At 43.8% G+C, this 60,948-nt stretch overlaps 1 protein-coding gene across 1 annotated transcript; it reads left to right on the top strand.

The window, feature by feature from the left end:
* The first annotated feature begins 15,524 nt into the window (after positions 1-15,524).
* Positions 15,525-43,700, top strand: P4HA2 (prolyl 4-hydroxylase subunit alpha 2). Its single transcript, XM_080353509.1, has 15 exons — positions 15,525-15,613; positions 21,863-21,959; positions 23,695-23,791; positions 25,805-25,956; positions 27,436-27,573; positions 28,791-29,030; positions 30,951-31,156; positions 31,927-32,103; positions 36,506-36,576; positions 36,810-36,909; positions 38,044-38,097; positions 39,923-39,982; positions 42,239-42,307; positions 42,759-42,855; positions 43,599-43,700. Exons 2-15 carry the CDS (start codon positions 21,881-21,883, stop codon positions 43,667-43,669), a joined length of 1,611 nt encoding a protein of 536 aa, XP_080209635.1. The 5' UTR covers positions 15,525-15,613; positions 21,863-21,880; the 3' UTR covers positions 43,670-43,700.
* The last annotated feature ends 17,248 nt before the right edge of the window (positions 43,701-60,948 follow it).

Genomic DNA, 60,948 nt, shown 5'->3' with positions numbered 1-60,948 from the left:
TTTTTCCCCTTTTCTATGTGACAGTAGCCAAAACAGCCATTACGAATCTCAGACTGCAGTGTTTTGTGAGTCAGTGTCTGCTTTTACAGCAGCAGGCAAGCTAGGGTTACCATCGGGGTTGTTTATGCAGAATCACGTTAACTAATTGCTGAAGATATGCCTTGGGTTTACATCACTTCATTGTTATTGGCCTGTGCTCATCCTGGCTAAACATGGTTTATTTTCAGCTGCTGCCCTCTCCTTCCCTACCAGCTGTTCCCATCATCGTGCCTCAGCATGAAATACACAGAGGCATTTAAGCCACAAATCCCAAAATCCAATCACCACCTTCGCTGTGGTTGCAGCTGTGAGTCCTGCCTTGGGACAACAATTCCAAGGAGCCCGGGAGCAGCGCAGGGAGCAGCTCCTGGAACCTACCTTGGAATTAGTGCCTTGCACAACTCCTATGAGCAGCTCACGCGGACTCTCTGTTTGCTCTAAATTCTGGAGAGCGCTTCTGCCAGTTTGTCTCAGCTAAGCTTCTGCCCCCACGTGTTGATTGACTCATTGCTAATTATTTATTTGAGGAAATCAGCGGTGGTTCTTAAATGTGGATTTTTACTGGCGATGACAACACAGGAGTCTGGAGTCTCCAGTGTATCCATTTTACCCAGAAACTCAGAGATGGCAGGGGGACCTGCCTGGACAAGCAACACAAGCAGTGAAGATGCCCGTTTGGGTGGAAAACAAGCAGATTCCTAAGAGGAGCTTGCAGGGTGAATCTACAGGGACGGGACAGGCTGAGGAAGGCACAGGCATCCTCATCCTCTGCAGGAGCAGGGCAAGGGCTCCGCTGCCTCAACCCCACATCCCGGTAATTCCCAGCAGCTCTCCTCAGAGCTGTTCCCTGCCTCATTTCTCCAGAATTTCTCTTTAATAAAGTCAGTAGGATTTACAGGGGTAGAAACACAACTCAATTCCACATAAAATCAGGAGCACTGGGGCCATATTTCTGCTCTCTGAGGTGGACAGCAGATGTGAGCAGGGACTGCAAGCTCTCCTGATAATTTACTGTAATAATGGTGTTAGCAAGGGCCAAATGGCTAACTTGTTTGTGAATGAAACTAATTACCCTGCCAGAGCATTGCCACGAATACTTTAAGACCAACGAAAACAGACTGACCCAGAATGAAATCCACTCATTGTATCAAAATGACCATAACATCTTGTGCTTATTTATTGCCAAGTATGTTGGCTTTTGGGTTATTTGACAAAATACAGCCTCAGCTGCTCTCTGCTGTTTGGCACCATGTCAGGAGCCCATGGAAAACAGCAAATTCCGTTCCATAGGCTTTTAGCAAGGGGGTGGAAAAAAAGGAAAAGAAAGTCAACATAGGGTATTTTTTTACAATGTCTTAATTACGCAAGCAAGCAATTTGATGCATTTGGTGTGATTTTTATTTCCTGGCAACAAAGGGGGGATTTTTTTGTGGGGGAGGGTGTTGATAAAGCCTCTCTGCTATTTATCCCTTTGCCCTCTGCATTCCCCCAGCTGTGGCCAGGATGACAGATGTACCTCCATGCACTCAGAGTGGCGAGGTTAAAAGGAAAAATGACTCATCTAACACGAGACCCCCAGAAAAAAAAAATCCCTTTGGATGGAGAAAGGTGTTAGACCAGCAGCTTAATTTTGGCCACTCGCTGCCTTCTCACCGGCGTGATTTATGGGTCAGTACTGTGCAAGTATGGCTGCTTTGGGGTAAACTTTCTGGAGTAACTCCTGAGAAGCCCTGGAGGGGGGTTTGTCTGGCTGTGGGTGTTGGCATCTGCATGGAGGTCACCCAGGATCAGCCGGGACATGCTGGAGCTGAAGCAGGAGAGCTTTATGTGAGACGAATGAGGAACCTGCTGCAGGACAGGCCCAGCTGGCGTGGCCGTGCCTCCTGCAAGCTGGTCCTTTTTAGGGCATGGACATGAAGAAAATGACCTTGGGCAGCTTTTCATCAACAAGTCCACGTTTTGGCACACTGGGCATCATCTCGCAGTTCCTGTGGCTTGTAACTGAGTTTTGAAATCAGACTTTTCCCCCGTGTGCTTTTGGTTTAAAAAACCAAAATCTGCCTTTACATAAGAAGCCAAAGCAGCATTTACAGATCTCTGTATGTAAATCAGAGTTTTACTCTCACCGCCCTGTGGGTCCCAGTCCTTTGCTGGGGACATGCTGTGTAAAAACCCATCCACAAAGATGCCCATGGTGGAGGGAGCAGCTTGAACCATTTAACTATCCCCAGGTAGGTATTTGGAGAACTTTCAATGCCGTTAATGAACTGAATGGAAACGGAGCTGTAACGATGGAGCTGACCATTCTCACTCATAGCTGGTTTACACCCTTTAAGTCACTGGTTTCAGGGCTCTTCTCCCTCTGAGCTGCACTGAAGTCTTGGCCGTTCTCAGCTGCTTTAGCAGCCGGGGATGACTTTGGGCTGCAGTATCAACACGAGAAGCTGCAGAGGCTCTGCCCGCCTGCCTCAGCTTGGTGTCCGGACGTTACCACCATCATGTTGGATTTCATTCAAGCTGAGCCTCCAATATATTGCTCTGTTCACTTCAACACTTCCAGAAGTACTTGCCTGCCCACGTGCTTGGATCCTCTTGGCGGTCACAGAGCCCTTCGTCCCCAGGCAGAGGGGAAATTGCATGATTGTATGGAAAATACCAATAATGTTGTTGAGTTTTGTTGCCATGGGAACAGGAGCTCAAATCAGAAATACGGCACATCAGATGGCGGAAGGCTGTCTGTTGTGGAGGATGCCCAGAGTTCTGTCTTTAAACAATGACATAGCAAAAGAATGAGACATGAAAGGCCAAGAGCTGCTTTGCGGGTTAGTCTTCCATTTCTTTTGACCTTTAACTATAAATTGTCCCTCTTATGACTGTCTCATAATATAATCTTATATTGTACATGATTTTTCATGCACTTGCATTAATAAATGGGACTATGTATTCCCCCTTTCTCTCTTTGTGTGACTTTCTGTGAGGAAAATACTTCATCAAGGAATGAAAGACTCTATTCACCTTCAGCCTACATAAATATCTGATGTTAACATCCAAATGCATGCGACCTTCTGCAGTCTGAACCCAGATGTCAGATGTAATAGTTTTTCTTCTTTCAGTCTCGTTACTAGGTTGCTTTTATTTAGGAATGAGTAGGATTCAAAGAGGAGCTGAACACTTCTGTGGTTAGCGAGCACATCTGCAGCTAAAATTGCTTGGCCACAGAGCAGGAGGAAGGTCAAACTGCCCCACACGTGTCCTGCAGACGGCAGGACTCTGCCCAGCTCCCCACTGCTGATGGAGGGATTTTAAATAGCCAGGGCTGGTTCTCACCAACGCTGGCACAACAGGGCTCGGCATCACCCCCAGCTCCAGTCCCCAAAGTCCTTTCCCACCAGCACCTACTGGGATTCACCCTGAACTACTAGATACTTAGTCTGATGTGGCTAGAACCAAACTATGGACTTCTGTAGCTTTGCAGCGAGCCATGGCGAGGAGCCAGCTCCCATCGTTTCTTTGTTGGGGCATTTCTGCCTGTGCAAACACAAGGCAGGTGAGTGCAAGGCGGTGATGCTCCAGTTCGACCAGCACCCCAGTAGCATCAAGGCACAGAAAACATCCCGTGAGGAGGGAGCTCCCAATAGTGGACCCTCAAAAATTACAGTTTTGTCAAAGCTGCTGGGAATTTGTTCTTCTGCTGGCTTACAACATCCACATCTGTGATACATCACTGAAATGCACAGCCAAACACCGTATCAATAGCAGAGGAGGAATAGAGAGCTGGAGCTAGTGCAGAGGAGCAGTTTTCCCAAGGCGGGGGGTGATCACACCACGACTCCCTCAGCTTTGGGCCGGGGGCCCATGACGACGGCGCTGAGCAAGCGCTCGGCCGGCTGAGTCAGCCTTATCAGCCAGGGCCGTGCCGGAGGAGCCGGGGTTATGGATGGGCTGTCAGGCTGTCCCGGCGGGGCCTGCCTTTATTAGGCAGTGTCACAGCCGCTGGCCTCTTTCCACCAGAGTTTTAAAAATGCTCTTAAAGAAAACTTGTAGGAAGGGTGTATTAAACACACTGCGGGGAGAAACAGACCCAGCTGACAGGAGCGTCTGCTCAGGACTGGCTAAATTCCTGCTGTATGTTTAACATATTCATTGCCTTTGGCACTATTTGCCTGCGTGTTGCATTTCTTTTTCACTTTCTCCCTCTCAAGAAGGATTTCATCCCTGGCTTCTCAGCCCTCTCCCAAGGGCCAGAAGGGCACAGGGAGCTGCCACAGCGGCTCCGAGCCCTTTACTGGTGATGGCTGCATTGGGGCAGAGATGCAGGGACAGAGATCCAGGCAGTAATATGATGAACTTTGGTGTCAATTCACTTTGCCTTCCTTGAGAAAGTGTCTCCAAAACCACACAAATAAATAGTCCTGCTTCATCTCAGCTGTTTTTTCAGCCAGCAGAGTCTGTGATGCAACTCCTGGCTGGTAGTGGGAGGTCAGATGTGGAACAGTTAACATCGGCGTCCCACTCACCTGATTTCCCACCTGGCAAGTGACTGTGCCAATTTAAGTGATTTAATTTAGAAACAAGCTCTTTTGGGCCACATGGTTTCTGTAGGTCCCTGGGGGGCAAGTGCCAAAGGGGAGCTCATTCCTCCCTGCTCATTTGTTTCCTGGAAGCCCTGGCAAAGTGGTGACAAAGGCGGCATTTAGCAGGAGCTGTGGCAGCAGCTGGTGGCACCAGACATTGTTTTGCTTCTGCCAGTGATTCAGAGGCCGTGACAAACCATTTTCCCTTTATAGCCAGCTTGGGCTCCTGCACTGACGGCCTGCCAGGAGCAGATTTCCCTTTCAGCTGAATCAGATTAAGCCAAAATAATTCCGTCAAAATCAAGAGAATAACGGTGGTATTACCCATCCCAGGGTGACTGAAAGCCTATCGATCCCACTAACTCTGTTTTTCACTGTCAAGCTCCTGAGTCAATCACTGGTCTGCATTAGCGCATGTTTAATGTTTTCAAGGAAAAGGTCAGGATGCTTGGGTTTTGTAGAACATACTTCTATTCTTTTGCTTTAAAAGAAGCATGGTACACATTCTAAATACAGAAATACCTATTATTTTCCACTTGAGCTATAACAGAATTATTGGAACTATTTAATCTACTTTCGGAATTTTGTGCCAGATTTACTTTGTTAGTACCCAAACTATGTACAGTAGAAGCTGCTATCAGGTTAATTATTTGTGTGAAGCGTAGTGAAATGTATTGCTTATGTGTGTAGCCACAACATGTTGGCAAAATGTGAATTTATATTTAAGTATGATTTGAGGTAACAAGTATTTGCGCACTAACCATCCTTGATCCATTAACCATCCAAGGATCCTTCTGTATCCTTGGGTAGCTGAGACTCTTCCCTTTGGGGATAATAACTGTTTAACCATGGCCACGCTGAGCCAGCACAACTCCCAGGGGAAACAGATTTGTTCTCTGCACCTACAGCAAGAAAAATGTTCATTATTTTCATGTTCAGCATCAGCTGTTGAAGGTTTTAGTCTGGAGATGGATGCATGGGAATGAAGGGCCAGACAAGGCATCTGGTCCCCCAACCCTGCTCTGGGGGGTGAAAGATCTGGTTGATCCTGGATCTGGTTGGTCCTGGATCTAGCTGATCCTGCCCTTTCCCGAAGCCATCAGCCCGAACTCCTCCCAAAGCCGGCTGGCAGGTTACTTGTGCTGCTTGTGGGAGCTGCACCCCCAGCACCTTGATATTAATATAATAATTGCAAGCTTAATCTCTCCTGCTGCAAACTAAACCCCGTGTGTTCATCCCCCACCCCGCCTTCGCTCCCCTCCCTGGCCCGGCCGTGCCGCGGTTTGCCGCGGGCAGCTGAACCCCCTGTGTCCGTGACCGCCCGGGGGCTCCGCTCAGGGCCCGCGGTCGCCGCCCGAGCTCGGCTGCTCCCTGCCGGCCGTTGCGGGAACGGCAGCCCGGCAGCCGCCGGAGCAACCAGGGCCGGGCCGGGCCCGCTGCCGCCTCCCAGCGGGCCCCGGCCCCGGCTCTGCCCGCGCAGCCCCGAGAGGAGCCGCAGCCACGGCGGCCGGTTCCCCTCGGCCTCGGCACCTCTGGCCCCTCCGCGGGGCTCGGGCACCGCTGCTCTCCCAGCGCGGGGGGGTGCTGGTGGGGGCTCTGAGGCTCGTCTTTCATTTTAACAGGGTGAGGACAAATCATATTTGAAATGTAGTGGATCATCCAATTGAAGAATAGTTTGGGTTGAAGGGACCTTCCCAGCTCATGCAGTGCCACCCCTGCCATGAGCATGGACATCTTCACCAGCTCAGGTTGCTCAGAGCCCCGTCCAGCCTGGCCTGGGATGTCTCCAGGGATGGGGCATCCACCACCTCTCCGGGAAACCTGTATTTTGCCACCCTCATTGTAAACCATTTCTTCCTCGTGCTAAGCTCTATCTCCTCTCTTTTAGTTTAAAACCATTGCACCTTGTCCTGTTGCAACAGGCCATACTAAAAAGTCTGTCCTCATCTTCCTTATTGGCCTCTTTTAAGTACGGAAAGGTGGTAATAGGGTCTCTCCAGAGCCCTCTCTTCTCCAGGCTGATCAACCCCAACTCTCTCAGCCCGCTCGATCCCTCTGACAATTTTTGTGGCCTCCTCTGGACCCGCTCCAACGTGGAGGACGAGTTCTGCCGGAGGGGAAAGGGCGGCGATGGGGATCAGCGGCAGGTTGGGTGGTTCTCCAGCACGTGTAGTGTCCTGTAGCGGCATGAATAGGGTTTTTGGTAACCCTGACTACAGTGAGAGCTCACAGGTCCCCAAAAGAATGTAAAGCTGAGCTGCCTGTGGCCCTGGGGGTGAAGATTAGTGCCAGTTTTCACTGAGGTGCAGCTCAGTGAGGCACAACTAATGGGGAGCTAATAAAGTATTAGGAACCACATGTAATTCTGCACCATGAAAAAGAGGTATTTTGCCCTCATGGGAGAGGGTTGGTAGGCTGTATTGGCCAGAAGCCAGGGCCCGAGGGGAGAGAACAGCTCGAACACCTTCCTTTACCAGAGGAAACAGCTGGAGCAGTGACATTTTAAGGACATTTCCCAGGCGTCCGGCAGATACCTGGGCAGTAGCACGGGGCCCACACTGTGCTGAGCTCATGTTACAAACCGCAGCATTACCTTGAGATGGCCCCTGTGAAACAATCAGGGAATCCTGCCATAGTGAGGCATGAAAAGTCACTTTGCCCAGCCAAATGGCTCTAAGGAATTTCACAACAGCCAAGGGGCATCCTTTGATTTCCTGCAGCAAAATGATCCCTGAAAGTGATGTGCAAAGGGCAGATCCCGGCTGCCCTTCGCTGTTGGCTGTCCCTCAGCAGTGTGTGCATCAGAGTGTAAAACCACAGCAGCAAAGCTGTGCCACAAGCTGCATCCCTAAAGAAAACCTGACACAAATACTAGTTTTGCCTGGGGTGATTAATTTAATTTTGGGTCCTCAAAATCATTACAGGGACAGCATGTTATGCGACAATACCAGGGTGTGATCCACACCTAATTAAAAATTGCTTCGTCTCTCAGGGCTTGATATTTTGCTAATTAAAGAAGAGTCACTGTCTTGAAATTAGTAGAATTTTATGAATTTGTACTAGTTGAAGAGTCATCTGTAGGGGCAAAATTAATTTACTTGCAATAAGCTTCCACTGTCACACCCATACATGCAATATAAGTCAGATTCAGAAGACTGGAAAGGTGAAGGAAGATTTATTTTATGTTATTTTAATGTGTTCCTTGAATTAGCAATGAGAAAATACAATTTCATTTTCTTTTGGATTTCCATCCAGCTCTGAGAAAGTAAAAAAGCCAAAAGACTTTTTATGTTTACAGCAGATACTGTTATTTAGCCTCTTGTAGTAATTGTATTGTATTGTATTCATTGTATTGTATTGTATTCACTGTATTGTATTAATACACTTTTCCCAAACATATTATTTTTCTGCATTAACCATGGAGCTTTAAGTCTTCATTAACTGGAATGCTTGAGATCAGTAATCACTAAATAGAGCTTTTTGTTGAGGATTTTATAATATAAGGGAAGAACACACCCTATCCTGATTTAAACTCTGGTTTGTTCAAACGTATTTAGAAAACGCAGAGCTGAATGGTGCTTCCACGACATGCAATTTGCTGTGGAACCCATTATTATGGGTGAAGTTTCTGACTCCTGCACTCCCTTGGATCACGCCAGAGATGAACCTCCTCACGTGTCCCATCACAGGCAGAGCCAGGACAAGTATTTGCTCTGAAATACCCCTGTGTGCTCCAACATTCACGCCCCAATGCCTTATGTAAATTCACACCGTGCGTGGATGTACGTAGAAAACGTGCTTTCCCCTTCCAGCAGCTGAAGTGAAAGGAATTCACCGCCTTATTTAACGCCTCGACATGAACGTCCATGCTCAGACATCCACTGTTTACTCATGCTGAGTATACAGTGCACACACTGTACTCCTTCTTCTGCCGGGGAAGGAATAAAGATCTACTGTTCAAGTCAGCCAAATATTTTTAAAATTGAGTGATGTGCCAGAAAGGATTTCTGGAACTCCAGAAGTTTGCGATCCCACTGCTTTATTTTGCTCTGCAGATGTTGCTGCTCAGAGGAAGGATGAGGAATCATGCTGCCAGGGTTGCCCTGCTTGAACACCAAAAGGGGAATTCAGAAAAAATGCTTTGCAGAAGCAGCTTCTGATTAAACAGGAGAGGAGAGACCTCTGGGGAGAAGACCAGCCCTAGCACCCCCTGGCCTGGAAGCTTGCACACGAGCCATGAATGATACAGGAGACAAACGAAGGGATGTCACGTGTGGGAATGATGAGAAGCTGGAGCACCAAGTGCTTTTCAGATGGAGGAAAGACAGGTTCCCTTTGCTTGTGCATTGGAAAATTTAAGAAGGATGCTGTCATCTCCCCTGAGATTTTAATACTGAGATCTGAATTCTCAGAGCTCAAACAAAGCTAATGAGTCCTCTGCATGAGCATTTTCCATTAGCTGGGTATCCCTTCTAAGGTCTGTAAAATATGTTGTGTGAACAAGGGATGCAACAAGCCAGCACAGGCCTGACGCAGGTTGAGTAATAATACGGAGATGATAGTCAGCAGTAAAACCCTGGAGTGGTGTTTGCCTGGGCTGCCCTCTTTAGTACAAAAAAACCAAGATGTGGTGACCCTTTCCATGTTTATGGCATCTCTTCTGGAGATAGATCTCAGTTCCATGTAGAAAACCGGCACACAGAGAGGGAGCTCTGCTCTGGGGGTGACAGCAGCACAGGGACTGCAAACTATCCTCTCTCTGAGGGGAAAGATTTCATACTGATCTGGCTTCAGTCTGGTTCAATATGTTTTTCTTTAAAGTCTGGCTTTTCATCCACTAATTAGCAGCCTAAATAAAATACGGGTTGAGTTTTTTTTTTTTTCATGGTTTTGTAATGTCTTTTACCCACATTTCTTAACTGTATCTTTCCCTAAACCTAAAAGGAATGATGTGACCGGCTGGCCTTTCCTATTTCTGGATTTGATTTATGCTGGAGTCTGCGAAGGAATGACTCACAGAGCCTGCTTTACGTTGGCCGCTCAGTCTCGTACAAAATCCGTGTTAAAATCCCCGGCATGCAGGGAGGAAGGTTCTGCACAGTGCAGTGCAGAATGACTCGAATCCTCTTCCACACTCCCTCTTGGGCTTTCCCTATCCTGTGTCAAAACGTGCTTCTCCTCCACAAACCTCTCTGAATGTGTTGCAAAGCTAAATCCCTTGGAGGTTGCTTTCTGAGCTTCAGCCGGGGTGGTCTGGCTGCTTTAAAAGTCCTTGTTTCTCTCAGTTGTTAGTGAAAATTACTGCTCTCAGAGAACACAGAGGTCAGACAGGCAACACTCAGCAGCTGGAGCATGCTCATCAACCACCCAGGTACATTCCACGTTGCTCACAGCCCTGGCTATGGTGACATGGAGAGATGGGGACGTGTCCTTGGGGCTCAGCTGGGGCTGCTGCTGAGGTTTGCTGCGGTTTTCAGCATCTTCCCCTGGTCCTGATGACTTGCAGTATATTCCCCTTAGTTCAAACAGGGAACACAGGCTGATTCATCGCTCCTGCAAGCCAAGTTTACGAAAGAGCTTACTCATTTTATTGAGGAGGGGGCCAAACTTTGATTAAAAAGCATAAAATGTGGATATAATTTAAAAAAATGTTTCAGCCTGGGCAGTGCCTCCCATGAATGCAAACAATCAGGGCTGCAGCCACTCGTTGCTTTTGCAGAGCCACCTGCATTAAGTGCCCATGGACAGATTTCAGAGCAGAATATCAGAACATCATTTATAAAAGCTGCCTTATGCCCCGCAAGCCCCTCCACTGCTTAGCAAGGGCTACAATTCACATCCCTAAGTCTCCCAGTTCTTTTGGGAAATGCTGGACAATTTGGAAAATCTAATAAAAATATGGGCACTGTCATATTAAATAAGACATGAAGGGAAGAACGTGTCTTTTCTCCTTCCTGTACTCAGTCACTTCTAATTCTGTATGGGTGTACTCAAACAAGCTCATCAGGCAGCTACTAGTTATTTCTATGTTTGCAGAAGTTTAAATGACCTTGTGAACGTGCAGCTGGGCACGGTTCAGAGCGCTGCCAGACCAGCCTCGGCTGTACCATAATTACATTAAGCAGGAACACAAGTCGTCGGATTCCTCCCCAGGCTCCTCTTCCCGACGGTCCCAGCGAATCCAGCTTTAGTTTCCCAAAGCTGGCACAGAGACAGCTGGAGCCACCGCGCTGTATGACAGACCTTTTCCATCTGCACGCTGGGTGTTTATCTCACGTTAACTCTCCTCTAGCTTATCTGCAGCAGAATTTAACACGTAAATCTCATCCTTTCATTTCTCTCGGTTGCACTTTGGTGTCCTCAAGGGGTGCAAACTTGAATAACACTGACTGGTGCCTGCAGCCTCCCCAGTCCGCCCAGCTTGGCTGCACACCAGTGTCAGGGCAGCTCAGGACCCTGCAGGACTGAGCTCCTGAACCAGTATGAGTGCAAAGGGTCTTTTCTCCATTCCAGCAGGAGCCTGGTCCAGGTCTGGCTGCTCGGGAAACATTCAGAGCAAGAGTTTATTTGCAGCCAACATCTCTGAGTTTTATCAGAGGACAATACTTGATAGAGCTGTCACCTCAGCGTTTCACACACGGGGGTTTGTTCAGCCTGTGCAGGGCAGTCCCATACAGAGACACCCGGGTTTGGCCTGATTTGGCTGCTGGACAATTTCACCTGTGATGCAGAGAGGAGTCACAGGGCAAAGGAGCAGCACGAGCGTGCAGAGCACTGGGCTGTGTGGGCTGTGGTGCTGCATGATGGATGTGCAGGAACCTGGTGTAGCTTCCCATTGCCGCTGCGCACAGTGTATAATTTGAGAAGGAAATCATATCCTAGTCTATTCCTAGTGAGATGCATGTGTTCAGCTGCGTAGCATTTATCTTGTGTATGGTAAATCTTGCATCTCAGTCACACCTTTTCCTGGTGATGGACCATGTTTCTCTAACACTCAGGGCTTCTGATTCAAGGTGGCTTCTTGGCAAATGCTCAGGAATTTTGCTCTCGGCAAATGCTCCATGATTTTGCTGCCAGCTGGGTACCAGTGACCAATTACCACCAGTGCTGAGCCCACAGGTGCAGCCAGCGCAGGAGACTCATCCCAGTCCTGCACCCACCCTCTCTCTCACTTCAGAAGTCCCTCTACTTCTCCCCATCAACAACGGAGTTTGTGTTTCCTTTGATGCATCAAATCCTCAGCTGGTAAGATCCATCTGTGCACACAATAAAGGAAGACTAATAACTAGACAATACTTCATTAGACACCACTTTCATGGCATAGCATGATCTTTAGCTATGGTAGATGTAAAGACACTGGTCAGACTCATGGCTGAATCTTTGAAGAGTGCAGGGAGGATGTTGGCATGCCCCGTTTTTTGGCTTCCATTCCTGCTCTTCTAAGATCTGGTGTAATTATTTGTTCATTCACAAAAAACAAAGGAAGAGCCACAGGCACACAGCTAAATTTTGCATTTACTAATGTATGAGGTCTTTTTACACATGTACTTTTTAGCTAAAATTGTGGGGAGAAACCTGAGCTACACTGAGATCAGAAAGAGTTCTCTTACCCAGACGTATCCCTGCCTCCTCTGCTCTGACTCAATGCATTGTTTTATGGGAAATACTATACTGCACCATGTAAGTACTCTTACATAGTTTTAATATTTCCTCTGTTAAGGTCTCAGACAAAAGCCTTGTAATATGAGAGACAAGGGGGCATCCAAAAATACTTCTGTGTGCATTTGACAGCCAAGCTCTCTGCAAAGGGATTTTTGACTGCGCTTTTAAGGAAGGTAAGGGTTTGAAAAACTCACAAGATCCTTGATTCTCCTGGTTTCAAACCAGACCTCCTTGTCATAGCTCTGCAGGTACCATCTGGGGTTGTGCTAAAGGGACATCAACCTGGACTGGTAGAATCAGCTGTTAAAAAACACCTCCAGTCATTGCCTCCTCCTCTCCTTGGACTCTGGTTTAGTGAGCAGTATCTCCTCCTCCTTCGTTTCTACCAGAGATCTCTCCCAGCAAAGGAGCTGGTTTTAGCCTGAGATGTGCTCCTCGTCCACTCTGCAAGCCCAGCAGCTTCATGTAAAAGATTTTCAAAGCCAATATAGCTAAAGCAAAACTGTTATTTTATAAGGGTAACACTTACTGCATTATATAGAAACATTAAAAAATATAGTGAATAGAAACATTAAAAAGGCCCTTTGTGCTAATACTATGGTATGGTCTGTATATACAGTCAAAAGCACTGCACAGCTGGTTATTCACATAAGCAAAGACAGATTCTTGTGTACTCGTGTTGCCTCTACAAACATACTTTTAGTCTTTTCCACTAAAACAGAGGGGAAAAAAATGATTTAACCATAAGAGCAAAAAGTCTGTCATAAAAATAGGTTAAACAAGAAGCATTAGAACTGAGTAGGAAACCTGGCTCTGCATCACATCATTGTCTCTGAAGGCTAATGCAGTTTCTACAGTTCTCAAAACACACTAATATCTTCAGTGCCATCACAGACTTACAGATTGCTTCTTTCACTGACGGTAATGCAGTCTTTTCTAAATATGTGATGGAAATTAACTCCATCCAAATAAATGTTGATGTACAAAGTGTATGTATGTGCAACATATGGAGCTCTGTTAGGATGGTTTGGTGACTAGACAGCTGGACACTTTTATTATGGTTTACAATATTAGCAGTTGCTAAAAGCTTCAGTGAAATTGCACCCTTATGTTAGATATTTATTTCCCTGTTTTCCATTTTCTTTATGGATTCTGATACGGTGACTCATCTCCCAAAACCTTGCTTTTTCAGTCACATTTTGCTAGACCTCTCTTCAGCAAATGGACTTGTGATGGTGGAGTGAATCTGGAAAGCGAGAGACGGCTTGTTTTTGGTGTCTTGTATGGTCTGATCCAGTTTCTGGCTATATTTAATATTCAAAAGATGTTATTTTTGGCTAAGTTAATCATTATGATGATTGGTAATGATGAAGGTTGCTCTGAATTGGTGCGAATAGTGGTTTGTCCAGGGGAACACGGTAAGATGTTCCCAGTGAGCTGGGGGACTGATCTCCTCTGGCTTTGTTTCGGCTCTGTCCATGCCTCAGCCCTCCAGTCCGTCCTTGCCCAAAGGTGCTGTGACCCCAGGAGCCCCAGAGGGCCCAAGCGGAGCCCGGCCGCTCCTTCCATGGCCTGTCACATCTTGCTCACACCTTTTGGTTGCATTCCAGTACAGACATAAGCTCATAATTTAATTTTTAAACGTAATTTTCCTTCTTATGACACAGCCCAAGGTTTACAGGGAGGTATCGGGCAGTGGACACCCCGCCTCACGCTGGCTCAGCTGCGGTGCGGGAGCCGCTGGAGCCGCAGAACAGCAAGGCCGCAGGGAAGGCTTTCAGAGCCATGTGGGCAGTTTTTAGAAAGCAAGTAGCGTTTCCAGGTGCTGTTTAATTTCTCTGTGCAACGCGCTCTCCCCCGGCGCAGACGCCGCTCCCCCGCCAGCCCTGCCCCAGCGCCCGCGCCGCCGGGCCCTGAGGTGATCCCGGGAGGGGCGGGCAGGGGGTGAGTCTCTGCGCGCCGCTACTCGCGGCATTACGGCAGGAGGGGCGGGGCTCTGGGCGGGGCTTCAAACGTGGCGGCGGCTCAATAGGAGCGGGGCCGGGGCCGGCCCGGCCGGGCGGGCGGCGGCGCGGCTGGAAGGGCCGGGGCGGTTCTAGAAACGCGGCTGAGCGGGGTGCGTGCGGCCAGCCGGGTGAGCCGGGTTGGGGCTCGGGCGAGGAGGGGGGCGACCGCAGGTGGAGTCGCCCCACAGCGCTGAGGGGCCGCGGGGCGGCAGCTCCCGGAGGGCGGACGGGCCGGTGCCGCAGCCCCCTGGGGCTGTCGGGGGTCCCGTGTGAGGAGCGCGGGGGTTGCGGCGGGGCCGTGGCTGGGGGTCGGGCTTGGGGCAGTCGGAACGCGGGCAGCCGGCTGTGAAGTGCCGCGGTTCAACGCTCGGCTGGCCCTGGAGAGCTCCTGGTCCGCTGCGGGGTGTCCGCGGGTCCCGGGTGCAGCCCCGAGCGGCCCCCGCGGTTCGGCGGCTCCTTACGGGGTCAGCAAACGGCGGCGTCCGCCCGGGGCACGGCGGCTTGGGCTGGGGAAGGAGCCGAAAGTGACATTTCAGAAAAAAAGTGTACAAGGGCCGATTCCCCTTTTCCTTGCCCTTCAGATTTAAGTCTATCTATCTATCTGATGGCAGCACCACAAGGTTATTGTGTGCGCTGAGTTACCTGGCTGCGTGTGTGCTTCCAGCTGCCGAAGGCTCAGGGAAGAGCAAGCAGCGTCTTAAGCTTCATAAATTCACTCAAACCCCCCTTGTTCTACTCCTGTCACATTTTGTTTTAACCTGAGATTTGTTTTCCAAAAACTACTTCTTTTTTCTTTAATTTGTCAAAGCGCACAGCTGAGCTGGGATGGAAACCAGGCAAACAGCCGTGTGTGAGTGGTACGACGCAGAAATTGAAGCCTTGGTGGAAAAGGGTTGTGCAAATGCAGTGAAGAAGAGGCTGATGTGAAAATGAAAGGCACTGCCCAGGGTGTTAGCACAGCTCAGCTGGGGCATGATAGTTTGCTGTGTCATAGTAATGCAAAACATGCTTTTGACCAGATGCGAATAATTTTATTTCAAGCAGCGAAGAATGTCCTTGTAACCTGGAAGCAAGGAGGAAAGAGGATGTGTAAATAAAGACTGTGTTTGGAGCTGTCTGGCTTTGTGGTGTTTGGTATTTATTCCTAGCCTGTGATCACTCCTGTTTCTCAGTAAGTACTGAAGATAGGAGGATTTTGTAACAAGACCTCTTGCCCTGTTATTTTCTAGGTGTTCTGTGAGGTCAAAGCTGAGCTGAAAGGCCACGCAGCTGTCTTCACCAGGCTAGCACTTCAGCTTTCTGGCATCAAGGACCCAGGATACAATCTTGCAGGTATGTTGTAAGTATATGTAACAACCAATAACTGCCACTTATCTTTTAAAGGCCGAATATTATTCCACAGCTGTAAAATGGCATTGCTGTAACACTAACACACAATAATTTTGCTTCTTGCTTATGCTGTAATTTCTTTAGATTTTTTTTAATGTGGCTAATCATACTCTAGGAAGCAGTGTAGGAAGTGTGAGCCCAGAGTATGATTATGTATTTCAAAGACAGTAACAGCAGAGGGAGCATGATTTACCATTTAGGATAAGAAGTTTTTCAGTCTAGGTTTAAGTCAGAAATCCAATCTGTTTATAATTTCCATGCTGTGCATATTGGCAAACTTCCAAAGAAGTGAGCTGTAAACATAGATACTTTTCCTATGACTAGTTCTGATTTTTGTCTGTTTTTCTATACATGTGAGCAATGAGAACACAGAGTATGGTAGAGGGCATGTTCTAGGTGGTTTTAGAATAGTCAACCCCCACGCATCTGAGATAATGTCTGATTTTAATTGCTGATATTAACTGAAAGAAACAGTTCACTGACAGGAGACCTTTTTATATTAAAAAACCTGTCTGAATAGGAAGGTTTTTTAAACACTATATGAGCATATGAAAGGTTATGTTAAGTATCATGCTAAAATTATGGGCTTTGCACTGTATAATGCGGTCTAAAATTTAATGCAGAAAAAATGAGCTCTAGTGGAAAATGTGGCAGTCTTGCTGTGTTCACTAACGGTGTGGAATATGACACCAGGCTGTGTTATATGGGATGAGCTTGCAGATGCTGCAGAGTAAGATGCAGCCAAATTTGCTGTGCCTTAGACTAGCGGGAATTTTCTTGCCTGCTGGAGTGCAGAAGAAATATTCTTTGCTATTGTTTTAAAAAAACGTGTTGGAGCAAATCAAGATGCTTGTAGTTTTTAAGGTTGTTATAATGCAGGATAACACAAGCCATTGTGTGTTGGAAGAAATGCACGCGATTTTGCATGAGTGTACTGTATCCTTGTTAATGCGTGCAGATGAACAGCTTTTCCTACTTTTCTTTTGGCTTGCTTTGAGAAATAGAAGGCAATCATGTTGTAGTATTTGCTAGGCACTTAAAATTGTTTTCAGATGCACATTAAACCCTTTGGCAGGAAAGGTGGTGATGTTGGCATAAGCTGCTTTGAGCAGTAAATCCCAACATGTGCTGGAGGAAGCAGTTTGATGATGAAGAGAGAAGAGAACTGACTTGAGAGGAAGCACCTGATATTGGAAGGGAGCAATCAATGCTTTTTGCTGTTTGTGGCACTGGCAGTTTTGTGAATCCTGTGATGAGGTTCACAACACAATGTGGTCTGGGTACGGCACTGACAGGCATTTAAATCTGAAGTTCTTTGTGTCAGAGGAGTGGGTGAACACTGGAGCATCTGGGTTCCTGTGGATAATTAATTTTGGCCCTGAATTACTTGTTTGGAAGTCTTCAGCCAATGGCGAAGGTTTGCTTTCTTAGGATAAAATTAATGTTTCCTTAGTATTAATGATTTTTAAATAGGTTTTATAGCTGCTATCATGTACCAGGCCTCTCCTGGTGAATGTGTCAGGCTAATCTGCAAGACTTGGAATACTGCTACAAGCTGTTTTTATGGCTGTTTTTCTTATAGAGATATTGAGAGAAGCTCTTCCTTGGCAACATCCTGAAAATCTGTTTATGATTAAGCCCATCTTTTGGCTCTGAACAAGTATGTAAGCAATCTTGCAGTTTTTTATTTGCACTACTTTCTACTTAAATAATTAGTCTTATCGACAGCCATCAATACCGCTAGCAGGTTGTTGCCTGCTTTTGAAGTTCTGTTGTTTGTGGAGGGAGAAGGGGACAAAGCTGCATAGTCAGTTCACTGCTTCTTGCTGTGCCTACAATAAGATGATGGGTGGAAAGCACTGGTGTTTGGATAAACCCCAAACAGACCTGGCTCATCCAAGAGTTCAACCTCAAATTGCTGTTTGAGGATGGACCATTTTTCAGAACCTGCCATGTGGGCCTCAACTGCGTATGCACCAATAACCCATCTGTGGCCTGAGGTGGCTTTGAAGTAGTAATGTGCTCGTTAGATTTCACCATGATAGTTTATATTTAGGTACATGTGGAAGCAGCTGTTCTAGCAGTGATTTTTCCAGGTGTCTTTAATAGCATAGTCAAGCACAGAAGAGGATACAAGCTATAACCCTTGTCTGTGTCATCAGCTTGTAAGTTGTTGAGTTGTGATGGTTCAGAAAAATTGTAGTTAATCAGATTTCAACAGTATTTAGTTGTGATACTTTGTCTCACAGATTTTATTCCCCTGTAGCGTGGCTCTGTAGAATGGAACCAAACCAGGGAACAGTAACTTAGAATAAATCATTGTTGTATGCTTGGGTGTGGGGGGGAAACAAAGCCAAAACCCAAACAAACAAAAACCTGCAAAACAAAACAAATAACCTGGAAGAAATAGAAAACTAGATCTGTTAGGAGTAATTACAATTTGTTGTGAAGGAAATATGTCACAGAGGAAGCCTGATGATGGAAGATAGTGACAGACCAGTGATTTCTGCTGTGTTCTGGGCTTAGTGTGGATAACATTCTGAAGTGGTGAGCTGGCAGTCTGCTGAGCAGGGATGGAATGCAGGTTTTTGACTAATTTCATATGGATCAGCGACGTATTGCGCACTTATGTCTCTGTTCTCACTTTTTCTCTCCCTGGAGAAGCCCAACAGCAAAGGGAGTGCTGTCACATCTGTATGGTGGTGTGGAAAAATACTGTGATCTTTCTTTTTTTTCCCCTCCTGGATTTCATGTGATCAAAATGAGAGTTCACAATACAGCAAGACTCACACTCTGGCCTGATTTGTCATAATAAGCAGCAATAATGGGTGTGGCTTTAATTCTTTCAATTACACAGACTGATTGTATGTTGGTTCCACTTGGTTTAATTCTTCTGTGTGAGAAGTCTGTGCATATTTGGAGCCTGGATGAAGGACTCGCTTTTGTTAGTCTCTGTTTTTAGTTAGGCTGTCAAGCAATTGGAGGGGTTTTTTCTGACTTGTTTTGTTTTTCTAAGGACACGCTTATCTGGGAGAGAGAACTGCCATCAGGAGTGTATAATGAGCCAGGAGATAGTGCAACTTGTGTCTTCAGTTACCTATCCTGGGTGCTACTGCTATTACTTTTTTTAAGAAAAGCTGCAGAATGCGAATCAGGTCCACTTATACTCAGTTGTGCTGAGTGGTACTTGCTGTGGCTCTTTTGTGAGGTGAAGGGGGAAGAGAGGTTTTCAGCATGTATGGGCAGAAGTGCTGCCTCCTGGCCCAAGGAAGACTCTGAGGATCCTGCTCTTGTTCTGTGGCTACACAGAAGACTCCAGCCTATCAGTTTGATCAGAAGTGGAGTCCTAATGGGACTGGATGAGTAACAGGTATTTGTTTCCTCTTCCGACATGAAAAAAGCCCTTCCTTTGGCTTGTGTGGGAGCTGGCTTGAATCCCCCATGACTGGAAATGAAATTTAGAGTGGGTGAGGAACTGATAACCCTGGTAGATATGCAATAAACTTCTCTTCTGTAGCTCATGTCCATGTTTTTATAGCTTCTTGATTAAGAATTTTTAGAAAGCTTATGTAATACTAATGCAGTCAAACTTGTGGAGAAAAATTCCATCCTGGTCTGTTGTGTCTAGAAGAACCTTTTTTCCTTCTGCCAGTGCTCTCTGAAGTCTGACAGCACGCTTTCCGGTGGGAGCCGTGATTCATTGAGGTCTTACACTCTGAACAAGTAAAGTGTTTGCACAATATCCATTTGGTTGGCTTTTTAGCTCTGCTGGTTGAACACCTTTAAGGAAAGAAGCAAAACATTAAATGTGTTGCTGTATGCAGAAAGGTTTAGTTCTATCAGTGTTGCTATTACAGCTACAACAGTGAGAACCCTCAGGCAAGGCAGGGGTATAAGTCCTCATCTCCATCCTCATCATTTGAAGATGCTGTTGAAAAAAAACGATAAATGCAGCTAGTATCCTGCACAGACTTCTTTTCTGGGATTTCCGTGCAAAAAAGTTCTTCCATTCTCTGTTTGAATAAAACACACTGGATTTATAAACACTTATCTCAGTTATTGAGGAAGAAGGTGCTAAAGCCCCTTCTGCCTCTCTCACCCTCCTTGTTAGCAGATGGTTTGGTTGGGGTGGGCACGTGTACGTGTGCGTATGCACACATGCCCGTGCTGTCCAAGAATGTGGTTATAACATTATGTTCAGCCTCCTGTAATTCATTATTTGTGCTGATTTTCCAAGTAACATCTGTGAAAAGAATGTGTAGAAGCAATTTGAAAGCCCTGCAGCCAGGTGTCCTGCTTGTTCAAGCAAGAGCTTATGTCTCTGTTTACTGAAGTTTCTGTTTATTGACTCAGGCAGATCTGAGTAGGATGGTGAAGCTGTTAAAGATCTGCTATAAAGACAAGCTGCTAGCTGTAGTAAGTGTTCTTCTTGGCAGATATCCTCAGCCATGAGAAAACATGGTGGGGAGGGGCAGGGTGGAGAATGCAGAGTTGTCTTGTTTTAACTGGAAAATTCCCTTGTAATTGTTTTGCCAGGCTTTGTGTAGTGCATCCAAAAAACCACTTTATGAAATGATGACAGACTATGCAGATGGACAATTGTGGCTTAATATATCTAAATTAATGCACTTCCCAAGTGCTCTCGACTTGCTGTGCTTTCTGCTACATCACTTATTGTGGCTTTTAGTATTGGCAGACCTCTGTGTGGTACTATTCATTCAGCTTTACTCGATTCTCACATTACCCATGTACTAGTCCTGAACTAACTTAAACAAGCAGTTTGGGAATATGTGGTTTGCAGGGGGGTGAGAAACAGAAGAGGGAAAGGAGAAGATGACTTATGCTGTGAGACGTTTTCCTGCTTACTCATGCTAGCGAACCGTGGTGGCAAATGTTTCTGATTCCTCATGTCTTTTGAAGCAATCAAAAGAATAATTTGAAAACAATCATCTTGCCAGGTGATAGAGAATGGAGCTATTTCTAATGTTCTTAATGACGGCAGTTTTATTGATGGTGTGTTTGGTGTTTAAGTCCATGGCACCAGTGAGCTCAGCTGAGGGTGAGGGCTTCTGTCTCCCCTCCAGCCCCCTTCCTCATCAGATTTAAGTGATTCCATTTTGCTCCCAATAGCTGCATATTGTTTAATATATTTGGAGTAAGAGGAGGTTTAAGTGGTCATTTCCAGTCACCAGTTTACCCAGTTACAATAAGCAAGAAGAATAATTAATTGCTGTTTAGATGAAGGTGGACAGTTGTCATCTTCCTTTTGACACTGTGGGTGTTGTGAGAGCTCTGTTTGAGCAGCAGGGCTGTTCTGGCTGTTCTGCTTGGTGAACAGGCAGCTCAGAGGGAGCTGGGGGCTGATCCAAGTGCAGCGCAGGCTCCTCAAGTTCCCTGCAAGGGGCAATCCTGGCCATAGGATGTACTGACCTCACATCCTTTATTTCACTTGTCTACTATTGTACCTGTCTGTTCTGACCGGCTTTCCCTTCCATGCCCTCCATGGGCTGTGCTCGTAGAAGCGGAACAGTCTGCATTCAGTCTCTTGAGCTGGCACAGCCTTTGAAGCGCAGAAGTCATAAGGGCTGTGCCCTGAGGCCAGTGTGCTGGGATGATGCATTTTGAATAAGCAGAGTTGGAAATTTCACTTTCAACTTTTCCAACCGTCGCTGCCACTTCCACACTACAAAATGCTATATTTCTCTGTTTGGCTTTCTCACTATTTGTCTTTCTAGAGGGTTTTTATATAACTGAGTTGCACAGCATGCTACAAGTCTGTCTGTTTTATATTCCAATAATAATAAAAGTCTAAATTATACAACTTTGTATACTGTCCTGTTTTCCAGCTGTAATTATGCATAGAAGGCATTGAGCTGCCCTTTCAGAAGATCTTGTTCTCATTTTGTGGACGAGTATGTTTCTTCCATTACTTCTGTCATGTGGGCCTTTCATGAACTGCAGTGTCTTCCATTTGAATCCCTAGGAGTTTGCCGGATAGCATTTGAGACTGTTAATTAGCAGCTCCTGTAGTTAAAGGAGACTTCAAGCCTTACTGATTAGAATTCCATCTTCAAGGCTGTATATAGTTTTCATGAGGCTGGAATGAGTGCAGATGAAGATTAATGCCTTGGTTTTTTTCTCACAAATAAGTTAATCCTTTTTCCTACTCCTTTTCCTTTTAATTTGTTACAGGCTTGAGCTATCTGGAAAATGAAGCCCTGGTTGCAGTTGTTCTTTACCTGTATGCTCTTGATCTGGCATACAGAAGCAGAGTTCTTCACCTCCATAGGTAAGGAAAGAACCAATGCGTGATGTTGTGATGTAGTTAATGTGATTGCCAAAATTGCTACAGTTCACAGTTGAAGCGTGTGATGTTCTTCATATGGCCCTATGAAACACTATCTGCATTAGGAAAAGCTGCTCTTTTGCATCCTTGATCCATTCTGCATTGCGAGTCTTGCATCAGTGCGGTTTGTTTGCAGTCGGGTGACTTTGCGCATTGTGACCAATGTAATCCGAGTTTCTGTGGGGGCTGTGTCACTAAAGACAGTTCCTATGTTTTATTAAGATTTGTGCACCTGTTATTGTTGTCTTGAACACAGCACAAACCTTATGCTAGAAAACTTAGTCCTGAATTTATGATTTTTAGAAAAGAATTTAAGTGACAAATACGTAAAACACTTTCTTTAACAGCACCTGAAATCTCCTGTCTTCTCAAAAAGCTGGAGTTAGATGTCAGAAGGAAAAAATATCCACCTTACCTTATGCATGTTTTGTAAGACCTGAGTAAATACTGAAGAGTCCACGCTGTTACAAATCCTGAAAATAAATTGATTTTTATGAGAATTTAGTTTTTGTGTTCTAATAGCTGTGACACAACCACGTACCGTGATTGTGGTAGAGTCTGAAAAACCAGCACAAACTGCGTTTTCTGTTGTGGTGATCCAATATTTTCCTGTGGAATACCTTGGGGAGTTTACCCCCATAAGGAAATTAAGGATTAATTAACTACACCTGGCTGTTCTCCAGAATATGCTTTGAGCTCAGTGGGACTGTTCCTGAATGGTAAAACTCAAAACTCCGCATGGTTTATTTTGCATGGCTGGATGGAACAGCTCAGGCAGAGGGTGCTTCACTGCTGACCTTCAGCACATGCTCCTGTGCCCTGGAGTTTGCTGAACAACATTTAATCACATGTGCATTATTTGGTTCTCTTTTTTCCTAAGTAGCTTTTTTGTACAAAGTTACTGTGAAGGATCACCTTTTCTTTACTTACCTATTTCTGAACTTTTCCTAACTCTGAAAATAGCACAGTCTGACTTCCATCTGCTTAGTCATGCCTCATTAATAATTACTTTGGAATGCTGAAATTAAAGCTGTGGCTGCATTTATAAATCTCATCCGGTCTTTCAGTGTTTGGTGTTTGAAAAGCAAAGTTAGTCATGGCAATTAGGATTGACATGCTGGCCGTTTTCACTAGTGCTAATCAGGAGAGAGTGTGTGTGTGTCAGTCTGTAACCATTAGTCTGAAACTTCTCTGTACTTAATGTTAGGTTGTGTTTCCACAGTTACCCATATTCAAAAGCTGTAATTGTAAGTGGTGCCAATGGTTAGACTAATAATTCATCAGTGTGACCTAATCTGTACCCATATGTAGAACAGATGTTTTGACAACTATCTGGATCTTTCGTTGCTTTGACTCAATGGCTGTATTAATGTCAAACCTCTTTTTTTTTTTTATTGTCTTGCATATAGCTGTAACACTCAAAGTAATGCAGCAGCAGTGGAAGGGTCACAGCAAAGCTGTGTGGGACATTGAAGTTGCAATTTTAGAAGCCCCTTGAAGGGTTTGAATGCCAGACCTGTATGTGTAATAGTTTTTGTGGTTTATGGTCCACGCCCTTAATTTGTCTGGTTTTTGTGGTGGTTTAATAGCCCTAAAGTGTCTGATATCTGTCTTCTGAGCTCTTGGAAAGTGTTACTTTTTTAGGTCTAATAAATGTTTGCTCATACTCTGATTTTAGGTCAAATGACAGACCTGATTTATGCGGAGAAGGACTTGGTACAGTCTTTAAAGGAATACATTCGAGCAGAAGAGATCAAGCTCTCTCAGATTAAAAGGTAAAGGGACAGGTTCACATAACAAATGACAAAATGCTTTTAAATTACAGCACATTTTTCTGTCATCACTCTTGCTGCTAGATCTTAACATTTCCACAGTAAATAATCACAGTGAGACCATAATGATTTACTTGTTTGTAATGTATTCCCACAAACCTGCAGAGAGGGTTCCCTGCTTCGTGTATCATTCAGGCTTTGCCTGCTTGTTTGGGAACTGTTGTCTACTGGGTGCTTCCCTCTTCCTTCCCTGTCCTTGTACCATCACAGAGCTCTAGTGGAGAAGACACTGGTCATGTCAGATGTCAGAGGAGCCTTGTTGCTGCGAGTGAAACACCTCTGGGTGCCAGTGCCCTGTGCTACCTGTTGTAAGCAGCACTGATGCTGTAAAACAGCAGCTACAGCACATCTCAGACATTATCCTGATTGCTGAGACCACTTGAAAGGCTCTTGCTGACAGCCAGTATTTTTGGTGTCCTTTAGGAAGACAGTTAATACTTTCCTAGCTGAAAGTAATATCACACAGGGTGTGACACTAGAATAGTCTAAATGAGGTCCAGGTTCAGAAGAGCTGAGTGCCTGTAAATGGAGCTGTGCTTTCCAAATAATTTCTAAATTCCGGTTGATATGTGGTAGTTCGATCTCCCTCTTGGGGGCTGTAGAGTGGGGACAAGGCTATGGTGTGGTGAAATGATATGAATTCCTTGTCACAAATGTTCATTTCTTGAAAAACTGCCCTTTGGCAGAAAAGCAATCTCCTTTTCAAGTGTTGTTAAAGAAAATGCCAGTTCAATCCATGTAGAAACTGGTCTTTCTTAAAAAAGTCTTTTTTTTTTTTTTCATTGACTGAAACATGCGAGTGCTTTTTTAATGTGTTAAATTTTCAATTGACTTGTATTTTGGTGTATTTGTAACCAAGAGTATTCTATCACTGTCAATATTTAAGCCCTTTCACCCTGCTAGAATATGCTTTGTAAGAGGTGTTAAATTTTATCATTTGAATATTGTAACACTTTTCAGTATCCAGAGATATGTTTGTGATTCAAAATCATATTGTCATGCGAGTGAAGAGGCTAGAACTTGACTGTATTTACTAATTTGCAAAATAAATATTAGGAGTAGTGAGAGTCTAAAAGGGAAGTGCAGGTGAGGCTGGTCTCAGTTTTGTCAATCTGATATTTCTGCAAAGGATCTCAGAAAAGTCATCTTCTGTTTTCTGTTACAACATTGTGGTACAGAGAAGCCAGGTAGTCTGACAATGTTTACCTGTGCTTATGTGAAGTTGTTTGTAACCGTAGTTCGTTCATTATTTACTGAGTTTGAAATTACAGGCTGGAAGAGGATTTCTTATGTTCAGTTATTAGTTTACCTCAGCAGTTTTCTTCCTATTGAGTACTGGAGAGAGGAGCACGCAGTTGGGCCAGATGTTTGTGTTATGGGATAATATGAAGAGCAAGAGAATAAATTCTCACTGTCGCATCAGCAGTTGGCAGTTCAAATGTACCGTAAGACAGAATATGAAGTTTCCTGCTGTGATTTCAGAGCTCAATAACAGTGTAATCTAGGTGACTGACAGCACTACCCTGTACCATCTGAGCTTTTCCAGCCTGAAAATCAAAGCTTATGGTTTAGTTTCCATAAAGCTAAAAAGCTCTTGGAATTTTATTTACACTTGTATTTTATCTAAGAGATAAATGACACTCAGTGATTGTGTGCTATATTTTCCAAAGTGTAGTATGCTGAAAATTGATGATTAAGTCTCATTGTGAGTGAAATGCGTGCCTAGTTGTAGTAAGGTTTAAAATAGTAAGCAGAGAAACCAATTCCTTTTAAAATAAAAGACTTGTAATTAAAAAAAATCAGTTATACTTCACTTTATCCTTGTGAAGTTGAAAGCTGCTTATGATGGTGAAAGCAGCAATAAATTGATTCTAGCTGGGCAATTAGGATGATTTCAGAAGGAAGACATGCATTCATAAATTGTTCTCAGTCTGAGGTGTGCGCTTCTCATTCCAGCTGGGCTGAAAAAATGGATGTACTGACTAGCAAATCAAGCTCTGATCCAGAAGGATATCTGGCACATCCTGTGAATGCGTATAAACTGGTGAAGCGTTTAAATACTGACTGGCTGGAGTTGGAAAACCTGGTTCTTCAGGATACAACAAATGGTAAGGAGTTACAAGGGAGAAGACACCAAGAGGTGGCCTTACAACACAGTTCCTTGTCCTCTTTGTATTCTGGAAAGTGGCAAACTCAGCTGTGGTTTAAATATTATGGCCAAGTTGGGTTGAAACTTAAACTACTGACTGGTCTCTTGTTTACTGGTTACCCAGTGAGTGAAACTTGTCACAAACACAGCTCAGTTATGACTCAAAGAAACTGTTACCTGCTTGCTTTGGGGAAAAGGGAGAACAGGACATGTTCAAGTTGTCAGCTGTGTTGGCAGCTATTGGGTTACTCCTAGTCTTGAGGTTTATGTTCCATTAAACTTACTCATCTGCACTCCCAGTCTCTTGCTTCTTGTGGTCATCATTGGTTTTTGACCATGTTGATCAGTTGATAAGATTTAAGAATCAAAATGAGACACATACTGAATTGTTGAAGGAATATGTATCAGCCCCAGCATTAAGAGCTGGCAGATGTTGTAGTCAGTCTGATAACAGGATAATATATACAACCACTATCTGTAAACCTATCCTTCTAAATCAGATGTTTCCAGTACTAAACTTCGGTTTTGCGTCATATTGTCAAAGTGTCTGCCTGCCAAAGCGTTTTTTTTTAAATGCAGGTTTATTTTTATTGGACTTATTGAAAGCAAGGGAGAAGAGGCTGTGTTTTTGAGGCAGAACACTGCATGTTTTCCCTTTCTACTCTGCATATGCTAAAGTTTAGGTGCTTGGAAGATTTTTCCAGCCAAGATTTTTATTGCCTTTTGGAATAGTCATCCTAGATGGAAATAAAATACTCAGTTCTATTGAGTGCTTCTGTCATTAATTCATGCTTGCTGCATGACTGGAAATGCCCAAATAGTTTTCCTTCAGTGGATTGCCCCCACTTCTGCCTGACTGACCTGCTGTGCAACCTCTGTGTTTATGTGATGCATTTAATTTTATTTCTAAATGTCACTTGGGTTTATTTGTCAGGTTTAAAAGACTCTTGCTCATAAGGTGTTACCCTTACTTAGGGCATCCTGGATCAGGGTCTCTGTCCCTTGAGCTGAAATGTGAAAAGCTTTTATGGCTTTACAGGTCAGAGTAGTTTGAAATCATTGTTCAGTACTATGATCTGCAGTTGTGTCTGTGGGTATTGCAAGAGAACTGATGAAAGCTGTTAAGTTTTCATGCTAGAAACACATTACAGGAAAATGAGGATTGTTAGATTCACATTGTCCTTTAGCAGTTGTGTGGTCCAAGTAAACTGAGGGGTTTAGTGGTTATTTATCCTTAATCTTTTACTTGTGAGCTGTAGTTCTTAAAATGGCACAGAAAAAAATGTTTTTGTAACTTGGGAGCCTAGCAAGAGGCTTCAAATCTGGATTATTTGAATCGCAATTCCCGAAACAAAGCAGATGTTTCCTTTTCTGTGTTAATCTGGTACTGATATTTGTTCAAACTCTGGAAGTAACATCTCTCCCTTTTTCTGCAAAGGCTTTATTGCAAATCTTACAATTCAGCGTCAGTTTTTTCCAACTGAAGAAGATGAGACTGGAGCTGCGAAAGCTCTGATGCGCCTGCAGGACACGTACAAACTGGATCCTGAAACACTCTCTCGAGGCAACTTACCAGGTAAGTGCATAAGGGTCTCTTCTGCATGAAAAGAAAGGAAATGGTGACATCTTCAAACTCTCCAAATCTCCTTTTTCAGTAGCGAGGAAGAACAGTAGTGCTGAGAGTCCAAGCAGCTGAGATGCTTGCAGATATCTCTACTTTGGTACTTTGAGAGCAACCTTGAGGTTCTTCCCACCCAAGCTGAAGAGCTGTGGTCTGCAGTGACCAGCTCAATTAGTGTTACAAAAGAAAAGCTGATTTTTCTAATCACTATACCAGAACAACAAAGGATGCCATGCTTTCTTGTGCTGGTTACTGTGTAGGCAAATGCTGTGTGTGCTTCCCATCCCAAATAACTTATGAGCCAGGGGAAGGAGCTGCTCCATAATTCACTGCTCTGATGGCTCTTGCAAAGCTTGACTCTGTTCTTGTTTGCTGCAGTCTTCCAGTGAGGCTTTGGTTGAATAACTTTGCTTCTGTTCTTTATCTATGAAATGAGGATTAACAGTTGTTGCCACAGAGGGATGTTTTGGAAAGTACACAGATATATTGGGATGCTTCAGTGTTTTGGCAGCTGAGTCTTGATTAATGTTTGTTGCTGCTGCAGACTTACTAAAACAGGTTACAGTTGCTGGTAACACACCATTTACAAACTGAACTGATTGGGGTGTGGGTAGATGAGTTGACAGAGCAGTTTTAGTCATATGTAGGTTATTAACAATGAACTTAGAGTTATCTGTTCATCTGCTGAGCTGGAGCAACTGGAAAACAGTGCAGAGTTAGTCAAATGGATACCTGGTTTGGCTAAATAACCATCAGCTTGCTTACACACAGATATACATCTCCAGTAAACAGCAAACAAGCCAGCTCCGCATATAGCCACACTTCACTAATCATGTAGCAGTGTTTGTTTGCAGGTTCAGTAGAATCTGTTAAGCTGTTAGTCTGCTCTGCCTTTGTCTACAACAGAAAACACAATAACTTTACAGTCCAATTTCTACGTTAAACTCTCTTGGTTTTCAAAGAATTAATGCCACAGAATTAGGATAGAATTTAATCTTTAATTCTGAAGGATCAGTTTAGTACAGAACATAAAATATTGTCGAAGCGCTATCTTTTAGAAGCCTTTTTGGATGATAGAAGTATGTATTTACAAATATTCCTCAGTGTGCTCTGTGTATTTGAAAGCGAAGATACTTCTGTGTGGATTGTTTAAAGCTATCTTTTGTTTTCAGGAACAAAGTATAGATCCTCTTTGACAGTAGGTGATTGCTTTGGTATGGGGAAGACTGCTTACAATGACGGAGATTACTACCACACAGTGCTCTGGATGGAACAAGCCTTAAAACAACACGATGAGGGGGAAGATACGACAGTCAGCAAAGTGGAGATCCTAGATTATCTCAGCTATGCGGTTTTCCAGTTTGGGGATTTACATAGAGCCATGGAGCTTACCAGACGTCTGATATCCCTTGGTAAGAACAAAAGATCTGCTATTCTAGTGCTGGGGACTGTTGCCAACAGCAGTCATGGCCCATACGTATTGGTCAGCTGGCTGGAAGGATATCTTGCCAGATGACTGATAATAAATGTAGGTCCCAGAAAAACAAAAACCAAAACCAACCCAAACCAAAAAAAACAACAAAACAAACCAACTCCCACCCAACAACAAAGAAACCCAAACAGCCTACTTACACAAGAACCCAAATGTGTGTCTGACTGCAGTACTTCTGTGCTTTGCCTCAGAGTACCAAGATGTGTTTGGTAATGGTTAAAGCCTGTGTTGTCTCAAGTGGAGATCAAGCCTGCCATGGACTTAGGCAGAGTCCTCTGTCTTCTGTAAAGTCCTACTGACTTCACATATTCCTCTTTATTCCTTAGTGCAGGTACCCTTTGCCAGAAGAATACTTTGCCTGAGATCTTAAAGTGTTTATTTCTCAATATCCGTAACAGATATTCGTGAAAACTTCCTTTATCTCTGGTCTGTTTGTAGATTTCTCCTGGGTAAGCAAATAAGCATTGCTTCCTATCCAGCTTTGTCTGCTTCCTGCATTGGAAAGGTTTATCCTCCCCAATTAGTTAGCATCCACTGTGTTATGTATTTATATGGGTTTTTTTAGTCAGCTGCAGCTCTTCGTTTAGATGATAGCTTCATCCTGAGCATGGGTGAAGCCTTTGTATTGAAAAATATTTATCAGTTTAGTTTCTGCAGGCATTGGAATTCATAGATTAATATTTGCAAGCATATGAATAGGTATTGAATCAAGTTCCCTCTGCAGCAGAGTTTAGTGCTGATAGCAGAAATTAAATCCTTATCAGCACTCAACAGTGGAACAGACTCAGCAGTTCCCTCTGGGAGCAGCAGCTTCCTCTGCTCTGGGCTCAACTTCCTTACCTGGCCACAATTAGTCTGGGCTCTAATGAGCGGTTACTTCTGGTTTAGTTCTGTAAGATAAACACAATTAGCTTGGGAGGGCCAGAAGGAAAAAAAGCTGTTCTGGGTGCTGGTGTCCAGAAACACTGGTAGACAGGCAATTGCTCTTTCTTAGTTAAGCTGGGTAAAGATCTATTGCTGATGTGTAGTGATTCATACCAACATCATTAATAAATCACTAATGGTAGGTCCAGTGATGCAAGTGATCCAGTATACCTCCAGATAAACCTGTTACACGTCTAAAGAAAGATGACCTGATCTGGTCGAAGATGTTCCTGTTCATTTCAGAGGGATTGGGCTAGATGACTTCTGAAGGTGCCTTCCAACCCAAACTATTCTGGGATTCTGTGCTGTGGGTGGGCTGTTAAGTGGTAACACATCCCTCTGAGCTTCCTGACTTTGGAAGAGGTGTTTGGGACTGAAGTTTGTGGCTGTGCCTCCAGTGCAGCCTGTGGTTAAAGCATCCTTGTGTGGGACAGAGTGTGGGGAGGAGAGGTGCAGCAAGTGACATGGTTTAGTGCTAGAGTTAGGGTAGGTTATGGTTGGACTCAATGATTCTGAGGGTCTCTTCCAACTGAAATGATTCTGTGATTCTAATTTGATTAGCATGACCTCTGCTGATGAGCTCTATGATCTGCTTATCTGGGATAGAACTGGGCAGAAAAGTTGAGAGAAAAGGACAGATGTGAAGACCAAAATCTCCTTTTTTTTTTTTTTTTCTTGGAATACAAGTTTTGTCATAAGTCCTTCCAGCAAAGATTCTTTTGCAGCCTGTGCCTACCCTCCCTTTGCAAGGACAGATGTCCCAGTGCTCGTTTTCAGTGCCGACTGGAGCCAATGCCTTTGGTTGCCTGATAATGCTTTAAGGAGGGGAAAATTGCTGTCTTAATACAAAGGCTTGTTTGTATTAACAGTTTCTGAGATTACATAAATCACTGCTTCTTTTTTTCTCCCAATGAAGACAGTACTCACGAGAGAGCAGGCAGCAATCTGCGGTACTTTGAAAAGTTGCTGGAGAAGGAGAGAGAGAAGGAGCAAGAGAAGTCAAACAAGACCATGACAACGACTGAACCAGTGGTGCAAAGTGGTGCCTATGAGAGGCCTCTGGACTATTTACCGGAGCGTGATATCTATGAGGCCCTCTGCAGAGGTGAAGGGGTGAAAATGGTAAGAGAAAGGCAAGAATTTCCTGACTATGCTGCCTTTGCATAAGTGTCCCATCAAGCCTGACCACTCTAAGTTTTTCCTTCTGTGAAGCTGTTTTATTTGGTTTTTTAAGAAAAAATTAAATGTAGTTCTGTCCAGGCTGAGATTTGTACCTTAAGTCTTGGTCTCTCTATCTTCAGCTGTTAACAGGTCTCAATTTTACCTCTTAAAGGTGGTTGAAAATTGATTCTCCTCAGTGTGTCTACTGAGCCATTTCAAATGCTGGCTGTACAGATATACTAGGAGGCTTTTTCCACTGAGAGCTGGTTATGCTTTGCCACGCTTACGGAATCACGTTATTCCCTTTTGCATGTTAAGGACGTGTCCCTCTGGAGTGACTGTTTTGACCAACCAGTTGCCAGTACTTCCTGACAAACATGGTTTTAATTCTCAGTGCAGGGAAAGGAATCAATTTATTCCATCTGCATAGTCTTAATTATAAAAACTAGACTTTTTTACAGCTTGCTGTTTGTGTGGTTGTTTGTTTACTCTGTAACCTATTATGATTTAATTATCCTAAAAGGCAGTATTTCAGATGTTGCTCAGTGGTATCTTGTGTGGCATATGTTATTTGCAGTAAATTGCAACATCACACATGCTTACCTCTTAAATTTGTTAGTCAGCCAATGGCTTTTACAGCATTTGTAGAATGAAGCTCATTTTCTTTTTTGTCTTGCCTGTTTGAAGTTCCTAGAAAGTGATTGAGCAAACTGTTTTGTGTTTTGTTTTAGACACCTCGAAGACAGAAAAGGCTGTTTTGTAGGTACCATGATGGAAACAGAAACCCTCATCTGCTCATAGCTCCCTTTAAGGAAGAAGATGAATGGGATAGCCCTCATATTGTACGATACTATGACGTCATGTCTGATGAAGAAATTGAAAAAATCAAACAACTAGCGAAGCCAAAGGTAAGTTCCCCTTCTTCTTTCATCTCACTAATGACTGCTAATTCCATGGCTTAATTTATATTAGCAAAGACTAGGCAAAGGATTTGAAAGATCTGGTTTCATACTACAGATGATACACTGCAGCTGTGAGCCTAAGGGAAGCGATTTCGATACTGCCTGGTGATGTAGGACCATAAAGCCCAGGCTCCTGAAGGTATTTATGCATTGTTGCACTTAATGATGTGAAGTTCTTAGTAAATGGCTTAGAAACCTTTTAGGAAACTTGTCGTGGTTGAGATGGGCAAATGGCATAGACCAAGTTCTTCCAGGATGAATGTAGTGGATTCATTTATTGCCACAAGTGCATTTTTATACAGTTTTACCAATTCATGTGTCTCTTCACTATTGGTTACAAGTTAGAGCAGTAACATCTCATTGGCTATTTTTGCTATCATCAATGTTACTCTTTTACTTCCTTCTCTCTCACGGGTACATCCTTAACATCTCCGGATACTCCTTTACTCCCATCTTTCACACGGGTAGGCCTATGGAGTCCTGGCCAGTCGTATTGGCTAAAGTAATCCACATGTTAGTCTTTGTCTGTGCAGGCATCCAAAATGCAGCAGTTGCAGCAATCATTGTCAGGAAGATAACACAGGTTTCACATTACATGCTGGCAACCATTGTAGCCCTTGATCTGTAAAGACACAAGCATAGCCTCTCGCCCAGGTTATCAATTGATGTGGCCTTTTCCATTGACCAATAACTAGTGATTTGACTATAACTAATGTAGATTCTTTCTGATTTAGCATGTTTTTGGGTCGTACTTGTGAAGCGTTTCATCACAGGGCAAATTTGGGCTGTAACACTTATATCTAAGTGATTCATCACATAAAATGCTTTTGACAATTGGTTTTGTGGTGTTTTCCCTACTTCTTCCCCCCCCTTTTTGTTGTTTTTTTAAAAAACACAACAAAACCAAACAGTTCAGAATTAGATATGTGTGTTGGACCTTGACTACATACTCAGAATCGCAAATCAAATTTATAGGTTCCTTCTTAAAAAGCTCTAAATAATGTAAAGCTGCGCCAAGTTCTGCTAATTGGGTTGAACCTTCAATAATTTTTACAGATGCCACAATTGGAACTGCAGTGTACTCCTGAAGCCACACACAGCTCCTTGGGAATAATGAGATATAGGTAACTCAGTGCAGAAATAATTTGTGCTCTTAATAATTCCCAGTCTGGGAAGAGCAAAGTACTTGTAATGACAAATGCACAATTCAGTTTTCTCCCAGAGCACTTTAGATCTGACCTTCCCAGGTAGAAGGCTGTCTGGGGAGCAGCAGAGGAGCAGATGTGACAGCATCAGCGTGCTGGCTGTAGACCCAGCTCAAAGGCAGCAGCTTAGAGAGGTAACCCTGGGTTTGATACAATACCTGTTACTCATGGTGTGAATTCTAGTGGCTCTGCACACAATAAAAAGCAGCTACCTAATGCAAAGCTAATAATTATCTTGTCTGATTTTTCTGGAGGTGGAATTTCATGACTAACCACTTCCTTTCTGGCAGTAAAAGTATGACAGTGTGAGTTCAGTACTAGATGCTACAGCTTATTTTTCTGTCAGACTTGACAAACATGTAAAACTAAACATTTCTATTTTTATAGATGAATGGTTCATTTTACCACTCTTGTAGTTACTGCTATGCAATGTGGTACTAAAATTCCAGTCAAAAATTACCCTTCTCTATGTGTTTCTAAATGTAAATGTAAATATCTAGTTAGAAGCAGGCTGATAAACTGATGCTTCCTGAGGACATTAATAATTTGCGATGTTTGTGAAGCTGGGCTTGTGTGACTACCAGCCAGCTGTGAGAGTGTTGGCAGAACACTCCTGTCTCAATGAGGACTCTCACCTCCATAAACGGAGACTTTTTCCTATTACATCATACTATAAAACTTCAAGAGCTTCAGATAAAATGGAAACATTCAAATAGAGCGTATCACTTAATCTATTTTATCAAATTAAGCATAGGCTAAATAAGGCAGGTTGTTTGTTTTTCCCTTTTCGTTCAAAGTTAAATGTAGGGTTCTTTGAACCTTTTGTTTTGTGAGAAGTCTTAAGTCTTGCTCACTTGAGCTTTTCTTATGCTACTGATGCCAGGGGAATTTTTCATATAATCTATGTAGTAGGGAACAGTCCCTCTAAGAGTAGGCAAATAGTATAGTCCTAAGATTCAGATGAAAGTTTTAAATTAAAAAAAATCAACTGTTTTCTTATAACTGATTTTTTTTTAAGTCTGTAGCTCAGCTGCAGGAATAGCTTTAAATTCTGCATTACTACTGAAAGAATGGAAAATATAAGTCCTGTCATGAAATGGTCCTTAAATGTGGCTTAATTTCAGCCAGGAAATTTTAGTTAGTAGTCATGGAAGCTTTCAAACAGAACTCTGAAGTAGTATGTTAGTTTTGGGCTCAGAAAGATGAGCATTTCCTTTGTTCTAAAATGCATTTGCAAGACATTTCTGCTTTCGGGTCCAAGCACTTTAACATTATCTGCAGTTTACAGTTGCCAATATTTTTTGTTTTGTAGGGAAACAACATCTGTACACGATTGAGAGTCAGTTGTGTTCGAGTTGGTTTTCGTGCTTGTTTTGCACAACGCGAACACTTTTACTCCAGTTCCAAAAAGCAGTTCCAGCTTTTCAGGCAATATCAGAGCTGACTGGGAAGGGTCTGGAAAATTCTGAACTTTATTGGTGTGGATAGTACTGGGACAGGTCTGCTGTGAAAGATCAGAACAGCCAAAAATATGGCACAGAGGGGGACACTTGAAGATCTTTGAACTCAGTGCTGTAGGATTTCAGCAATACAGAATTTTGTAAAGAAAAGACGATAGAATGCACGCTAAACTAAATGCAGACTTGGAGAGGAGGAGTATATGAAGCTTCTGACCAATTCAGTGTGTTATGATGATTCTTCAAAGCCCAGAAAATGCATATTATAAGGTTGCATTCTCCACCATGTTGCAAGTGAGGAAGCCTGCTTATCAGAAAGAGAAGTGCTCTGTTCTCATAGAGAGGAGATATGCAATAATATGAATATTTTAGTTCAGATTTATTTGGATCAAATGCTTGGTGCAGAAATCAAGCAAGCATATGCAGACTTGAAAATAGCAGTAGAATGAAAAGTTTGGGAAGCTAAATTATATCCTAAAAGCTATGTGCAATTGTACAAGAGAAGAACAACAGTCAGCCTGGCTCTTCTGTTATGATTTATGCAGGAGAAATCTGGAACAAAATAAGTGACTCAGTTACAGAAACAGCTGTGCCAAGAACTCTTGTATAGGGACAAGACAGCTGACATGGATTGGGTTGTAAAGCTGGCTGGAGAGTTATTTGAGGAGAAATGAAGGAAATAATGACTGCATGCTGTGAAGAAAATGCAAATGAAAAGGCTTTTTTGTGACCTATAATTAAGTGGAAGGATGGAGGCATGATGTGAAGTGTTTGTGGTTTGCAGGAGTTAAATTTAAATGTGGTCTGAGTTTACAGTCAAAGGAGTGTCCCAGTTCTTGTTCTCAGCTGCAAGTATAAAACCAAAGTGACTGTTGTGTGTTGTGAGCAGCAGTCTGTCACTTTGACACCGCAGCCAATCTGAGCGTTTTTGCCAAGTTCCACGTTTTTCTTACAAACATGGTGATATGGCCTAAGGGTGATGATGCATTACTTGCTGTTTAAAATGCATAGGTGGTCTGTGCTCTTGCAGAGTTACCTTCATAATGTAGTGATATTATCTCAAACTGTCTCTGCAAATTAGATGTTTCAAGCCTCTTCCAGTTGGAAAATCTGAGTGTGGTAATGGTGAGAGTTGCCCTCTGGAGTTTTCTACCACTGCTTGCCCCATAATTTGTAACTCACTCTAAACATTTTTCACTTGTTGTTTTTCATCTAAGAATGGAGTTGGGTTTTTTCAGTCCACATGAGGAGCAGACTGAAAATTCAGAATATCCAGTGATTTTTCTCTTTGCCAAGAATTTGGGCTTCGTATCTTGCTAACTTTTATTGTTCCCTCTTGCTAATATTGGCTCCAGCTGTTTAAAAAAATACCTTTGAAACATGGTCAGGAAGCAATATTTGTGGATTTAGTATCATAGATTGTGCAGTCAGTCAAATTCTTTTCTTCCAGGTTCAAATGCAGGTGATGGATCACGCTTGTGTTTCTGCATGTACTGTTCTAGCATGAAATTGGAACACAGTCTAGGTTGGAGCTATAACTCAATATATCAATATATTGATATATATATGTCTCCAGGGATATGTTGAAATTGGACAAATCAGGTGTTGCTTTTGATTAAGATGAGAGAAAGCTTTTTTCTAACATGTAGTTGATGATTCTTCCTCCTTGGGATTTTTTTGACACAGCTGGCACGAGCCACAGTACGTGATCCCAAAACCGGTGTCCTTACAGTGGCTAGCTACAGGGTATCAAAAAGGTAAGCCTAGAGAAGAGCTTAGCTTTAAGGGTTTTGTGCTTAACAGCTGTCATCTGCTACCTACAGCTGGAAACTTGACCTGCTTTGCATGTAGCAAAAGCTTGCCCAGCAAATGCATGGTAAATGGCTTTTTTAGCCATCTGACTGGGGGCAGAACCTCCTTCTGCCTTGGGAAATGGGTTGTTGTGGTTGGTATTCCAAAATAATGTGTTTCAATCATTTCTTTATCCTAGCTCATGGTTGGAGGAAGATGATGATCCTGTTGTGGCCAAGGTGAATCAACGAATGCAACAGATCACAGGGTTAACAGTGAAAACAGCTGAACTACTGCAGGTTGGTACATTTGTCTCATCAGACCTTATCCCGGTAAAATGAGCTGCTGGGCAGGGTGGTGTGGTGCTTATGCAGATGTGGACGTAGGCTGGCTCTTACCCAGTCCCTCTTTGGGTTCTGTTGTCTGCTGACCACACACACAGAGCAGGTAAGGTAGGTCTTTCTGCAGAGTGTAGGGTGTTTCCAGCTGCTGCCAGCTGTAAGGACCTGGCAGGTAGATGTTTTCCCTTGTGTGCCAGGGAGAGAAGGGTGAAGATATCAAAGAAATAGAAGGTAAATTCATGCAGGAATCTGTAATTCACCAGTTTGTTTTGAGGGAAGTGCCTGCTACTTATTTCCAAGTCTGCAAAAGTTAAACCTCCTTCCTAGTTGAACCTTTCAAAGACCCAAACATTTTTTCATAGCCCTGCTATATTCTCATGCAAATTCTGACCTTTGGCCGTCTGGGGAGAGGTGGGGGAGTAGAAGTGGTACAGCATTGCCAGAATACCTGTACCTAAGGCTGCTTACTGCTTCTCTTCCTCTGTGCTCCTTGAATTCCTGTTTTAGAGCCTGATGGAAGGGCTGTTGATTACTGGTTATCCACAGAAACCAGGTAATTGTGCAGTGATCTGGGAGGCATGTTGAGTGCAGCCTCAGAGAACTAAATCTTATGTTATGTGCTTTTAAGCTACTTTAAACCATCTATGTTCCTGGATGGGTGTATGTACATAACAGATCATACAAGTGTGACACAGAACCTGTCTCCTAGTTGAGACACACATACTTGGAGGACAACACACACTCAGCTCCCTCTTCAGAGGAGGGAGCAAGAGTGTGGTAAAACTTGCTGCTAATGCATGTTAAATGGGCTGTTGTAGTTGTAAGTAGGGTGCTGCCTTTGAGAAACATTTGGTACAGAGAAATATCAGCAAAATCCTTAAACTATGAAATAGAAAGAGCACTTAAGTTGTTTGTCATCCATGTACCTCATTTCTGGCAATTTAAAAGAGAAAGCAAGTGTGCTGTGGATAACAGTCTTGCCACAAAGTGCTGCTTCTTAAAGCATATTTTGGATTTCTGAGGGCAAATGCTGCCTTCTGCAGCAGACATGTGTGGTTCAATGGATGTTTGTTTCCCTTTTCCATGCTGCAGGTTGCCAACTATGGAATGGGAGGGCAGTATGAGCCACACTTCGATTTTTCTAGGGTAAGATCCCGCTTTCAATTACTTCTTAGTGGAGTGGGGAGGGCAGTGCTACAGGGAGCAGAACTTGCAGCTGGTGGGTGCCAGATCTGCAATGGGCACTAGAGGTCTCTGGTTTGCTGCAAGGGGGGAGAAAAAAGGAACAGAAATTTGTCACCCTAAAACAGTTGATGAACATGCTGATCATAATGAAGAGCTATGGTGACTGGTCATTTCAAATATAAAATCTGATGCCTTTGTTTCCAGTAGAAATGTGGCATTTCAATGGAACCTGGCTTAATTCAGGCTGTCCCAGTGGCTTTAGCTGGTAGAAGGGATTGCTGCAGCCAGAGTGCAACCCAGTAATTGAGTGCTGAATTAAAGCCACCCAATTTAGCACTGTTTAAAAAAAAGAAAAAAATCCTGAACTTCAACACTATGGAATCTCATATTCGTTAGCTTTGGCCTGTTAGGAGCCTTTTCCTCTTAAGACTGCTTTGTTTCCTGAGTTGAGCAAATGCTCTTAAATTCTCTTCAAAGCTCAAGGACCTCAGCCATCAAATCGGCCATGTGGACTTGACTTCTGGATTAGGCCGCTGGGACAGAGCTCCACTTGGAGCGTAACCTTGGCTGCAGTCACCAGTTCACGCAATTGCAGAATTTGCCATAGTTTTGGGCTGGTCCTCCAGGCTCTCTGTGCATCACTTCAGTGCTGAAATACTCCCCATCTCCTGATCAGCCTTGCAGTTCCCAAACACGGACACTTTAATAGTTGCATATTACAATTTTGAGATTTTATTGCTTGCTCAAAAGTTAACATTTTTTGATATGGAAGTTCAGAAAAGCACGGCTGGAGCTGGATTCAGCACTGGTGGCAGAGAGAGCCCTGTATCTCAGTGCTTTTGTGGTGGTTCTTTTAGATTGAATTTGCACATACAGATGCAGAAGTCTTTTTTTAATTAACCTGTTTTAGGAAAGACCTTTATTTCTTGAAATGTGCTTCAAGTAGATTGAACCATAATTGAACTATAACATCTTGGAGATGGTGGATGTGGTTTTCCTTGCTGCTTGTTTTGGGTTTTTTTTTTTTTACTGATTTCTGCTTTTCTTTAAATGTCAAAGATTATTGCTTTTGTGTAGAAGAGTGCACCTCAATGTCTCTTGGCTGAAATTACTTCCTGACTATTAGCAATGTAAACAAACCTTTAATTGCATTTTTTCTGAAGGAAGGAGAGACACACTGGTATTCTAAATGTGCTTTTTGCTTCTAAACTGGCACCAGCGTGATCTCATACTTCAAACTCAAAACACTTCCTACAGAGTAAAGACAATTGGATCTTTTTGATGTGGTCCTTAATCCTAGATAGGCAACCACCTGAAAGAAGTTTATTGCTGTTCTGCAAGTTTGCCTGCTGGCAAAAAATGCGTTTTCTCATTACAATATTTCTTTGAGTCACTACTACATTTGTGAGAATTTGGTATGTTATCTAAAGCCCACCAAAGAGGGTTTTTTTTCATATTCACCTCAGCTGTTGACTTAGGACATTTCTGTACTGGATGCTGATGCAGTTATTCACTTGGATAACATCTGTGCCACAGGACCTGAAAACATTCTGCTCTGTCCTGAGAAGTGCTTCAGTGCTGCTACTTACAGCACCTGAGTGCTCTGTGCATGTATTTGTGCACCCTGGCTGCAATCTGTAATGGCTTTAGCATTGCCCTGTATCAACTGTCCCCTTTCTAGTCCAGCTCTTTAAATTAGGCTTAAGGATCTCTCTGCAGAGCTGCACAGCTGTACCTCTAGTGTGAGCCTGTTTGGAACTGGGGTTAAAGTTGTTGTCTGTTACAGCGACCCTTTGACAGCACACTCAAATCGGAAGGAAATAGGCTAGCGACGTTTCTTAACTATGTAAGTACCTCTTTGTCTGCTGTCTGTGAGCTTGAAGTTTGCAGTTATTCTCATTTAATTTTATAGAAAGATGAGCCAGATGCTTTCAAGCGGTTAGGGACTGGAAATCGTGTGGCCACTTTTTTAAACTATGTAAGTATGATGATCCTTTCTGCATTGAGTGTAACTTTAGCAGCATCTTGTTTACAGCTTGTGCCATTGGTTATTTGTAGAGTTTCCCCGGCATCTGGAAGTAGGGATTTCATTATTCTTGCAGCATCGGGTGCTGTCCCGTTTGAGTTGAATTCTGGTGGTGTTTAACCTCAAAGCAGAAAATTTGAATATAGGGCCCAGCTTTTCCTTTTGGCCACTCTACTATGAAATCTTCCACTTCATTGGATCCTTGTTGGTGGGAGAGGAGAATTTGGCTTGTTTCAAAAAGGCAAGTGTGGGGGGTGTTCCTCATGTGGTATGCTGGTTGAGAACTTGACTATCAGCCATTTACTGTGACAGAGTCACGTTCTTCCACTGCTGTTTGACAGCACTTGATGCTGTGGTCTGTAAACCTCCATTTTAGCTGTTTGTCGAAGCTGGAGTTACTCTGGCATAGCTGTAGCTTCAACAAATGGAGGAGACGTAGCCAGTAAACTCAGTGCAACTGGGTTGCAAAAGCAGAACTGAGGAGTTTTAGTTGCATGTATTTTACAGCCTGGAGACCATGTACACTGGAGTCATAAACATAACTGCCACTGGTACCAGTGGCCTTATGTTTTCACAGTGGTCTTCTGACAGTATTTTATCTGTCAACCTATACTTCCTATATCAGTAACTAGGATCACCTAATCTGCTGTGTCTAACTTTTCAGTGATACAACTTCAAATTTAAAAGATACGACTTCAAATTTAAAATTCTATGATGAAATATCCATGGCAGAGCTGGTATTTTGAGTTTGAAATGCAGCTCAAAACAGAACCAGAAGTACTTTCAACTTGGTATGACAGAGGAGGAAAGAATCTCTGAAACAAGATTCAGAGTAAGATGAATAGCTGTGAAACTGTCTGCTGAGAAGAGGCTTCAATTTGAAATTACCTATATTTTGGTTCCTTCTCAGACTTTTGGATAAGCCTTGATTTAGAGTGAATGCTATGCACCTTATTCTCTGCCAGGTGTACATGGTCAAAGGTGACTTACCCTTGTATGTCCCATGTAGAACATATCATACATGTACCTACACCCTTACTAAAAAGTTGTTGTGCTGCTGAGTTGTAGGTATTAACTTGCAAAGTTGCATGTACATGCTTTCTAGTTGGAAGGGGCAAAAACCTGTGCACCTGTGGCATCTTATGCCCTTTTATTGTAGGTACCAAGCAGGAGGACACCAGAGTGGTAATAACATCTGCTTTAAACAGAAATCCAAGTTACAACAGAGAATGAGGGGATGTGGGGACTGTATTAATATTTCTGCTGTTTAAATTTGGTGGGAGCTGGATCTGACTCACTTGTTTCTTTTAATTAGAATCCAATCAAAAAACTCACTGAAATCAGTGGAAAGACTTTATTTAATGGGAGTGTTTCCAAGAACTTTGCTGGGTTTTTAATCAAGTCTAGAATTTAGAGTGAATCCATCATTACTGATGAACTCCATAGGGTTAAATTCATTTTAGTGTAGAAGGACAAAGTGTAAAGATATATGCTTTACTTCAGAGTTGCATAGCTGTATGCATTAAAGCTTGAGATGTGGTGTAGCATCACTAGTGAGCAGCATAGAAACAGTGCAGAAAGTGAGGTTTTCTAATAGTTTGTCTCATTTTTGAAGTGGTTGACCAAGATGCATAAACTAAATTGAAAATCAGTTCCAAAGACATGGTTTCAATTTATGAGGAAACATGTGGTTTAACAGACACTTTTTTCCTGATTGAATCATAAACTGGAATGAAATTCTTGAAACTGACTTACTCTGAAGTCCTCTCCCTTATTATAGAGTACAAGATTATTAACACCGCAGGTACAAAACTTCTTATGGCTAATTGTCTGTGCAATGGATTATATATAATCTAGATGAAGTGCTGAACAAAAGCCTTCAGCTGAAATTAAAGCCTTCAAGAGCAGGAATTGTTACTCTTGCAGTTCGTGCTAGTTGAAGTGCGTCCTTTCCTCATCAGTGCCTCACATAAAGGTGCAAGTAGAAATCTCTCCCTGTTAAGGCTTGAGGCACTTCAGGATGTGGGGCTGCATGTGCAAAAAGTGTTGTAAAGTCTGTGGACTTTGTTTTCTCAGATGAGCGATGTAGAAGCTGGAGGAGCTACAGTTTTCCCAGATTTTGGGGCAGCAATATGGCCCAAGAAGGTAAAGTCTGTTTTGCTTGATTTCTCCTCTCTTCCTGTTTGTCTCTTCCTTAGCACAGTCCTGCATCCATGTAAAAGTTGGCTAATGTGATAAAGTGCTGTTGTGGCACCTTGATCAACAGGCTGCTGTGTATCAAGGCAGCTGTAGCTAATTTGGCAGACTGCAGGGCTGTGTCCTTTGCTTTACTATGTGTAATGTGAACAGCTTTTGTGTGGAGCTGTTACCCTATTTCCCTGAAAATAAGACAGTCTTGTATTTTTTCTTCAAAACCTATTACTTTTTCCATGAATAGCTGCCTGGACTCTATTTAGTGGGGCCTGTGTTATTAAATGTATTCATCAACGATTTGGACGAGGGAATAGTGTACTGTAACCTGAATGTTAGTGTACTGTAACCTGAATAGTTATACTGACTAGGTTCTGACTAATCTATGTCTGATTTCACATTTCAGGGAACAGCAGTGTTTTGGTACAATCTTTTCAGAAGTGGCGAGGGTGATTATAGAACGAGGCATGCAGCTTGTCCAGTACTAGTAGGGTGTAAATGGGGTAAGTAATACCCCTTTAGGAATGAAACCTGAAGAAAGGTTCATGTATATGCAAAGCTGTTGATATCCTGAACTCTTACAATAGCTTTTAATAACCTGGGTGTTGCCATTTTAACTACTGAGTCATTTGGCCATAATGAAAACTCCCACCATCAATATCATGTAGCATTAAGCAGCTACAAGGTTCATCTGTAGCTTTTCTAGTGAGTTTATTCTGTGTCAATGACAACACAAAGCATGTAAGAATCTCACTGGGCTTGTGTAATGTGCCAACATCAGCATGACTTGAATTATCACTTGACTAAAACCGGGTCTGTTCCTACAAAGATTTGTGAATGGTTTTAAGTGCAAAAGGAGGAGAGCTTATTGTGAGGTAAATGTGAATAGACACTGGGAATTTCTGATAACTGTTGAAAGCTTCTCAAGCTTTGTCATCCATTCAAGTACTCACCTTCCTCAGCCTCCAAGGTTGGGAGTGTCAGAGCATCCTGATCTGTAAATGATGCCACATGCAGAACATACTGCTCTGTTACTGTTGGCCCCAGAACTGTGCAATTAGGAAGATCCTTTCTTCCCCAGCCCTTTTGCATTTTCCTGCGTCTTTCCCATTGGGTGGGCAGAGAAGTATGAGCAGGGATCCTCGGGCTGAGGGATGAGATTTTATTTGAAGTAACCATCTGCGCTGCGGTGATACATTTGTGGTGATTACATGGTGGTAATTTATTTCGCATTTCTGTTCCACAGTTTCAAACAAATGGTTTCATGAAAGAGGAAATGAATTCTTAAGACCATGTGGGAGAACAGAGGTTGACTGAAACCCAACCTGCTACAGGCCTTTGCTTCTCTGTCTCCTTTTCTACTGTTGGTTGTTCCAGTTCATTTCTAAGAAATGATCCATCTTTTTCTCCAAGAGTCCTGGCACTTTACCAAAAAGAAAAACAAAATATGTAACACCTGTGAAAGAAAGTAAATGGCATCGTACACGTGTGTTTTGGTTGCTGTTATTTCCGTGTTCATGTTCCCCCTGCCTTCCACCCTCCCAACGTTCTCTGTACCAGTGGTGCGAACAGCGCTGTGGGTGATTTGATATGTTTGATGCCTGGTCTTGTGCCTTTTGTACCTCAGAAGATTTAGATGTTAAATATTTCTTTGAACCAAAGCTTTTTTTAAAGTTTTGTGTACATGTTGATTTTATTGTATTTCTAGGGATCACATGTTTTGAAACAAAAATAAATGTTCTTTCCATAAAGTGATTCTCTTTGTGTCCTTTATAGGTGTATCAACGCTTGGTTTTAGGGAGCAGTGGGCCTTTATGTTTCCCTCTATTGAGGGCATTTCACTTTGTTCTTTTTCTATACAAAATACATCATGGTTTTGGATGGTGATTTATTTAAAGCTCTAGCACATGATACAGAACTGTTGCACCTTCTACTGAAGCTGGAAAGGTTTGATTAGTGTATTGAAATTATAACATATCCTAGGAGTGGGCAGGCTGCACACTTCAGGCCAATGGCAACTGTGATCTCAGTATTATTACACTTTCTCTGTGATGTTAACTTATCTCTTGTGGGGTACTATATATTTTTGATGCAAGCAATTACAAAATTTGAACACTTTCAAGACTCAACAGTCTCGACAATTCTTCCTTCTAAAAGTATATATGAAACTGGCTTGAGAAAGTGAAAGAAATCTCCATTACACTGACACATCCAGTTGCTGTCATGTTTGTCGTGTGACAAATATTGGTTTCCTCTCTACTTCATCTCCCTGTGCTGTGCAAGGATGGAACAAAGTGGTGCCTAAAACCACTGTCAGGCAGGTTTAGGAGTGATGAGCGTGGCATCTTCCTTGGAAAGACAAGTGGAACAGACAGGTTTTTCTTTTTGGATGTAATGGATGTCATCAATTTATTGTATTAGTAATAAAGCAATAGATGTTCTTGTACCCTGGAATTTTACATGTGAGGAATTAATGAACTTAATGGTGATTGTTTTATTCAGTCATTCAGATGCCGCATGTAAGTACATGTATTCACTAAAGTTTTTGTTTTTTCTGTTAAACATACACAGCTGGTTGAAGAGAGAGGTCTTGGATTGCCCCAGAGACTTGTTGAGCTGCAGTTGTTAGTGATACTGAAATGAGGGGAGCATCTAGTCTTGTAAATGAGCTTTGTGTGAACAGTTATAGCAGGTAGCTATAGGATTTGCAAGATTTTTTTCCTAAAAGCTTTAATGACCTGGCACAGCACAGCTCGATAGCTCCTCTCTAATCTCTCACAGTGCTCCTTCTCTTGCCATGAATGTTGTGGTTGTTGGCTGGCTGCTCAGAATATTTCATTGTTGACCTCTAGTTTTCTTAGTAAAATCTCTCAGCACAACATAAACTTAGGGAAGGAGTTTTGCTTTATAACAAAGCATTCAGCATGAGGCAGCCTCACAGATGGGAAGAACAACTGGTAATGAGCCAAACCCACAGTCTCTGTAAGACTTTGGATTTCAGGGGGAGGAAGAAGAATCTACTTAGACTTTCTATCAACGTGGTATGTTGACAGATAAAGTTCATGTCAGGACTCTGGCCAAAAATCTGCACGTCCCACTCCTGAAATAACATAGTTGGCTGGGAAATAAGTGTTAACTGTATTATATCATACTGAACTTCTAAAGATAATTTTACCTGCTTATTTTTTTCTGGGGAAAAAACCTTATCTTATTTTCTGAGTTGTCTTCCACCTTCCTTCAGTCTGTCCCTGGAGTAGGATGTGATGAGTGGGTGCAGAACTGCTCGAATGCTCAGCTGCTTTTTGTGCTGCATGCAGGGTTTGATTGCTGCTAATCTGATCTGAAGAATAATAGCTATTTTAGAGAAGAGCACATATGTGACTCCAGGGCATTCAGTTACCTGCCAGGCAGGTTTGTGTAATCTGGCAGATTTTATTCCCTATTCTGTCTCCTATCATTCTAGAAGATGAACAGAATATATCCATTAGCCTAAAATTTTAGACCTAAAAGAGAGAAGATTCATATGCTGGAACAAATAACCCTCCATCTGGACACAGTGAGCTTCTGCTAGTGAATCACTTCTACAGTAGGTACTTAAGTCTTGGTTGGACTGAAATGTACTGCTGAGTTGTCTTTATTTCACAGGGTTTAAATACTTAGTACAGGTATTTATACACACTGCAAAGGCTTGCTGTGAACAAGTGGCTGCCAGACACTTTGAAGTGCTTTGGGACCTTCCAGAGAGACCCTGGGGTCACATCTGTTGGAGTCAGCTTGCTGCTGAGGCCGTACAGCTCTGCTCTGCCTAACAGCCACTGATGAAAGCAGGCACTCTCTGAACTCTCATGGAAAGTTGGGCTCTTATCGTGGCTTCTGTAGTCATAAGGAGAACCACCACCCCCAGGCCATGCCAGTAATCCACATCCACTCTGAGTGTGTGGTTTCCTGACCCCTGGCCCTAATGCTGCTGTGTGGACACACGCTGTGTCACTGAGCAATTAGGCAGCTCTCCAACTGGGTTAGGAAATCACCTAAAACATCAATCTTCAGCTGCACAGACTCAGTGAAGTACTTACCATCTTTTTGTCTGCATTAGAAGTTACTTATCTTTCCTGTTACAGCGGAAAACATGTGAAAATCATCTGTCTCATCATGTTGGAGGGGAAAACTGGCATCCAAACTAAGGTGTGTAGTGTGAGTGGAGAAATGGCTGTGCTGGACAAGGAAAGCCATACAAGCTGTGGCAGAGAGCAACTGGGGTGTTCTGCTGGGAAGGAACTGTGTTTTTATTATACATACAGGTTGTGTACATCAGCTGAGCTGTAAAATCCCTAATGTGGGAAGAGGAAGGGACTTTTTTCAGTGATTTGATATGAGGAGGGGGAGGGAATGTGTAAAAGGCAGCTGAGGGTACAGCTGTCCCCCAGGCCCCTTCGTTCTGCTCCCCCTGTAACCAGGGATGGTGCTGGAACACCATTCACCATCACATGCACTCCTTTGGCCAGGCAAGAGGAACCCCTGTCAGGGACACTGGAAAGGTCCAGAACCTGACCCCTGTGAGGTCCAGGTGATGTGAATTTAAAGAGACCCATTGCATGTGTTTAGTCTTAAAACTCTCTCTCATCCTGCAGGTAAAAGCCTACCCTGACTCTGTTTATTTAACCAGAGGTCAGCGCTTGTCCTCTGTAGTGATTCAGATAATCCCCTCATGTGGCTTCTGCCTCAGTGCTGCCTTTTGGGGATGGTTGTCTTGTGTTCCTCTGAGGCTGAGGTGAGCCAGAAGAGGAGAATAGTTCCAGTTAAGTGCTTCCAGACCCATGCAGCCCTGGGACCCTTTATGTTTGATCTGATTCCAGCTTCTCTGACTCCTGTCTTGGCCTCCCTTCTCTCTCTCGCCTACAGCATCACCTTAACTCTTGCGAGGCATTTGCATCGATGTGCCAGCAGCGCGGGGTTAGAGGTGGGTACCTCATCCTCCATGTATTTTGTCAGGATTTTCTGGGTTCTTTCATGGGACATGGTGCCCAGAATCTAGGAGGGGTCATCTCTTTGACCACAGACTTGCATGTGGTTTCTCCTGCAATGCTTCACCTGCAAAGCAGGGTCTGGGTTGAAAGATGCCCTTTTAGCATTGTACTCTGGTCTAGGGGTGGGAGCCCTGCAGCATCTGAAGACTGATGGTGATGTAAAATTATACAGGAGTGAGCTGAGCAAACAGAAAGCCCCTTGTGTCGTTGTTGATCTCTCAGGGCTTTGCGGCACTTTATCATTCCTTGTAGCTGCAGAGGATATTGCTGGCGGTGTCTGTATCTGCAGAGATGGTGGGAGATTGGGCATATCATGTTGCACATCCAAATTAACAAAGAACAGACCTGATGGGATCTGATGAACTTTGAGTCTCCTCTGCTTGGCTGGGCTGGAGTGACTCACCCAGCCATGGTCTCCGGAGGTTCAGCAATCCTCTTCCCACCTCCATTTGTAGACCAGGACAGAAGAGTCTCCAAGTGATTCACCACCTGGAAGAGGAGCTGGAGTAGTGGCTGATGCTGATACTTACCCTGCCTTCTGCAGAAGATGAGTTGGGCTCGTGGGACTGCTTGCTCCTTTGGCTGTGGAGAAGTATGTGGTTTTGTTGGAGCGTGCTCAGCTGATGAGCATCACCCACCTGTGTCCATGCAGCATTGCTGAGCTCTGCATAGTATGTGCCCACGGCTGCTGCCCCTCGGGCACACTGGCAGCGAGATCTCTCCCAGGACCTCCTGCAATATAGTGTTTTTGCTTGGCTCTGCATTGATTTCTTCCGCTTTGATCTTCTTGAATGAGGAGGACCAAATGAAACATTTCTGACTCAGTGTGGTATATGAATTTGTAAGCTCCAATACCACATGTGGCCTTAGGCTCTCACATCTTAAAAAGTGTGAATTTATTCAGGCTCTCTGGTCTCACACATGTATTTTGGTGGGAGAAATACTGCAAAATGTAAAACACACCTGTGTCTGTGGGAGGGGATGGGGGTGCTGGCTGTGGTTGTCCACTTGTCCCCAGCCAGTGGCAGCTCTGCACTTGCTGTGTGTGCCTGTGGGATGTCACCCTGTTAGTAATCAAGTCTGACTCATGCTTGTGTCCTCCTTTACCATGCAAAGGTTCCATCTGCTTTCAGCATGGCTTTCCCCTGTTCCTCCAGCAGCTGGGAGCATGTGCTCTTTCTCTGGACAAGCTGGTGGGGGTTGGATCCCACCGTCTCTGCAGCTCTGTCTCTCACATGTGCTCTGTGTTAGGAGGCTGGGAGCCATTTTGCATTAACAGACAGAGCAGCTGAGGTCATCAAGCTCTTATTCGTGTAATTTTACCCTTGCCAAAATAAATGATGGAGATCTTTTAATGAGCCCATGGGCCCAGCTGAGGCTTAGCTTGCTGACCAACCTCCTGCTCTTGCAAAAATCCACATGATCCCACACACAGCTGGAACCTGTTAATGCCCCTGTGGTGGGGAGACTTTGCACAGGGTGGGGGGATGAGTGTCTGCTGGGTGCTCCTGGCTCAGAGCAGCACCTCAGTGATAGTGCTGGGTCAGCAGGAGCTGCTGAAGGGCACTAGTGAGTCCAGGGGCTGGTGCTGGGTATGAGGACACAGACGTCAAGGGAACGGGGTGCAGCTGGGCAGAGCAAGTATGTTGACAGGAGCAGTGTCACAGCTGGAACCTCTTAAGGACCATCACAGTTTGTGTTTTGGCCAAAGGTGCAGGTGGTGCATTAGAAGTACGACCAGCAGGTCGAGGGAGGTTATGTTCCCCCTCTACTCTGCCCTAGTAAGGTTGCATCTGGAGTTCTGTGTCTGGTTCCTGGCTCCCCAGTTCAAGAAGGACAAGGAATTACTGGAGAGAGCCCAGTGGAGAGCTACAAAGACAATCAGGGGTCTGGAGCATCTTTCTTATGAGGAAAGGCTGAGAGAGCTGGGTCTGTGCAGCCTGGAGAAGAGAAGCTGAGAGGGGATGTCATCAATGAAATAAATATCTCAAGGGTGGGTGTCAAGAGGATGGACCAGACTCCGTTCAGTGGTGCCCAACAACAGGATGAGGGGCAATGGGCACAGACTGAAATACAGGAGGTTCCATAGGAATATGAGAAGAAACTTCTTTACTTTGAGGGTGACAGAGCCTGGAACAGGCTGCCCAGAGAGGTTGTGGAGTCTGCTCTGGAGACATTCAAACCCACCTGGATGTGATCCTGTGAAACTTGCTCAGGGTGACCTGCCTTAGCAGGAGATTGGACTCAGATGATCTCCAGAGGTCCCTTCCAACCCCAGCCAGCGTGTGATTCTGTGGTGTTGGCCACTCCGGGGGCTGAGGGATGCTGAGTCCCGTGGGTCGGGCTGCCCCATCCCAGGCCACCTGCTCTCCCAGAACTGCCTCAGACATGGTCCAGCTGCTTTTCCACGGTTTGAAAAAGCACCTGAAGGAGCAAGGCTGCCAGAGGAGACGGGCTGCAGGATCTTCTGTGTGCAAGTACATCACCAGGGGCTGAGAGGAGGTGAAAAAGCTGGGGGGGCTGTGTGGTGGGTGCTTTCCTGGGGTGTCCTGCTGCACAAGGGGGCTGCCAGGGCCCCTGCGCTTCCCCAGCAGGGCCATCATCTTTTGCATCCAAGGAGAATGGGTGAAAATCTGCATTTTACTCTCATTTGGGGTGACATTATGGACACTAAATAAGCAATCGAGGGCATCAGTGGGGTATGGGCACCTGTTGGCTTTGTCTGAAAAAAATGGACAAGAACTTTGATGAGAATTGCTCCCGTGAATGAGGAGAGGCTGAGAAAGCATGGCACAACCTTTTCTTATTTGACCTGATCTTTTAACAACGATGAGAAGGAGTTTCTGTTTAATTGAGTCTTTTCACCTTGTAATGAAATATTTGTCTCTCTGTGGAAAACTTTTTATATTTGAAAGGCCAGATCTACCTACTTAACATAGTTTTACTATAATTTGCACCCAGAGGAGAGCTTTACTTTGATTTCGTGGGCACTGGGAGGATACAGTGGACCTCAGGGACATTGCATGTGCAGAGAAGAGTGGTTACGACAGTATGGTCTGATGTGATTTTGTGCACTGTTGCTGTGTGGAAACATCCTACTATGTCGCATTCAAGCTAGAAAGAGTTTGTGCATCACATAGATCATTTAAAATAAACAATTTCTGCATTAACCTGTTGCATAGAAATTCAGATTGCTCGATGACTCAAAATTGTAACTGAGTAAGACTCAAGTATCTGAATTGTTACATGGTCCCATCTTTGAATATTCCTTCCCAGAAGAGCTCACTTGTGTTCATGTAGCCCATGATAGAAAAACAGCCCCCCCACCCCCCGCCAGCACTTTGAGTCAGAAGATTTGCACAGGCTCTATCACTGTGGTTTTTCGTATCTGTGTTTTGTTCTGAGCAAAAGATAACTTGGATTTTCTAGATAACTAGTATGGGTTTACTCATGGGAAAGAGGAAATGGCAAGCTGTAGGTGGTTTTGAAGTGGTACACAAGAAACTTTTACACGACTTTGGGTGTGTTTAGAGGTGGAGAACAGCAGCCAAAGGCCTCCTCGGTGAGCAGAGCCGTGTGTCACATCACCGGCTGGGATAACAGCAGCAGTGACATGCATGTGGTCCCCGAGCTGCTGGGGACTCACCAGGCAGCCCTCAGCTGGCACTTCCCAGGGACGGAGCCGGTGCCAGTGGGTGATTTTACATGAGTTTGGAGTAATAATTCCATCTGGGTTAGTTCTGATTTCACCCTGATGGCCACAAGCAGCGAAACCAAAGGCTGTGGTAGTGTGCTGGTCCCCAGCTGTGTCTGACAAGCGATGGGTGCAGTGGAGGCAGCAGTGTCCTGGGTGGTCACCAGGACAGTCAATGCTGCATTAACCACTGCTGTGCCACTGCTCGCAGGGAGACTCGAGGAATGCAAGAGCAGCATTAACTGACAATGTTAGGATGCTGCTTCTGGGAGGTGGATTTCTGCTTCGTGTGGCTAGATCTTACTGTTCATTTGTTTGTTTTCTTTGTTTGGTTGGGTTTTTTGTCATTGTTTTATTTGTTTTTACAAGTAAGATGAGTAAAAAACGCTCATAGCTGAATACCTGTTATACTTTTCAAAAGCAAGCGAAAGTGTCAGGGAAAATCATCCCTGTGAGGACCAGACCTTTGTTTCTGCAATAGTTCGGTTAGGAGAATAACTCAGGACAGCCTCACCTGACTCTCCTCTCCTTGTTGCCTGTACTGGTTGTGTTGTCTGCTCTCATGCTCTGAGCTACTATGACCGATGATGTTCCTAGCGTTTTATGAGCCTTTTGCAAAGTAGGGGGAGAAAAAACCTTTAACACTGATCCTGCAAATAAAAACAAGAAATCCAGGGCTCGCCCTCAGTATTTGCATTCTTGGTTGGAACACAGAAGGGGAGAGCTGCACAATGCAGCCTTGGCAAACAGAGGGGGTGTTTGGGGTATTTTCATGCCAAGCTTACCCAAAATACACAGCCAGGCCATTCAGGTGGAATGGTGCTGGCTTTTGGAGCGCACCAGCATCAGGAATCAAACTCTCTCCAGCTCTCACCAGATGCTCCCTGAAACACTGGGACACAAGCCCACACCAGTGCCTTCAGCAGTGGGTTGTCCCTTGTTGAGAATCTCTTGTCATTTTTACTCCTTACCCTGCAAGTCCTTGTGAACCTGCTAAACAGGCTGATTTGCATAGGTGTTTGATCAAGTTTTGTCTTTGTTGGTCAATAAAAGAATTGAAGAGCACTTAGGAGGAAATGATTTAATGATTTAAAGCCATTTTTAGCTCATAGCTGGGAAACCACAAACTCGAACCTTCATACAGATCAGAAGCTGCTCACTAACCTTCTTGCAATTGATACCTCTTTTTTTACGCTTGGCATTCAGTTCCTGCCGAGGCACTGCTCTGGCTGTAGTTGCACTTTCATGTGTTTCAGAAAGAGCAGGTCCAAGCTCAGAAAGTCAGAAAAGTGTCTTGTACCCAGCTGAGAGGTTGGATTTTAAAAACCCCAGCCTGTTGAACCTTGCTGCCTGGAGCAGGGCTGGTGGTCCCAGGGGTGCTCCTCTCCCCCAGCTCTGCAGGTGATTTTAATACAGGGGCTGGACCCCCTCCAGCACTCATGCTGGGCATGGGAGGATGCACATGTCCCATCGGATTTGCCGTCGTCTTTTGCCTCTGTCTTGGTTATGGAGGAGTCTGGGCAATGAGTCCTGGAGCCAGCATGAGTCAAGACACAGATTCAAGGCTGAGGTGGGGGCAGAGAGCTCCTGACAGGGCTTGTACCTATTGCCTTTGTAGCATCCTCATCACAGGAGGTGTCAGCATTGCCATTGCTCCCTCCTGCATCACAGATTTGTGACCCATCTACAGCAGCTGGGACTTCCTGGGGCCTCTCAGCAGCTTCTAGCGGAGCAGAAAATTCCCAGCTCTTGCTGGAGTCAACACCACAGGATGGGCTCAATCTGACCCTTCCTTGCTACACAGAAGCTGTAGGAACCCTCTGTTTAGATCAGAAATGACAGTGGCAGGCTGGGGTAAACAAATGCATAAAGTTTCTACCTAATCTGTGCATAAATCATTTTCTCCATTTCCATGGCTATTCAGTGACAGCTGTCCGGTTTTTACTGAGCTCACACAAAATTTACCGCAAGAGCTTAAAACAGATAAACTGGGTGAGTAAGCTTTTTGTTTCTAAGAACTATCGCCTAAAGGCAGCTCAACAGAAAATCTTGTTGTTCAAAGCAACCACCAATAAGCACTAAGTGTTCTCCAAGAAACGTCCCAGCGAGGCTTTTGGTCTTGATATACAGATATAGGCAACCGCATCTCTCACCTGTATCAGCTAAAGGTGGGAAAACTTGGTGATTCTCAGTATCAGGATCTGTGTGTGCAGACACAAGAGTGCAAACAGAGTAATTTGGGTGTCAGATAAATCCTGTGCCCCGGCACCAAGCCCGGAGGGGCTGAGCAGCTTCACCACAGGCTTTGGAAGTAATTAGAGGCTCAGTCCTCTAAATAACCCTGGGTTACCCCAGCAGCACTGTGCTCATACACTTCTTTTCTAAATATTTGCCAATCAAATCCCTCATGTATCTTAGATCACACAGATGGCCATGAAATCTTTCTGTTCAAAATAAGGATTTACCTAACCATGCTAGTGTCATAAGAAAAACTTCCTGGGCTGTTAATACATAAGTAACAGCCCCTGCCAGCTGAACACTTGACCCATCCATTTTCTGTATGTAAAGTCACAATGGGTTTGAGGTTTGGGTTTAATTCTTTGGGAAATTATTTAGAGCCAGCACTGTCAGACCTTCCCCTCGCCCAGGCTTGAACATGGACAGCTCTGAAGCGACCCTTGCATACATGGGATTGCCCCTGCTCGAGGCCATCTGTAAGGACAAGTGCCACACACCCCAGCTCAGGCTGCCATGTGAACACAAGCACCGCTCAAAAGCTTTGCAGGGAGTGGGGAGGCTGATCACATCCAGCTGGGCAAGCTGTTGGCTGCAGATTGCAGCTCAAATAGTGTGAGAAAGAGCATTCAGTGCTTGGGAGGGGAGAATTCATAGAATCGTTCTGCTGGAAGGAACCTGGAATGATCATCTAGTCCAACTATCTGACTACATCAGTGCTGGATTGTTTCCTAGAAACCATCTTTCTTTTATTTAAAATACTCTTATTTAGAATTTAAAACATCTTTAAAATATACCAAGTGTTAATAAAACCAAATTCTTTGTTAAGAAAATGTGACTTCTTACCCATGACTGATGCTCCTCCCTTGACTGCCTGTGAGGAGTCAGCACTGTACTCACAATGGGGAGTAGCAGGTCAATGTGCCCTGATGTCCTCAAGCTCTGGCCGGGGCAAAAGGACAAAGTGACAGTTGTGACTTGCACAACAGCAAAAAACATTTTTTCATAGGACCAGCCAAAGCATCAAATAATCATGCTCTGTCTATGCAGTAACTTGATTCAATATCCTTTCGGAGAGGGGCTGGGAAACAGAAGGGGCCTTGTTTCTGTGGCACCATTACCTGTATTAAATAGAAGACACTTTACCCACTTCTAGCAGCCTTTATAACTCACAGTAAGGTTGCCCCGAGCTGAGAAGGCTGTGAGGTGTGATCTGAGTCATCCTGCGGTGGAGGCGCACCTGAAACCTGCCTCGCTCAGCACACCAAAGCAAGGCAGGTCCCAGTCTGATTTTTAACAACATTTTCTCCCCCATCCTGAGAGCATCGCTCACCATGAGCCCTGTCTTGTTTCGGTGCTCTTGGAATACAGGGGTAATGAGGACCTTGCAGCTGCCTTGGCTGTTTAACGCTTCAGACAAAACTAAATGTTTAGGAGGTGAGGTGGCCCCGTTCAGCCGGGGCAAAGGGACAGTGGATGGCGGAGGAGCTTTCCGTAGGGCTGGCCAAGGCCCTGGCAGAGGAAACTTTCTGCTCCTCTGCAAGTACTTAGTCCCGTCCTTTCCCAGCAGCTGCGCTTCTGCTGTTTGCTGCAGCCCTGCAGCTGAATTTCTAAGCCTGGCTGGGATTTACGTGTAGAAATTGATACTAAAATTCCATTAAATTGGGTGGAAATTAAAATGGAAGTTTACTATTGAGAGCTATGTTTTGTTAGTATAAAAGAGGTCTGTGCCAGATGTGAAGCAGTGCCTGTAGAAACTACTTGGAACCAGCTACAACCCTTGTTAAAACTGTGTCTCATAGTAGTGATGTTTGATGGTGGAGCAGCTGTTGTTTCTGTGTCAGTCATGGGCAAAGCTTTCCACAGGATGTGCATTGCTTGTAGACGTGTGACTACCAAGTACACTGAGTTATTGAATTGATCAACTATGATTTAAACTGCCTAACAAATAAATAACGCTGGCCCTAGTGCTAATGGTTAGTAGCTATCATTGCATTTTAATGCATTTTAACTCAGGTAAAGATATGTTGTTGGAAGTGGAAAGCCGCAGAAGAGCTGCCATGTTAAGGATGCATTCTGCAGAACCGAGAAGCTCAGTGAGTAACAACAGGATAAAGGATGTTTCTGATGATTGATTTGAATCCTGGTGAGAATTGCAGATCTCAAAAATCGTTTGAACTTCTGGAAATTGTATCACGCTTTCTGCTAGACTGCCGCTCTGCAGACCTGATGCTACACAACAGACCCCTGCTCTGCATTAGGAAAAGGACCAGGCAGGCATTGCAGGTCACGGTGATGTGGTTTGGGAAGGTGGTGGAAGGCGGGACCCATCACTGGGATGCAAGATTCCTTACCCAGGTTTATCCATCCCTAAAACTCTTGGGCAGCACTGCATTCATCTCAGAAACTGAAGATCATCTTAATTTCATTTTATGCCTCTTTTTTTTTCTGGGCATGAAGAGTGTCTGGGGCAGCGCGATGACCGCTGCCTGTGTTTGTGGCTCCTGCTGCTCCTCCACCGCAGCCTTATCTCGTGTGTCTATCAGTGAGAGCTCTCATTCACTGTATCACACCTCTTTTTATTTTCTAGCTAATAAGCTATAACTTCTCAAAAGCTAAAATACTTTTAAGAGCCCTCTCATCACAGGCTGTGTTTTTCAGTGAATGATCACAAGTGACTCTGTTGTGTGTAGCATCTTGTCAACGAAAACGAAGCGAAAAGGTAAGCAAGCTTATTGCCATGGTATAATTTGGAGATTGGTAGATGCATCTAGTAGCCTTATGGCTCTAGCTGTTGAATTTTTTCACGTTTTATTTGAAATATGCAATTTCTTGAAAGTGATATTTAAACTGAGGAAGACCAACCGTTATTTTGATATGTTTGAAACCGCAAGCAGGTTCTGTGGGAAGAGGGGACGGTGACTTTTCAGGGATGATGTGTCTGGATTTATGGGGAGGGGATGCAAATTAGCTGTGCCCAAAGGTGTTGGTTAGCACTGGGTTGGGTAGGACGGGCCTTGTGCTTATCTGGGAGGGGGATTCCTGGCAGACAGGTCAGAGAGATAACGTGGATGATGCTTTTACAGAAGTTAGAGCTGAGGGGGAGGGAGGCAGGGACAGGAGTTTCCTGGTATTTCTGTTGTATTTGTTTGCTCATGGTACGTGGTTAAAACTCCACTCAGCCAAGGAGCTCCCTGCTGAGTTCTGTCCTGCACCGAAAGTTTAGACTCAGCCATGAGGACAGAACAGGAACATGTAATTGCAAGTAATAACAATTTAAAAGCTTTGCATGCGAAGTGTGTCACTGATAAAATATGTTCCAAGGCATGAGAGCCCAGTACTTATGGAAGTGGTTAGAATGAAGATTGTGCTGTTGCCAAGATCCAGGTTTCTTTTGTTTTTTTTCTATTGCTTTTGAGAATACTCAGAGCATTGTACTTAAAAAGCTTCAAAATCCAAATGAAGATTCAAATAAATTAGAAAACTGGATATAGAGAACTGGGGTTGGTTCAGGATTCAATTGGGTTTCTGAGAAATAAATTCTTTTATACCTTTTACAGAAGGTTACTGTCAGTGGTAACCATACTTCTAGTCTATGGATTGCTGACGGGCTGTTAGCTCAAACCAGTAATTTAATACTTCCCATTTCTTCACTTGACTTTTCGATATGGGATTTTTAAATGATTTTTCTGTTCTGTCCCATAGTTTGTGCTATTATTATTAGATTATACTGCCTTTTAATAAGAATATATTCTTTGTTCACTACAGCTCATGGCATTTGTGACTCAAGGATGTGGCTAACAGCTCTGTGTATCTCCAAAAAAAAAAAAAAGAAAAAGCAAATACCCACAAAAAAGAACAACTTAGAAGCTTAAAACATTACAGCTATGATAAATAGGTTCTGTAACCTCAGTGCCTGTTGTATTGCTTCAATCTTTGATAAAATCGTGGGAAGACATCATTTACATGCTGAAGTTATCTGTGTTTCCTTGAGGTCAAATCCTGTAAACTAGACTTGTGCGAGTCTTCCCTCTAATATAACCAAGAGAAGGAGGGCTTTGACAAGCAATTTCAGATTGCTGGATGGTATCAGCAGGCAGCCTGAATTGTGTCTCTTCCTTTTTCCACAGAAGCATGAAGTGTAACATGCATCAGAGTCTTTGTTTTTAGAAACTTTGGCTAGCTGTGCTGGTTTATCGTGATACATACTCTGATATCTTAAAAGAAACCAGGACACTAGGATGGTACTAATTTTTTTGTTTTTTCCTAAGTTTTGCTTGGTTGTTCCACCCTGTAGCACACGAAGAATAGCTGAGGATGCCTTTGGTCTTGAGGAGTTTGTGGATGGCCTGAGGCTCATAGGGCATGTCCAATTCAGCCCCACCATCAGGAGTGGTGAACCTTGTAAACCTTCCCATTACCCACATGTGGTCCATGCAGTTTAACTGGTGCAAAGTATGAGCAGGCTCAGTGAAAGTCAGTTACCTGATTTTTGGAAGTGGCGTGAGAAAGCTGAAAGTAAAAGAAGATGCAATTGTCCTGCTAATTGCCATGTTTTGTGGCATTCATCCACCAAGTGCTGGAAGTACAGGTTGATTTATAATTTGCACCCAAATTCTGATTAATCTATCAGAACAAATCTGTGCCCCTGTGATGTTTTTTGCATACGATATTCTACTCTTGTTTCAGTTGCTGTTGCTCGTGGGTTGGTGATGCAAGGCACGAGCTGACTGTGGATGGAGAGGGAACCACCGGGTCAATACCCCGATGTCCACAGGCACCTGATGGGTGTGTTGGAGCTGGTGGGGGTGCAATGCTACATCCCGCTCTCCCAGAATCCCAATCCTGTGTGTCCACAGCGTGTTAAATGGGGGGTTAAGAGGATATCACTGTGGCTTCAATTTGAATATCAGAAACTTTTTGCGCATGATCTGGAAATCTCTAGAACGAAGGTGGTAATGAAACAGAACTTGAAACTGTTTGCAAGTAAGCAGTGAGATCACATTTCTCCTTTGCAATTCTGACAAGTGTATTATTAGTTTGCAAGCTGAGGTTAAATTATTGAGTCCTTTATCCATGAGCTTTGTGTAATGAGCTGGGATGTCACTGTTTTCCTTGTCCAGAGCTGTGGAGCTTTTCTGTCCCTTGTAGCCTTGGTGGTCTAAGAGCAAATCCAAGGCCCAGTTTTTAGAAAGAAAGAGTATTTTTCATTACATTAATAATTTGAGAGCATGGAGAAAGAAGACTGGGTAAAGAAACATTGACTATCACAATCTGGAGTTACTTGGGTCATGCCAGCACTGGCAGAGGTGGCCTGGCCCTGCTCGGTGCTGTAAAAGGAAAATGTGTGGGTACAGGAAACATCTATCGGAAATGCTGTACATTGAGAATAAATGAGTTCATAAAGTTGGTGAGGAAAATGCCACTACCTACCTCATTTGAATGGTCAAGGTTTAATTCTGAGTTGGTTTCATTTTCTGTATTTGCTTGATGCAAGGGCTGCAAGTTGATGTATTGAAAAGTAAATATCTACACACAGGTAATGACCTAGAGTTAAGGGTGGGTATAGTAGGAGTAAGAGTAGGTGGTTGGGTTTTTTTTTTCCTCTTTTTATGAACTTAAAAATCCAAGTATGAATCATGCTGGGGATGCCACAGGACTTTCTGATCAAGTCAATGGGATACCACAGTTTCCAAGCTAAGCCCAAGCATCATGTTCAGAATTTTAACACTAAATTGAATTAAATTAAGACAAACACCTTGGAGAAGGTGCTGGTACAGGCTGGGTGCTCAGCAGAAAAACCCAAACATATGTCAGCAAACCTGACCACAGAAGGTAATAAAAAGACATTCTCCATTAAGAACGTCTTAAAATCATGGACTCCTGAAAAATAAATGTCTTTCTGATGATAATGCTATTCTCCTGTCAATGATCCCAGTTCATACACTGACTGGTGTAGTTGTCACTGGGTTTGTGAGATTCTGAGAATACACACCAGCCCTTTAAGGTGTGTTTGAAGAGGCCAGCTCCAGAAGATGTTGTGGTTTGATCTGCGTTTCGTCAGGAGGTTCAACAGGAGCACTTTTGTTCATCTCTAGGGTTTATGAAGCTAAACTTCAATTGCTTTCTGTGGTTATTTTTTTTGCTGGTTGTTTTGGTTGTTTCTTTGGTTTGTTTTTTTTTGTTTTGGTTTTTGGGGTTTTTTTTGTGTTGTGGTTTGTTTTTTGATGTTTTTGTTTGTTTATTTGTTTTAATCTGAACTGTTCTGTGAAATGGCGGAGCTGAGCAGTTGAGAGAGCTGCATCCCCCTGAGTAAAACCCTGTGTAAAATCACACATAAATAACATTAAACAGTGACTTCAAGAATTAAAAACCTTGCAAGATATCCAGTTTAAAAGTGGTTTGTTTTAAGCCTGATGCTTTCCAAAGTCTTCCAGAAGGTGAGGTGAACCTGAGTATATGAGCAAATTCAAGTATTACTCAGCAGCTGCTCCGAGTGGAAGGTTAGTAATTGCATTTACTGTATGTGCTGTGAGTAATTCAAGTACAAGTATTCAGCAAGTTTGTTTCTTTGTGTAGGTTCCATCATTTCATACACAACCACAAAAAGTCATCCTTTGCCTGGTTGTTGGAATGCGGCACTTCAGAACCCTGCAGAAGTTCAGATCATGTTGGCACTTCAGATGATTTAATAAGCTTTGAGCTTTGTCAGTTTATCTTTTAATTCCAGGTTTCAAAGATGACTGTGATGTGGGTGTTTCCAAAGTGCTCATCTTGCATAGGATGCAGAAAGATGCAGACACTAAACTGAGACCTGCACCACCCCCATCTCCATCACTGTCTTAACCTTGTGATGCCTGATGGTTCAGGGCCTTTTGAGCATGCTAGAAAACTACATATGTTTGCCCTGAAACAAGAAAATGTGACAAATTTTTCTCCACCTGACTTATAAGTGCTGTGTCTCTTTCTCCCTCTTACCACCTTTTAGTCAGCTGCAAAAATCTGTTCTGCCGTCCCCCTCTAGGCTGGATATTGGTTGATGATTAAGACATTATGGGACATAGCACAAATGTTCTGGTATATGAATTATAGCTGGTTTTATGTGTGTGATAAATCCTACTTTCATGACAAGTCACTTCCATGTTTGTTAGTGAATTCAAGGCAAGTGCTTGTGGAAAACCTCCAGTCTTAGGTGGGCTTTGAGTACAAGAGTGATGAAGTGTATTCAGCAGCAGCAAAAGTCTAAGCACCAAGATAAAATTTATCTTGCAAACAGGTATCTGTGGAATTTCTGAGTTAGAAGACCGTTTGATGACGCTTGTCATGTTTTATCACAGTAGTTTCAAATCCCTATCTCAGCCTTTTACGGGACTTAGATGAACAACGACAGATTTTTAACCGATAGCAGCTAGGTTCTTTATGGCACATGCCAATTGCCTTTTGGCTCACTTTTATGACAAATTATATTTCTATCTGTATTTAAAGAAGTCAGCAGTCTGGGCTTCTCCATATTCTTTAAGTCTTGAGGAGAAAACCCTTGAAATCTGTGGTGCCTGTGAATCCCATTGCTTCACTGTGAGGAAAATACACAGGAACAGGCACTGGGCAAGCAACCCTTGGGAGACCCATCATCCATGACC

The sequence above is a fragment of the Nesoenas mayeri genome, assembly GCF_963082525.1.
Source record: "Nesoenas mayeri genome assembly, chromosome: 14".
In the NCBI taxonomy this organism is placed as follows: domain Eukaryota; kingdom Metazoa; phylum Chordata; class Aves; order Columbiformes; family Columbidae; genus Nesoenas; species Nesoenas mayeri.
The sequence above is the reverse complement of the archived record's forward strand: the minus strand, read 5'-3'. Positions and strand labels throughout refer to the sequence as shown.

Coding starts and splice junctions, on each gene's coding strand:
- P4HA2 (XM_080353509.1), top strand. CDS start 21,881: ATGAAGCCCTGGTTGCAGTTGTTCTTTACCTGTATGCTCTTGATCTGG. Junction 31,157..31,926: donor GAGGTGAAGGGGTGAAAATG/GTAAGAGAAAGG, acceptor GTTTTGTTTTAG/ACACCTCGAAGACAGAAAAG. Junction 42,856..43,598: donor ACTAGTAGGGTGTAAATGGG/GTAAGTAATACC, acceptor TCTGTTCCACAG/TTTCAAACAAATGGTTTCAT.